This window comes from Lactuca serriola, chromosome 1, assembly GCF_051521515.1.
Source record: "Lactuca serriola cultivar US96UC23 chromosome 1, Lser_US96UC23_V15, whole genome shotgun sequence".
Lineage (NCBI taxonomy): Eukaryota > Viridiplantae > Streptophyta > Magnoliopsida > Asterales > Asteraceae > Lactuca > Lactuca serriola.
The window spans coordinates 62,716,734-62,788,822 of NC_136408.1; the positions used below are offsets into that span (position 1 = coordinate 62,716,734).

Here is a 72,089-nt window from a genome sequence, read left to right on the forward strand (position 1 = left end):
GTACTTAATGAATACAAGTAATATACAATCCAAATCAAACATATAATCGATTGTGTTAATCTGCCCTAAGCCCAAAAACAAACATGGAACAGGAAATGAGGCGGAAGTCACACATCCCATTGTTTGTTAGATCCTCATTGTATATAACCCTGATGTATTCACCAGGTGCTTACGGAGTTAACTGTAATATTTGTTTGAAATATCATGAAAGTATTCCTTAAGAAAAGCTTACATTTTCTATAGTAAAATGGTAACCACAGTAGTTCCTTCTACAATCACTTAGTCTATACTAGATATATATAACCTAATATCGAACGGACAGTTAAATGTGTGAATAATCCCTAAGCCCACAACCAAACAAGGAATAGGAAATAAGGCGGAAGTCACACATTCCACTGCCTATCAGATATTATTTATATATATAACTTTGATGTATAAACTAAGGAATTGTAGAACTAAACACTAAAGGTCTTTTATGTTACACTAGTTTGTTAATAAGTGTTGAACCTTTTATAAAGAGGTTCTTAGCTCCACTTACTCTATTGTAAAACGTTGTTTTCAGTAATAATTGTTATTGTTTTCAGAAAGTTCTATCGATAACTGTTTACCTTTGAAATAACGATGTTTACCATAGAAAATCCTATATTTTCTATAAAACCTTTTTGTAGTCTTAATCGTTCCAAGACTGAAAAGCACCAGTATAATTACTATATTCACTTTAATGATATATAGTTTTGTTGATAAGTTAGACTGGCTGAAGACTTGTTTGTTCTGAAAACCTGATGCGACGATACTTCCCTCCTATGATAACTTAATACATAAGAGTTGTATATATCCGAGATCGAACAGATAGTTGAATGGGTGAATCTGCCCTAAGCCCACAACGAAAAAAGGAACAGGAAATGAGGCAGAAGTCATACATTCCACTGTCTATCGGACTTCAATTTTATCTAACCCTATTGAATATATTGAGTAATCGCATAGTTAATATCACTTGAGATTGTTCATGAAAAATTATATTACTACGTAAATATGTCGTTGTTATGTACTTGTGAGTTTTATGACCATACTAATTGATACGACGTGAATCGGACGCCAATATCATTTATGACGTTTTTCACCCGTAGACCTGCCAGTCCAACTTGTAACGCCTGGGTTTCAGGGCTAAGCATAATTGTCAATGTAATAGTCTAGGTCAACTATTGTAACTCTTTTTGAAGTAATAAAGATGAAATATTTGAGTATTATGTGAATTATGTGTATTTATGTGCTTACAATTTAATTATAAATAAAGAATAAAAATAAGCGTCAAAATTAAAGTGTGAGATAAGCCCGATATCTCTACATAAATTTGTATAATATTTCTCAAGGTTTCCGTACATATAAAGAACGCCGAAATCCGAGTTACAACGAAGAAGTTATGGCCCATCGAAGTTTTACGGCAAAACCGGCAAGGCACCGGGAAGCGTAAATAGTGAATTTACGATAGAGTGAGATTTAGCCTTAGCAATCTAAACGAAAGTTGTAGAATATGTTAAACTAAGAGCGTCGATAAAAAGAACGCCCAAATCTGACTTCGTATGAGGAAGTTATGATTCTTCTAAGATTCGGCTTAGCAGTAGACGGCCCGAAACTCGAATTTTAGTTCGAGCGGTTTTTGGCTTACGCGACCTAAATGAGAGTTGAAGATCTCATTAATAGGAACTCAACAGTAAAAATATGGATGAAAACAGAGTTCGTATGAAGGAGTTACGAATTCTTCGCGGTTATTTAACAGTCTAAACGCCTCCTACTGTTAAATTTGAGATCGGTCGAGAATTAGCCGACGGAGTCTAAATGAAAGTTGTAGATCTTTATTTTACCTACACGTGGATATAAAGAGCATCGAAAACGGAGCTCGTATGCGAAAGTTATGATTTTTCTAAGTTCGAAGGCTGATACGCGATAGGGGTGACGTAGCACCACCAGAATTGGACACGTGGCACCACCAGAAGGCCACCACATGGACCAACTCGGCAAGTAGGCCCCCCTACTCGGCGAGTCCATCAGATTTTTGCACTATAAATAGAGGTGTCGGGTCTAGCCTTCTCTTCACACCTCCCGAACTCACTTTCTCTCTCTAGTTTCTCTCTCTAGCCTCCCTAACCCCCCTAAAAGCCTAGGTAAACCCCCTAGCACCCGAAGGAAGCCCCGAGGCTCCCGAAGTCCCGAGAAAAGAGCCTTTCGGCTCGGGAACGCTGCTCCAGCGAAGCCCGGTTTCGAAAAAACCCGATGTAAGTGAGCTACGCCTAGCCTATCTTTAGTTTAGCTTACGTTTTAATATAGTAATGTTATTAGGACCTTATAATAAGTACTTGGGCTATTATTATGGGTTATATAAGTATCGTTTAACGCTTATATAATAATAATAATAGCTAGACTATTAATTAATTGCGGTTATCGTTAGACTAAACCCTAGTGGCAATGATACTAGGTTTTGCCAAAGGAAAAGTGTGTTAAGAGTAACGAAGTGCTGTCCAAGCGCCGAGTCACCACCTACTCAGGTTAGTGCATAGTTACTTTCAGCTTACACATAGATATGAAGTATTTTATATAAATTACGTGTTGTGTGTGTATATTATCTGTATACTTGCTATCTATGTTGGATGAACGTTTTATACATGTTTTCAATGATTTAAACTGTATATGTATTTTATATCTACAAAATGTGTTGGGTAAAACATGGGTAGATGTAATAGTTGTTGTGTGACAAAATAAAATAATGAGAGGCCTCTTTATAAATGATATTGATGATCCAGTCATCTAGCGGAGTATAGATGACGACCACGGACTATTCTAGACAGTCCAGTGGAACACTAGCAGGCTCGCAACCTGTAGGTGTTTATTCGAACTGTGTGTTTATTTGAACTGTGTGCTCACCAGATGTACTCCATCCCCCACATGGTTGCCTTAAGGACATTTATTGCTGAGGAATCCCCTTAGCAGTAGTGTCCGTCCCGATGATAATCCTTAGGGTAGGTCCCTTATGATAGATGCTTAGGGACGTAATGTTAGGATAACGGGAACGGGTAATCGGGTTTGTTTAATTTAATGAAGTTAATAAACTTATTTATTGTGGGTTGAAAACCCTATGTGCTCACCAGGTGTCACACCCCCGAACCAGACGGCGGAAACGTCCGGGGGTTGTCGTGACTTAATTGAATACCATAACATTGAATATATATGAAACATAACAACATTCGTCACCATTCATTAACATAGTACAACCAGTAGTGTTTACATATCATACATTGTTTAAACATTACATTCCCCAAAAATTAATTTGTTCAATTTATACAAAAATAAACTGCAACCGTCACTGAATATGATTTCCCTTGATTCACTGGTTCCCTGAGAATACAAGTATTTTGAAAATCGTCAACATATGAAATGTTGGTGAGTTCATAAGTAGTGTTTGAAATCGAATGTTTGTATCGTTTGAAAAACCACCAGAAAATCCGATATTTTCTGAAAAGAAAAGCTTTTGAAAAAGTTTGTGAAGATCCTTAGGTATGCTTGTTTGTTTCTATACTTGTAAAAAAAATGTGCATTGAAGATGTATGCATTTCAAATCTGTATGTATTGAAAACCCTAGGAAAACCCGATGTTCTCCTAGTTCCTTGAATTACGTGAAGTTACATTGAAACCATTGCATAGCGTATAGTGTCAGTCCCAGGCGACGTTGGAAGGTTCTTGAGCAGGATTATTTACTACAAACCCGCGTTACACAAACGCCCAGTTTGTAGTTATACTAACGAACCCGAAGGCGTCGTCAGTACTAATCACGTTATCCAATCGCCCTGACTAGGTGTAGTCCCACATCCGAAGAGAAAGAGGTCACGAAGACCCCGGTAACTCCATTAGCCGGTTGGGGATAAAAATGTACGAGGGGTCCCCGACCCGCCTCGCATGAAATGTAGACTTTACTAGCAATACCAAAGGACCCTTGGGGACCGGTGGTATACAAGCCATTGAAAGTCTATTTACGTTGTGTCGGATCGGTAAAACCCAACACACCGTAAAAAAATGTCTTCGGGCCTTAAGATCAGGTCATTGGGCTAGCTAGGCTCAACGAACAAGATTTTACACTTGTGGGGCCCAAAGATGGTGCGTAGACGTCTGTGCACACTCGTATGTATATGTATTACCAAACGTTACTTGTATGAATCGTAGTGTCGTAGTGTTAGTAGTTGTAGAATTCTATTGGCTCGAGACCGAGCCAATTCGTTTAACAACGATTTTTGGTATTGTAATGTATTGTATTTCGTCGATAGTCGCGGTGCCATTATTTGATCAAAATGTGTATATTGAACTAGCCTTGAAATATTCCTGTTTTCAGCTCCTCATTATTTGTAAAGTTTACATTTTCAACCCTTTTTATTAAATACTTCCCGGTTTGGTCCTTGAACTATTTTTCTTGACATTTTAACACCAAAAATTATTGAAATTAATATTTTTCAGCACATTTTTCATAGAAAACAGTTTAAGTCCCTGAAAATGCAGTTTTTCTCGGTTTTAGCCCTCCTTTTCGCAATTTTGACAATTTTGGCCCAAATTGGAAAATTTTTGCAACTTTGGTCCTTTTTAAATTTAAAAAGCATTTTAAACCTTTGAAAAGAATTTGGGACACTTATAGTCCACTGTTTTACAGAAATTCACAGTTTTGGCCCTCCAAAACAGAAAAATTCGCATAATGGGCCTCATTGGGCCGAAATTTTCATTTTTAGCCCATTAAGCTTGAAATTCATGTTTTTAGTCCTCTAATTGAGTATAATTCCAGAAATAGTTTTATGGGAACTGTTTTGGCACACTTCATCCATCAGAATCTGTGAAATGTCAATTTGGGCCCTTAATTTTGTATTTTTCACATTTTTGGCCCAAAATTTGTGTTTTTAGCTTAAAGAAAATTGTTACTAAAACATTTAGCTATCTTTCTTGAAACACTTTGTATTTAGAAATATATTTGAAGCTAAAATCATTTAACACAAGATATATCTCGGTTTTGAGGGGTTTTATGGCTAGATCCAACATTAAAACACATAAAAGCATACATATAAGCATGGAAATCATACAAGGCATACAAACACATATAGATCTACACTTTCACTTGTATTCCCCCCCCCCCCCACAAAACTCATAAAAACAGAAAATAGGGGGTATGAAGCTCACCTTGGGGTGTTGGTTCGGTTTTGCAAGGAAAAATGGAAGGAAAATGAAGTGTTTTTGGCCTTGGCTCCCTTTGATGAAGATCTCGAGTTTGGAGATGGTTCTAGGGTGCAAGATCACGATTTTTGCATGGATTAGGAAGAGATTTTTGATAAATAAAGAATACAAGTCATAGATCCAAACAAAACCTTACCTTAGATGATGATTTTTGTGGAAGAACTTCCTTGAATGCTTCCTATTTTTCGAGATTTTGGAGGGGGAAGAAGGGAGTGTTCTTGAGTGAATCTAGAGAGAGTTGAGATATTTTTGGTGTGTGTATGTGTGTATGGCCAAGAGTGAGAGAGAGGAGAGAAGAGAAGTGATATTTGAGGTGATGTGCATGGAGGAATGGGAAATATTGCATGGATATCCTTTGGATAATAATGAGGTGGCATGCATTAAGTCAACACTTCCATTTCTCTTTGGGTTTGGGCCTTTGGGCCGAGATTTTTGAAAGGGAAAAGAAAAATTTGGGCTTTTTCCCTTAAGCCCAAAGTTTGAGTTAGTTAGAGTGTGTTTTATGCTTAAAAGAATGTAGTATGATTTTTATATTTTTATTGGACTAGTTTAGGTTATTCATGGCTCAAAGCTTTCAATTCATTTCATTCTAGGCCCAATATGGTCCAAAATGTTAAGATAAATAAGTGTGATTCCAATTAGAGCCCAATTAGGGTTCTAAGCCCATGATAGTCCAATTGGAAGCTTATTGGTCCATTTGGATCCAATAAGGAAGTTCTAGTCTAAAATAGACTTAACAAGAACTTCTAGGGTCTCCAATTGTTTGATGACTATTTGTAGTACTAGCATGTTGTGTTTGATTGAAGGTTTTGATTCACATTAACTTGAATGTATAGATTACATAGCTCAAAATTTTCAGTTGTGACACCAGGCTCCCAAGCCTGACCGACTCAGTTTTATGTATTATAGGTAGTGGCGCTTGAGCATAGATATGATGTTTGGACGAGGGATTACGGATATAGGCCTGTAGATATGAAATAATGTAGTAAGGCTTATATTGTACTGTTTATGCTTTTGATCTGTACGAACATCACATCCCAAGTCTTTTAATGAAATACATTTCTATGGAAATGCTTTTGATAAATCTTTATCATATTTTGTTTCGGGATAAATTCCGCAACACTTTTATTTAAAATGTTACTCTGATTTTTAAACAAAGCATAAACAAACCGGTCTTTTCTGGCTGTGATTTTGGGGATGTCACAGTTGGTATCAGAGCATTAGTTTAAGCGAACTAGGAATATGGATTTATTTCTAGACTTAAACTTAGAATGCTAAGCGATGATTGTGAGGTGTGAGCACTAGTTTATTTTAGGAATTATGCCTAAAATGCTTTATGTGCTAAATGCTTTGTGCCTGATATGCTATTATTTGTTCAGATCCATGGTCTGTTGCCGACCTGATAGGGAAACCTTATGTCTTTAGGATTCTAAACGTACGACTACGATATTAGAACTAGCATGTAAACGTTTCGGGGTGATAAGGACGATTTGAACATCAGTCCTAAATAAAGATCTAAATTCACCTTATTCGGTGTATAGATCAAGATGGCAAGGACCCGTAGCGGAAATGTGAATGCAAATGGGAACAAAAACCAACCCCCAGTGATTGAGCAAATACCGGTGATGGAAGCCGCTGCTGAGCCAGTCACAATGGCCGGAGTGCAAGCGATGATCCAAGCGATGTTGGATCGTCAAATGGAGGAAACTAGACGTTTGCTCCAGCAAAATCGAGAGGAAGCCACTATTCAGATCGAACAGCCCGAGTTGAACGAAGGGCAGACTGAGGAAGGAGACTACAGTGGAACTGTTGGTCAAGTCAACCCACCAATAGTTCAACAAAATAACCAAGATGACGGATTCGAGAGAAATGGATGCAAGTACAAGGATTTTCAGACTTGCAAGCCATCAACTTTCACGGGAAAGGAAGATCCAATCGGAGTCATGGATTGGATCTCGGAAATGGAGTTAGCTTTCATGACGTGTGGTTGCAGAGGAAAGCTACAGACCACGTTTGCAGTGCATCAGTTTCGAGGAGGCGTTGTACGTTGGTGGAATACCTTGGGGAAGACTTTAAGCCCCAACAAGCCCCTGCAACTGACATGGGCAGAATTTCTGGTGCAATTCAAACGAAAGTACTGCTCAGCTCAAAACCTGCTCGAGCTAGAGAACCAGTTTCTAACCCTGAAGAAGGGAAGCATGTCAATCGATGAATACACGAACAACTTCACAAAAAAGATGGAGTTTGCCTTGCGTCTTGTTCTGGATGAGCTGACAAAAATTGATAAGTACGCAAAGGGATTACCATGGGAGTACGCGGTACCAATGCGTCAGGCACCTACTTTGGAGGCAGCTATCTGGGCTGCCAAGTCTGTGGAGGATATGATTAAGGGAAGAGCTTCCAGCAAAGTCGAGGTTGGCGAAAAGAAGAAATTTGAAGGGTCTGCTAAACCCAACAAAAAGAAGAGCAAGTTCGGTTCAAAGAAGTTCGGGGGAGGAAATGAATTTAAATGGTGCGAGAAGTGCAAGAAGAAGCACTCGGGAAAATGTGGCGAGGAAGTAACCTGCTACAAGTGTGGGAAAACGGGGCACTATGCCAATGAGTGCACCACCAACAAGAGGGTGTGCTACGAGTGTCGTGAAGAAGGGCATATTGCTAAGGATTGCCCAAATAAGAAAGATGCGGGAAGGCCCAACATACCACCGAAGCCGAAGGCGAGAGCCTTCCAGATGACGCTCGAGGTTGCGAAGGAGGCATCAGACGTCGCTTCAGGTACCTTTCTTGTAAATGGTTTTCCTGCAAATATACTATTTGATTCCGGAGCCAACTACTCTTTTGTGTCACATAAATTTGGTGGGAAATTAGCATTGCCTGTAGAAAAACTTGATAATGCCCTGATTATAGAAGTTGCCAGTGGCAAATTCGTACCTGTTAGTAATCGTATTAGCAACATCGTCATCGACCTAAACAGAAACGAATTCCACGAAGAGCTATTACCCATAGAGTTAAATGGTTTCGACATCGTTTTGGGTATGGATTGGCTTAGCGCCAACGATGTTGAGATTCAATGCCGAAAGAAGATAGTAAGGGTAAACCCACCTGGAAAGGAATCATTTATGGTGTACGGGGACAAACGCAGAGTGAATTCTGGAATCATCTCCCTGATGAAAGCCAGGAAATGTTTATCCAAAGGATGTGCATCATACTTGGCATTCGTAATCGATGCTAAGAAGGAGAAGAAAGAGGTGCAGAATATATCGGTTGTGTATGATTATCAGGAAGTCTTTCCCAAAGATCTTCCCGGATTACCACCTGATAGGCAAGTGGAGTTTCGTATAGACTTGTTACCAGGAACGACACCAATAGCAAAAGCACCATACCGATTAGCACCGATGGAGATGAAGGAGCTTATGACGGAACTTCAGGAGCTGTTGGACAACGGTTTCATTCGACCTAGTTCATCACCCTGGGGAGCTCCGGTGTTATTCGTAAAGAAGAAGGACGGAAGCATGAGAATGTGTATAGACTACCGAGAGTTGAACAAGGCAACGGTGAAGAACAAGTATCCTTTGCCGATGATTGACGACCTATTCGATCAGCTGCAAGGTTCGAGCTACTTCTAAAAGATCGATCTTAGGTCAGGATATCATCAGCTGAAAGTGAGACATCAGGATATCGAGAAGATTGCATTCAGAACAAGATATGGACACTACGAGTTCTTGGTTATGTCGTTTGGACTAACCAATGCTCCAGCAACATTCATGGATTTGATGAATAGGGTTTGTAAACCATTCCTCGATAAATCTGTGATAGTGTTCATCGACGACATTCTGATCTACTCAAAAAGCCAAGAGGAGCATGGCAAGCATCTACGAGAAGTGTTGGAAGTGTTAAAGAAGGAGAAGCTTTACGCTAAGTTCTCAAAGTGTGATTTTTGGATCCGAGAAGTCCAATTCTTGGGTCATGTGGTTAACCAAGAAGGGATAATGGTTGACCCAGCAAAAATCGAAGTTGTAATGAAGTGGGAACGTCCAAAGAGTCCCAAGGAGATTCGAAGCTTTCTAGGATTAGCCGGATATTATCGACGATTTATCCAAGGCTTTTCTTCGATAGCTGCTCCATTAATAGCGTTAACCCACAAAGGAGCTACGTATACGTGGAGTGAGAAGCACGATGAGGCATTCAAGAAGCTAAAAAAGAAGTTATGTGAAGCACCGATACTTTCTCTACCCGATGGAGTTGAAGACTTTGCGGTTTATAGTGATGCAACTGGAGTTGGGTTGGGTTGTGTTCTAACCCAAAGAGAATAGGTGATAGAATACGCATCTCGACAATTGAAAGAGCACGAAAAGAACTACCCCACTCATGATCTGGAGTTGGCAGCGGTAGTTTTCGCTCTAAAGATATGGAGGCATTACCTCTACGGCACGAAGTGCAAGCTCTTCACTGATCATAAGAGTCTCCAGTATCTCTTTAATCAGAAGGAGTTGAACATGAGGCAACGACGTTGGTTAGAACTACTCAAGGACTACGACTGTGAGATACTTTACCACCCAGGTAAAGCAAATATTGTTGCTGATGCTCTCAGTCGGAAAGTCAACCTTGAAAGGAAAAGGCCAAGAGCGTTGAGAATTGAAGTCGTCTCAACGATTGTGGAAAGTATCAGAAAAGCTTAAGAAGAAGCTTTAGAGAAGAATGATCAAAAGGAAGAACGTTTAGGCAAAACGTTAGTGTTTGGTACAAACAGTCGAGGTCTGAAGGTATTCCAAGATCGAATTTGGGTACCTAAGACGGGAGGAATAAGAGACCTTTTGATGGAGGAAGCACATAATACCATGTACTCAATTCATCCCGGTAGCACTAAAATGTATAGGGACCTAAAACCCTACTACTGGTGGCCAACGATGAAGCTCGATGTTGCAAAGTATGTGGCCGAGTGTGTGACATGTGCGAGAGTTAAGGCACAATATCAGAAACCGTATGGGAGTTTAGAACCCTTACCTGTTCCCATGGGTAAATGGGAAGACATCAACATGGATTTTGTGACTAAACTACCTAGGACGAAGAGCGGACACAACATGATTTGGGTAGTCGTGGATCGTTTCATGAAAAGTGCACACTTCATAGCAGCCAACGAGAAGTGGTCTATGGATAAGCTCGCAAATGCTTACGTGAAGGAAATTGTAAGACTTCACGGTGTCCCTCTTACGATTGTATCTGATCGTGATAGTCGTTTTACGTCGAGGTTTTGGAGGAGTTTACAAGATGAATTGGGTACGAAATTATGTCTGAGTACGGCTTATCATCCGCAAACCGATGGTCAGAGGGAAAGAACGATTCAGACACTGGAAGATATGCTGAGAGCATGTACCCTCGAATTCCAAGGGAATTGGGACGAGTACTTACCTCTGGTAGAATTTTCCTACAACAATAGTTTCCACTCGAGCATCAAGATGGCACCTTACCAAGCCTTGTATGGACAGAAGTTTCGTACGCCGTCTTGTTGGCTTGAAGCCAGAGAGAAGCATTTTATGGGCCCCGAGATAGTCCATGAGACTGCTGAGAAGTTGAAGGTGATTAGGGAAAGAATGTTAGCGGCCTAGGATCGTCAAAAGTGCTATGCTGACAAGAAAAGATGACCGATAACCTTTGAGGTTGGGGATTCGGTTTTGCTTAAAGTCTCACCATGGAAGGGGCTTATACGATTTGGGAAACGAGGAAAGTTGAGTCCAAGGTTTATTGGACCGTTCAAAGTTCTTCAGAAGATTGGGAACCAACCTTACCAGCTGGAATTGCCCGAAGAACTCAATGGTATTCATAACACCTTCCATGTGTGTTATTTGAGGAAATTCACGGGAGATGTTCCCGACATAATTCCAATCTCAGAGTTAAGAACGGATGAGAATAAGAGGCTGATCGAAGAGCCCGAGGCAATTGTTGACCGTAAGACTAAGAAGTTACGACGCAAGATGGTCGACTTAGTGCTAGTCTGATGGAAACATTCGAATGTGCCGAATCTCAATTGGGAAACAGAGGATGACATGATGAGTCGCTATCCACATCTGTTTGCTGATGCATGATTCCGGGACAGAATCATCCTAAGGGGGAGAGAATTGTAACGCCCGGATTTCAGGGCTAATCATAATTGTCAATGTAATAGTCTAGGTCAACTATTGTAACTCTTTTTGAAGTAATAAAGATGAAATATTTGAGTATTATGTGAATTATGTGTATTTATGTGCTTACAATTTAATTATAAATAAAGAATAAAAATAAGCGTCAAAATTAAAGTGTGATATAAGCCCGATATCTCTACATAAAGTTGTAGAATATGTCTCAAGGTTTCCGTACATATAAAGAACGCCGAAATCCGAGTTATAACGAAGAAGTTATGGCCCGTCGAAGTTTTACGGCAAAACCGGCACGGCACCGGGAAGCGTAAATAGTGAATTTACGATAGAGTGAGATTTAGCCTTAGCAATCTAAACAAAAGTTGTAGAATATGTTAAACTAAGAGCTTCGATAAAAAGAACGCCGAAATCTGACTTCGTATGAGGAAGTTATGATTTTTCTAAGATTCGGCTTAGCAGTACACGGCCCGAAACTCGAATTTTAGTTCGAGCGGTTTTTGGCTTACGCGACCTAAATGAGAGTTGAAGATCTCATTAATAGGAACTCAACGGTAAAAATATGGACGAAAACAGAGTTCGTATGAAGGAGTTACGAATTCTTCACGGTCATTTAACAGTCTAAACGCCTCCTACTGTTAAATTTGAGATCGGTCGAGAATTAGCTGACGGAGTCTAAATGAAAGTTGTAGATCCTGATTTTACCTACGCGTGGATATAAAGAACGTCGAAAACGGATCTCGTATGCGAAAGTTATGATTTTTCTAAGTTCGAAGGCTGATAAGCGATAGGGGGTGACGTGGCACCACCAGAATTGGACACGTGGCACCACCAGAAGGCCACCACATGGACCAACTCGGCAAGTAGGCCCCCCTACTCGGCGAGTCCATCAGATTTTTGTACTATAAATAGAGGTGTCAGGTCTAGCCTTCTCTTCACACCTCCCGAACTCACTTTCTCTCTCTATTTTCTCTCTCTAGCCTCCCTAACCCCCCTAAAAGCCTAGGTAAACCCCCTAGCACCCGAAGGAAGCCCCGAGGCTCCCGGAGTCCCGAGAAAAGAGCCTTTCAGCTCAGGAATGTTGCTCCAGCGAAGCCCGGTTTCGATAAAACCCGCTGTAAGTGAGCTATGCCTAACCTATCTTTAGTTTAGCTTACGTTTTAATATAGTAATGTTAATAGGAACTCAACGGTAAAAATATGGACGAAAACAGAGTTCGTATGAAGGAGTTACGAATTCTTCGCGGTCATTTAACAGTCTAAACGCCTCCTACTGTTAAATTTGAGATCGGTCGAGAATTAGCCGACGGAGTCTAAATGAAAGTTGTAGATCTTGATTTTACCTACGCGTGGATATAAAGAACGTCGAAAACGGATCTCGTATGCGAAAGTTATGATTTTTCTAAGTTCGAAGGCTGATAAGCGATAGGGGGTGATGTGGCACCACCAGAATTGGACACGTGGCACCACCAGAAGGCCACCACATGGACCAACTCGGCAAGTAGGCCCCCCTACTCGGCGAGTCCATCAGATTTTTGCACTATAAATAAAGGTGTCAGGTCTAGCCTTCTCTTCACACCTCCCGAATTCACTTTCTCTCTCTAGTTTCTCTCTCTAGCCTCCCTAACCCCCCTAAAAGCCTAGGTAAACCCCCTAGCACCCGAAGGAAGCCCCGAGGCTCCCGGAGTCCCGAGAAAAGAGCCTTTCAGCTCGGGAATGCTGCTCCAGCGAAGCCCGGTTTCGATAAAACCCGCTGTAAGTGAGCTATGCCTAACCTATCTTTAGTTTAGCTTACGTTTTAATATAGTAATGTTATTAGGACCTTATAATAAGTACTTGGGCTATTATTATGGGTTATATAAGTATCATTTAACGCTTATATAATAATAATAATAGTTAGACTATTAATTAATCGCGGTTATCGTTAGACTAAACATAGTGGCAATGATACTAGGTTTTGCCAAAGGAAAAGTGTGTTAAGAGTAACGAAGTGCTGTCCAAGCGCCGAGTCACCACCTACTCAGGTGAGTGCATAGTTACTTTCAGCTTACACATAGATATGAAGTATTTTATATAAATTACGTGTTGTGTGTGTATATTATCTGTATACTTGCTATCTATGTTGGATGAACGTTTTATACATGTTTTCAATGATTTAAACTGTATATGTATTTTATATCTACAAAATGTGTTGGGTAAAACATGGGTAGATGTAATAGTTGCTGTGTGACAAAATTAAATAATGAGAGGCCTCGTTATAGATGATATTGATGATCTAGTCATCTAGCGGAGTATAGATGACGACCACGGACTATTCTAGACAGTCCAGTGGAACACTAGCAGGCTCGCAACCTGTAGGTGTTTATTCGAACTGTGTGTTTATTTGAACTGTGTGCTCACCAGATGTACTCCATCCCCCACATGGTTACCTTAAGGACATTTATTGCTGAGGAATCCCCTTAGCAGTAGTGTCCGTCCCGATGATAATCCTTAGGGTAGGTCCCTTATGATAGATGCTTAGGGACGTAATGTCAGGATAACGGGAACGAGTAATCGGGTTTGTTTAATTTAATGAAGTTAATAAACTTATTTATTGTGGGTTGAAAACCCTATGTACTCACCAGGCTCCCAAGCCTGACCCACTCAGTTTTATGTATTACAGGTAGTGGCGCTTGAGCATAGATATGATGTTTGGACGAGGGATTACGGATATAGGCCTGTAGATATGAAATAATGTAGTAAGGCTTATATTGTATTGTTTATGCTTTTGATCTGTACGAATATGACATCCCAAGTCTTTTAATGAAATACATTTCTATGGAAATGCTTTTGATAAATCTTTATCATATTTTGTTTCGGGACAAATTCCGCAACACTTTTATTTAAAATGTTACTCTGATTTTTAAACAAAGCGTAAACAAACCGGTCTTTTCTGGCCGTGATTTTGGGGATGTCACACAACTGTAGCTAACAATAGAGGTGAGGGAGTTTTGGTCCCATATAGACCTATACACAAACTCACACTCTCCCTCATGGAGACTCTGGTTCATAAGAGTAGACTTCGACTAGTACTTATGTAAGTACCCAAAGACGTGTTTCACAACCTAGATTAATGAATTTACAAGTAATAATGTGAAAACCCTTTTTATAAATAACCGGTAAGTTTAGAAAAAATCCTTTTGTTCCATAAACTATACTTATTATAGTTTATAAGCTTATTTCCATGTTTTAATAAGCTTCATGTCTTAAATACATTTCAATGGTAAGAAAGACATAATCAGCAATTTATATTTTAAAACACAACATTTCTTGTGTTTGAGTTGTATTCCGCCCATAAAAACATTAAAAAGTTTGGAAATATATGGGGGTATGAAATCACCTCATTTTGGGATTCGATTGAAGATTTGATATAGGACATTAGCTCCACAAGTGAAGTCTTGTTAACAAAATCGGTCCTGAACACAATTTATGTAATATATAGGTATACAATTAATGAATATACTCATAAGAATGCTAGGAAAACGAACTAATTTGAAACTTTAACTTACAAATAAGGGTGTTAGAAGCAAAGATGGAGGGTTGAAATCTGTTCACGACCAGGTTGTGTGTTCACGGTCCAAAAACACTTGGTGTTCTTAGGTTCACAGCCCATATACTAGTGTGTGTTCTTGGTAGAAAGATGAAGACACAAGTGTTCATGGCTCAAAGATCTTGAAGATCTATACAAAAGTTGAAGAATCAAGGTTGAAGTTAAGAGAACTCCATATGCAAAACAAGATAGAAGGTGCTTCTTATGATCATCAGGAGAGAGGAGGGTTTTAGGCTGATGATACTTGACAGAGAATGGTTGAGTTCATAGCCAGAAGTGAAGAAATGAGGATAAAATCGATCAATCACACACACACACACACACACACACACATATATATATATATATATATATATATATATATATATATATATATATATAGAGGAGTTCACAGCCGAAGGAGGGTTCAATGCCAAAGGTTCATGGCTGAGGGTTCACGGATCCGAAGTGTTCACGGCCAATGTGAAGCTGCGAGGTTTGCGGTTCGGGCCAAAAAGGTTCTTGGTTCCAAAGGTGTTCCTTCTTTAACTGACTACACTTTTTAATACAAAGTCCTTACACTTATATCTCATTACTCTAACTTTAATAAGATAATTAAAGAAATAATTTTGATCTTTACTTGATTTATATTTGATTTTCGTAAGATATAAATTACAGGTTGTCACATCATCCCCCTATTAAAGGGAATTTCGTCCCGAAATTAGATTTCTTAGCAGGACTTCAGGGGTTGTGCCCCTCTGAATGGTAGAATATCCACTCGTAGACCTGGTTAGGTTTGGCATGAAGTTCATAGTAGGATTCGTACCTGGTCCATTTATCACTACCTCGTGTATACAAGCCATATATAAATAAGATTAATAAGACGGTCGGATGTGCGACTCTACCTAAGGTCTACAACCAGACAATGAATAGGAGATAGGGCGGAAGCACAAATTTTTAGTCCACAAAATCTTAATTATATACTACTCACGCGTATACACTTAGTAGTGATAGGTTAACCGTATTCGTACTTTTACCTCTATGCTTAAGCTTGACCTGTTGAACGAATGGTAGTTCTGGGAGTTCTGATTGGTATACATCGGAAAGTTTTCGGAGGGAAATGTACTCCTCGCATGAGTAATTCTGGGTTTAGGATACGAGAGACAATTCTGAGGTCTATGTCGGGTTGTTGTTACTAGTGACAAGGGTTTCGTTAATAGGTCGGTTAAGGCGGTTGGTTTTCATAACACATGAAATTGGTATGGTGAGGACCACGCCAATCCACGTCGAATGACAACGCTGGACTATTAATAGAAACAAGTGTTAAGTCGATTCGAAATAAACGTCTGTTATAGCGATGGTGCATTCCGAGTGTGCTCGGTAGTGCATTATGTGTAGACTTTCTGGTGTTTTCTTGTTAGTACCACTGCCACAAATCGTACCACAATAAGTGAGTACTAGCAGTGAAAGTGCTTTGATAACTAGTGATAATAATTTATATTATGATCCTTCTCAGGTACTTCTATGATCGCTTGGTATATACAAGTTATGTATAATTAAGATGAAAAAGAAGGTCGACTGAGTGACTCTGCCCTAAATCCACAACCAGATAAGGAACAGGAAATGAGGCGGAATCACTCACTCTACGCCTATAAAATCTTAGTTATGTATAAGTCTGATGTACATACTAAGATAATATAGGTCAAATGTATGAATTTTTAGTACTCTTATGAATGATGTGACTTGATCGGATGAGTGAGTTATTTATAACTACTTTTTTATTTTTCCCAACTTTTTAATATTAATATAAATTAATTCTTTAAAGTTAGTAGACGTGCCGCTGTTCGCTGGTGGTTCCGGGGCAGTCTCTCCTGCGGTGATCATTAGAATTTGCCCTTCCCCTCCCGAGTTCTTCGTTATTGGGCAGTCCCTCTTGTAGTGCCCAATCTCACAACATTCATAGAAGGCATGGTTTACTTCTACTCCGGGGATTTGTAAGATTGGTTGTGCCGGCGCCCTACAGATGCACCCAATGAGTTGGGTCAACATGGACTGTTGGCTTGAGCATTGAGTTCTGTTGACTATTAGGGTTTGGTCAAGATGTGAAAATAGGATACCATGGATAGATAAAATGGTCTTTCACACTTTTCGAGAGTTAGTAAAGGAGTAGTTTAACATTCTTGGAGTTGTTATTATAAATTGTTAATTATAGATGATTATGATATATGTAAGTAGAGTCTCGACCTACCGTCGAGTACGAGACATACTTCCTTACTTACGAGGTGAGTCTTCTCACTATACTTACCTGAGTGGTAATATTGTGTGACCATAGGGTCTTATCTGAGTTATTGACCGGAGGCTCTTATGTGCTTGCACTTAGTTATGTGATATATTTTACTTTTGTCTTTGTGATTTATAACGTATATTATTCAAAACCTTATTGAGTTAGGATCGGAGGGTCCAAACTAAGTTGTGAGACTGAAGGGTCTTCACTGCGATACCGGACCAGAGGGTCCGACCGAAGCTGTGAGACTAGAGGGTCTTCACTAAGAAACATGATCGGAGGGTCCTTATCGAGTATAGCCATGTGATGCTACTTATTTGTGTGTGGTATTTTAGGGAACTCGCTAAGCTTCGTGCTTATAGTATTGTGTGAAATATGTTTCAGGTACATCTCAGGAACGCGGTAAGGCGCCCGCGTGATTGTAGACACCAGCTGGAGATTATGTTTTTGAGGTTTCTGGGATACTGTCAAACATTTTGTTGTCTTCTATTTTGAACAACTTATAAACTTGGGTTTGAGAAATGTGAAATTGTATTTTGTGTGGTTTTAAAAATGAAAATTTTATTTGAAAATTTTGAGTGTTAGAAGTTGCTATCAGAGTCTTGGTTTAAGGGATTCGGATGGACTCTCGGGTATGTCTGGACTCAAACTGAGGAATTGCATAATTTTCTAAAAAGAAATGATTTTCTTAACGAGTACGAGTTTTTAAGAGGAAACGAGATGAAACAGTGTGTACAATCAACCAGAGCCCGAACGGTGATTTTCCAAACATACCCTTATTTGTTTATATTATGAGATGAGATACTTATGAGATATTATAGATGCATGTTAGATGACAGGCTAGGTATTTCAGGAATTTAGAGCTAGAGTTGCCCGATTCATGATGCCTTAGCCTAGGGGGATGCTATTGATTGATATTATATGTTATTTCCTCTGTGTATGCTGAGTAGGGGTACATAGATGGAACCATTTAGAGAGAGTTTTGTGTCAAGGAATAATCTAGGAGAGATATTGTCACACCCCCAGCCGGCGGCGGAAACACCAGGCAGTGTAACATCATTCCTTGTATCATATATATATATATATATATATATGTGTGTGTGTGTGTGTGTATATATATATATATATATATATATATATATATATATCGAACAGTAGAAACGAATTATTATAAACTACGTACCTTTATTGATAGTAGAAAGTTATATTATTCCAGCTTTTCAAGTTCCTGAAAACACATGCATTTTCAAAGTACGTCAACATAAAGTTACTAAGTTCACAGGTTTGGACTCGGAGTAAAAATAATACTTTTTTTGAGTTCAAAAGTATAGTTTTGAGAGTATCATTTTGACTTATACTTGTTTCTAACATATAGTGTATATATCCTCGGTATAATTGTTTACTTACCAAATATGTAGCATGCCTAGAAGTCTAATATATTATGAATATAAGTGTTTGTAATTCCATACAAGTGAAGGTTACTACGTATAAATCTTATTTCAATTCTATACAAGTAAAAATGGCTACGTATAAATCTTATTTCAATTCTATACGAGTATGTAGAATAGGTATAGTTATCTACTTAATATACAAGTAGCATACCTAGCAGATTACTGTACTTAGAGTATAAGTCTTTGGGAAACTTATACTTAACATTCATACTTATATATCGACAAAGTATAATGCTTCAAAATTTGTGCTACCATGAGTCTGTAACGTGGCTGTGTGACTTAGTTTCAAACCTCTGGTTATTGTTTCAAGGATCACACCATATAGTAGTTTCTGCACGCTTCATCGACGTCGAAATATAGCAAATTGGGCTAGTTCGTCACTACCAAATGTTGGTTGTAGCTAACAACCACGAGTAGGGTTGTCAACCCGTATCTTATTCATACACAAATTCTGTAACACCGTAAATTTTCGAACAAATCTTTCATTTCAAAATATAGTATTTTCATTCAAAACAAGGCATAAACATTTCAAGTGTCATGTCAAAATACAAATCATCTAAATCCCAAGATCACAAAACATCTTTCAGTGTGTACAGATCACGCCGGCGCCTTCCCACGGTCCTCGTTAGTACCTGAAACACATACATAACAACTGTAAGCATAAATGCTTAGTGAGTTCCCCAAAATACAACTTACGCACATACGCCTTTCCAGGCCCTGACCTTCCGGTCCATGTGTCTCAGGGGACTTCCGTCCCTGCTGCGTAAACCTTCCGGTCCTACCCACGCCAACCTTACGGTCCTCAAAACAACGTCTTCCGGCCCATAACATATTCGCCTTCCGGCCCATAACATAATGCCTTCCGGCCCATAACATAATGCCTTCCGGCCCATAACATAATGCCTTCCGGCCCACATAACATACATAGCACGTATACCAATTAACTTATCACATATAGCACATATATCTCATATCATAACCGACCTTCCGGTCACACAGTCAAACCCTTCCTGGTATAGTATAGTGAGAAGACTCACCTCGTGAATGTCGAAAGCTAGCAAATCCCGAAGTCACTCGTACTCGATCCGCCGAGCTACAATCTCCCTATAACATCATACATCTCTTATTAACACTTTTATCTTCTAAGTTTGGCTATCCCTAAGAGATCAAACATAGGTCAACTCTGGTCAACGGTCAACGGTCAACTTGACCTGACTCGGCGAGTGCTAGGGCGACTCGGTGAGTCTAGACGTCCTCACCAATTCTCTAAGATTCCCTTTCTACTCGTCGAGTATCCTCCTTGACTCGACGAGTTTCTCCTGGAAGAATCGCGGGGCCACCCCGACTCAACTCGCCGAGTCTGAAGAACAACTCGACGAGTCCCAGTTAATCTTCAAGCTACTCGCCGAGTCTGTTCATCGGACTCGGCGAGTCCATGCCATGCAACCGCTCAAACTGCTTTCTAAGGTCAGAACTGCTCTGACCATTCATAGGTCTGGCCTTCCTAGACTGATTCATCACATAAGGTCCTCATTTCGGTGCTCATAATACACCCCATGACTCATAATTTACATTTTGACCTAAGGCATAAGGATTCCAATCCAAAACCTCCATTGATTCCCGAAATGCTCAGGCATGGGACATTCTGGACTTCCAAAGATCCCAATACAGGGTTCCAATCGTTTGGGGGACTAAGGTAACACTCAATCTAGCCACAAAAGGGTTCAATAAACCCTAAATCCATATACACATCAACATAGAAGAATGCAACTCGAAATATTACCTGAATAACGTGCTCTCTGTGTCCCCAATCCTCAGAACGTGGCATCTCTTGTTGTTCCCTTAACCAAGCCTCCTCTTCCTTGCAAAACAATACTTCCAAAATCAACAATGGTCTTCTACCTTGCTCCAGATGCTCACAATCGAATTAGGGTTTCTCTCAGAGGACTAGGGTGAACAATGACGGCCATAAGGTCCCTCATATACGTCCCAAACCTGAACGGTTAGGGTTTTCGCTAAACAGCGCAGACTCGCCGAGTCCATATCCGGACTCGTCGAGTCCAGTCGTGAACCCGCGACCAGATCCGCGATCCTACTCGGCGAGTCTAGGCTCCAACTCGCCGAGTCCCCTCTTAAAACACCCAAAATCATAAATATAACAATACCTGAAATTTTGGGCTGTTACAACTCTCCCCCACTAGGACTAGACTTCGCCCTCGAAGTGTCACTCTGAAAATAGCTCCGGATGCTGCTCCCGCATCTCACGCTCCGGCTCCCAAGTCATTTCCGATCCCTTCCGGTGTTGCCACTGAACCAACACCAGAGGTACCTCCTTGTTCCTCAGAACCTTGATCTTCCGATCCCTGATGGCCACTGGTCTCTCGGCATAATTCAGGCTCGCATCCACCTGAATATCCTCTAATGGAACCACTGCCGACTCATCGGCTATACACTTCCTCAATTGCGACACATGAAAAGTGTCGTGGATCTGCCCCAACTCTGCTGGCAACTCCAAACGATAGGCTACCCGACCTATCCTTGCAATCACACTAAATGGCCCAATATACCGGGGTCCCAACTTGCCCCTCTTCCTGAATCGAATCACTCCTTTCCAAGGAGAGACCTTCAGGAGAACGAAGTCGCCGACTTGAAACTCAAGCTCGGATCGGCGTCTGTCTGCATAACTCTTCTGTCGGCTCTGGGCGGTCAATAACCTCTGTCTAACCTGCTAAATCTGCTCTGTCGTCTGAAGCACGATCCCTGTACTGCCCATCACTCTCTGCCCCACCTCTCCCCAGCAAATGGGAGTCCGACACTTCCTACCATACAACAGCTCAAAGGGTGGCATACCAATGCTCGAATGATGGCTGTTGTTGTAGGAAAACTCTGCCAAGGGTAAATACGCATCCCAGCTACCCCCGAAATCTAACACACATGCTCGAAGCATGTCCTCGAGCGTCTGAATCGTTCGCTCGCTCTGACCGTCTGTCTGGGGATGGTATGCGGTACTAAAATGCAATTTAGTACCCAGCTCCTCATGGAATTTCTTCCAGAATCTGGAAGTGAAGCGCACATCACGGTCTGAAACAATCGAGATCGACACCCCATGCCGAGATACCACTTCTCTCACATATATCTCCGCCAACTTCTCCGCTGAAGAACTCTCACTGATGGCAAGGAAGTGAGCACTCTTCGTCAACCTATCCACAATCACCCAAATTGCATCGACTCCTCTGACAGTCCTCGGCAATTTGGTGATGAAATCCATAGTGATCTGTTCCCACTTCCATTCGGGAACCTCCAATGGCTGCAACTTGCCATGCGGTCTCTGGTGCTCGGCCTTAAGCCTACGGTAGGTCAAGCACCTCTCCACGAACCATGCGACGTCCCTCTTCATACAGGGCCACCAATACTCTTTCCTCAAATCCAAATACATCTTCGTAGCCCCGGGATGGATCGAGAATTTCGATCGATGAGCCTCTTCCATCAAAGTAATACGCGTACCACCCACGAACGGTACCCAAATCCGACCCTGAAACGTCATAAGCCCTCGTCCATCCGTAACGAACTCTGAAACCAAACCGACAACCCGATCTCTCTTTTGCATCTCTGGTCGCACAGCCTCGGCCTGTGCCCCACGAATAGCATCCAATACTAGAGCTATTACAGTCAATCTCAAACATACATCTCGCAGTGGAGTGCTCTCCGCCCTGCGGCTCAATGCATCGGCTACCACATTAGCCTTGCCTGGGTGGCACAGGATCTCACAATCATAATCCTTGACCACATCCAACCACCTCCTCTGACGCATATTTAGGTTGGGCTGATCCATCAAATACTTCAAGCTCTTATGGTCCGTGTATATCGTACATCGAACCCCATAGAAGTAGTGACGCCAGATCTTGAGAGCGAACACTACTGCCCCCAACTCTAAATCATGCGTGGGATATCTCACCTCATGAGGCTTCAGCAGCCTCGACGCATAAGCTATCACATGACCCCTCTGCATCAACACTGCACCCAGCCCCGAAATCGATGCATCACAATATACTACAAAATCCTCCATCCCTTCCGGGAGAGCTAATACCGGAGCTTCGCACAACCTTTGGCGAAGTGTCTCAAAGGAGGTCTGCTGCTCGGGTCCCCATGAGAATGCAACCCCCTTTCGGGTCAATCTAGTGAGTGGCACTGCAACTTTGGAGAAGTCCTTAATGAATCTCCGATAATACCCTGCCAATCCAAGGAAACTCCTGATCTCAGAAGGTGACTTCGGCACCTCCCAACTCATCACCGCCTCAACCTTGGCTGGATCGACCAATATCCCTTCCTGATTAACAACATGTCCTAGGAATTGGACCTCCCGCAACCAGAAGTCACACTTGGAGAACTTTGCATAAAGCTTCTCCGATCTCAAAACCCCAAGGACCTCCCTCAAATGTTCTTCATGCTGCTCTCTAGATCTCGAATACACTAGAATATCGTCGATAAATACAATCACTGACCGATCCAACATCGGCCTGCATACCCTGTTCATGAGATCCATGAACACAGCCGGGGCATTGGTGAGCCCGAAAGGCATCACCACAAACTCATAATGCCCATATCGCGTCCTAAACGCTGTCTTCTAGACGTCGTCATCCCGCACTCTCACCTGATGGTACCCCGACCTCAGATCGATCTTGGAAAACCAAGATGCTCCCTGCAACTGATCGAATAAATCATCGATCCTCGGTAATGGGTAACGGTTCTTGACCGTCAACTTGTTCAACTCCCGGTAATCAATGCACATCCGGTGTCAACCATCCTTCTTCTTGACGAACATAATAGGTGCTCCCCACGACGAGCTGCTCGGCCGGATGAATCCCTTCCCCAGCAACTCCTGAAGCTGCGAGGACAACTCTTGCATCTCTGGAGGTGCAAGACGATAAGGCACCTTAGCGATAGGCGCGGCCCCCGGAACCAGATCGATACCAAACTCTACTTGCCTCACAGGAGGTACTCCCGGCAGCTCCTCGGGGAACACATTTGGAAACTCGCGCACCACTGGGACCTCCTCAACTGATGTCGGTCTCTCGGAAACCTCCCGCATATCCATCACATACGCCACAAAACCCTTACATCCCTGCTGTAGACACTGCCTCGCCCTAGCGGCCGAACAAAAAGCTGATCCCGAACGGGTACCCTCGCCGTACACTGAAAGAACTCCCCCACTAGGGTCTCGTATAGTCACCAGCTGACGCTCACAGTCGATGACAGCGCCGAATCGGCTCAACCAGTCCATGCCCACAATGACACAGACATCACCCATCGCAATAGGAATTAGGTCAATCGGAAACTCAACCCCGAAAATCTCTAACACACATCCCCGGAGAACCTCCGTGGCACAAATCACTCTCTCATCAGTTATAGAAACTCTCAGAGGCCGACTCAACGACTCACGACTAACGCTGATATGCTGACTAAAAGCTAAGGATACAAAGGACCTACTCGCACCCGAGTTAAATAACACTAAAGCAGGCACAGAGTTCACAAGGAAGGTACCTACACATATCATAACATAAGCATAACATCTCGACATCAAAATAAATACATGAAATACAGCATACCTGCCACAACATCGGGCGCAGCGCGGACCTCCTCCGCAGTCAGCTGAAAGGCTCTCCCACGAGCCCTCGGGGCCTCGGCCTTCACCGGTCGAGTCGCAGTAGCTCTGGCAGTAGGTGCAGATCCCTGAAGAAGCTGAGGGCACTCGGCCTTCCGATGGCCTGTCTGGTTGCAATGAAAGCAAATCGTAAACCCCTTGGGGCACTCCCTAGCAATGTGCCCCTCCTTGCCACACTTGTAGCAAGCACCAGATCGACATGCCCCATCATGACCCTTGCCGCACTTTCCGCAAGTGCGGCCCTTCAGACCTCCCGTCCTCGAATCGGCGGACTTAGTCTGCTTGGCTGCCGGCTGAGACTGAGCCGGCCGCCGGTCCACCCGCTGAGACTCGGCCTCCTCCCTGGCCTGGGTCTCCAACTCAATCTCACGCTTCCTGGCATTCACCTGAAGCTCAGCAAAGGTATGATAGGTGGAGTTTGACACAAACTCCCGGATATCCCTCCTCAAAACACCCAAGTACCGGCTCATCCGATCCTGCTCTGTGGACACCAGCTCGGGGCAGAACATCGCCCTCTCATGAAACTTCCGCGTGATCACCGCAACCGAATCAGTACCCTGCTTGAGGGTCAAGAACTCCTGAACCAATCGTTCCCTCTCCACTGGGGGAACGTACTCGTCTCTGAACATAGAGGTAAACCCCTCCCATGTTACTGCTAAAATCTCTTCCAAAGTGAAGTTCGCCGTCACGAACTTCCACCAATCCTTCGCTCCCAGACGGAGCTGGTTCAAAGCGAACCGTACCGCTCCTCAAATGTCTCCATCAAGGTGGTCTTAATAGACCCAAACATCCCCGGAATCTCAGCCCGGATCGCTGCAGCCACCTCCTCGTGAATCATCTGACGAATCTCCTCGTCACTCACACCGCTCGTACTCGCTCCGTGGCATGGTCTAACCATGCTGTCTCTGAAATACAACATAAAACTATCAGAGACTCCATCGAGTATAATTGCACTCGATAACGCAACCCTACTCAGTCTCCGATATCCAGGGATTCTTACTTGGGTCTCCCACTGACCCGGTGTCTTCGGTAGTACGGGCCCTATACTACCGACCACACCGCATCAGCATTCATCCCAAATCTTCCTCCCCAAACCCCGGATAGTGAGTACTCTACCTCTGATATGCACTATCTATCTGCACGCTATCAAAGCATCTCATATCGGCAAACCTCCCTAGACTAAGGCATCACAAATCAGGCCACTCTAGTCCTATCATGAATACTTAGTCTTCTAGCATGAATAACAATTCATATCATAACTTATCTCATAACATAACATTGTAAGGTATTTTGGGGATCTTTACCGTTCGGGCACTGACTGATCGTACACACTGCTTCTTTCTTGTTTACCACAAAATCATTTATAAAAGTTTATGCCTTTATTTTAAAAGTTTTCCTCAAATCCTCGGTTTGAGTTCAGTTACGCCCGAAGGTGCACCCGAATCCCTCAAACCAAGGCTCTGATACCAATTTGTAACACCGTAAATTTTCGAACAAATTTTTCATTTCAAAATATAGTATTTTCATTCAAAACAAGGCATAAACATTTCAAGTGTCATGTCAAAATACAAATCATCTAAATCCCAAGATCACAAAACATCTTTCAGTGTGTACAGATCACGCCGGGCCCTTCCCACGGTCCTCACTAGTACCTGAAACACATACATAACAACTGTAAGCATAAATGCTTAGTGAGTTCCCCAAAATACAACTTACGCACATACGCCTTTCCAGGCCCTGACATTCCGGTCCATGTGTCTCAGGGGACTTCCGTCCCTGCTAGGTAAACCTTCCGGTCCTACCCACGCCAACAAGGTCCTCAACACAACGCCTTCCGGCCCATAACATATTCGCCTTCCGGCCCATAACATAATGCCTTCCGGCCCATAACATAATGCCTTCCGGCCCACATAACATACATAGCACATAAAACAATTAACTTATCACATTTAGCACATATATCCCATATCATACCCGACCTTCCGGTCACACAGTCAAACCCTTCCGGGTACAGTATAGTGAGAAGACTCACCTCGTGAATGTCGAAAGCTAGCAAATCCCGAAGTCACTCGTACTCGATCCGCCGAGCTACAATCTCCCTATAACATCATACATCTCTTATTAACACTTTTATCTTCTAAGTTTGGCTATCCCTAAGAGATCAAACATAGGTCAACTCTGGTCAACGGTCAACGGTCAACTTGACCTTACTCGGCGAGTGCTAGGGCGACTCGGCGAGTCTAGACGTCCTCACCAATTCTCTAAGATTCCCTTTCTACTCGTCGAGTATCCTCCTTGACTCGACGAGTTTCTCCTGGAAGAATTGCGGGGCCAGCCCGACTCAACTCGCCGAGTTTGAAGAACAACTCGACGAGTCCCAGTTAATCTTCAAGCTACTTGTCGAGTCTGTTCATCGGACTCGGCGAGTCCATGCTATGCAACCGCTCAAACTGCTTTCTAAGGTCAGAACTGCTCCGACCATTCATAGGTCTGGCCTTCCTAGACTGATTCATCACGTAAGGTCCTCATTTCGGTGCTCATAATACACCCCATGACTCATAATTTACATTTTGACCTAAGGCATAAGGATTCCAATCCAAAACCTCCATTGATTCCCGAAATGCTCAGGCATGGGACATTCTGGACTTCCAAAGATCCCAATACAGGGTTCCAATCGTTTGGGGGACTAAGGTAACACTCAATCTAGCCACAAAAGGGTTCAATAAACCCTAAATCCATATACACATCAACATAGAAGAATGCAACTCGAAATATTACCTGAATAACGTGCTCTCTGTGTCCCCAATCCTCAGAACGTGGCATCTCTTGTTGTTCCCTTAACCAAGCCTCCTCTTCCTTGCAAAACAATACTTCCAAAATCAACAATGGTCTTCTACCTTGCTCCAGATGCTCACAATCGAATTAGGGTTTCTCTCAGAGGACTAGGGTGAACAATGACGGCCATAAGGTCCCTCATATACGTCCCAAACCTGAACGGTTAGGGTTTTTGCTAAACAGCGCAGACTCGCCGAGTCCATATCCGGACTCGTCGAGTCCAATTGCGAACCCGCGACCAGATCCGCGATCCTACTCGGCGAGTCTAGGCTCCAACACACCGAGTCCCCTCTTAAAACACCCAAAATCAAAATATAACAATACCTGAAATTCCGGGCTGTTACAAATTCCTTGCTCACACAGGATTAAGGGTTACAGGTCAGACAATTTCCACTAAGATTTCCAATCTTAGTTGATGAATAAGGTAGCTCATGTAGACTTGTCGAGTTTCGTTAGTTATAATAGGGAAAGAATATTCGAGTCTAAAACCCTAAGTTATTAGACTGTGCTTTAAGCATTACTCCTAATATTTATAATACTTATATAGTACAAAACTATAATTTGAGTTAAAACCAGGTTTTATCTTGACATAAAACCAATAACAGCAACATACTTAACAAGTATATATAGAGCTCCACCCAAACCGGTCCTCAGCCGCTGAAGGCCTCCTTGTAATGCCAGTTAGCCATTACCTGAATACCATCACATGTGATGAGGCCCAGATAATCCTTCGAGTAACATACTCGTCCTTACAACGGTTAGACTCAAACAAGAGCTGCGCAATAGGGCTAAATCCAGTACTCTGAGATTATTCAACCCTGATTACATGTAATGTGACGTATTCACCTAATGACTAACTTCCATCATGCAGAGTCCCACATAGCACAAAGCCAGCAACATTCGGACAGAGGAAAAATACTCAAGAAAATCTATCCTCTACATGAGAAGCTGGACTAGCACATAATGCTAAGCTCATACTACAAGGCGTAACCTAATTAGGCTATCCTACCATTGTCTACCCAATACTAGCATGCAATTCTCATAAGCTGAAGCACATAAAGCAGGCACATAAGGCATCACTCCTAGATCCTTAGTCCTATTCTAGCATGTTGTTCTACTGAAACTGTTAAACATAACATAAACTTTAATGGGTACTTTGGGGAATAGTTACTTGAGCTTGGCCGGTCGCGCACATCATACACTTCATTCTTTCTTAAAACTCTTTACTTAATCCTTTAGAAAACTTTTTCTTTTTCAAAATTCCTTAATCCCTTGATTTGAGTTTAGACACCCCCGAAGGTGTGTCCAAATCCCTCAAACCAGGGCTCTGATACCAACTTGTAACATCCCAAAATACGGGCCCAAAATTTCATTTTGTATTTAAGTGATTTGCAAAACGTTTCTAACAAAATGCCATACAATAATATAATTTAATAAAAACATGTCTCGTAACTGTAAACCAAAACGTAAAACATAATATTGTCAGAGTACAAATCCCAGAATATCTCGTAGTGCGGAAAACAAAGAGCGTGTGTGTGATATGCCGCTACCGCGCCAACTCCTTCCCCTTGGCTGAAGAGGCACCTGAAACAACAACTAGAAACCGTAAGCACGAAGCTTAGTGAGTTCCCGCACTGTACCACATACCATATAGCCACATAACATACATATATTGGCAGGCATATCTGGGTGCCCGACCTACCCCTTCGGTCCTCTTGACCGGATGCTGACTAGCATATCTGGGTGCTGGTCTCCCCTTTGGTCCTCTCGACCGGATGCTGACTAGCATATCTGGGTGCTTGTCTCCCCTTCGGTCCTCTTGACCGGAAGTTGGGGACTATTTCACCCCTACTACTACCATATAACACATATCACATAATCCATCTAGCATGGATGGGCATGACTGCCCATTCGGTCCTATCGACCGGTAATCTGGGGACTATATCCCTACTGTCACTAGCACATAGCATCATATCATACTAGCACACAAACATATCACAGGTAGTAGCAACCCTAGATGAATATCACATAGACAATCATCTAATCATACAACTCCTACTGGTGGGCCGACATTGTGACCGTAGACCCACTGCTACTTGAAGGTAACTCACCTCGAAAAGTAGCTGCTGAAAGTTGCTTGCTAAGCACCTGACTGCTGAACCGGTACTCCTCCGGCTATAAATCATAAACATAGATTAGCCACTCATAAATACCCTTAGGTCAGATGACTGACCCACCCCTAGTCCAAGGTCAACTCCTAGGTTAAAGTCAACTTCTAGTTGACTGGACTTGCCGAGTCATGGCACAGACTCGCCGAGTCCTTCTCCTACTAACCCGGTCCTACTCAACAAGCCGTTATTCCCACTCACTGAGTCACCCTTAACTCACTACTTGGGACGATAGAACCGACTCGACGAGTCCAAGAACAACTCGCCGAGTCCCCACGAGCAGATCTCTTACTCGCTTCCAAATCCTCACCATAGCATCCTTTATGAGGATTTGGGTTTCTGGGACTATTGCTACACGTTAAATTGCTAATTCTGCGTGCATATACGAAGGGTTGGACCTTCAACACCTAAACCCCTCTTACTCAGTAACAGTTCATATGACTCGCCGAGTTTGAAGAATAACTCGTCGAGTTCCAGGCAATCTCCATAGGACTCTCCGAGTTGTTCATCCAACTCGCCGAGTCTAAGACCATCTTCACAGAACTCGCCAAGTTCCGCTTTAGGAATCACCGAGTCCCTTCGACCCACTTCCTATACAGACAAAATCTGAGACATGCAACGCTTCCAAACCATAGATCTATGTTCCTAGGGCATTCTTATCACGTAAAGTTGCAAACTTTACGTGCATGCATGGCCCTATAAGCTCCAAAAGGAAAATTCAAGCTCTTTATGAGGTCATACACTCAATAGGGACCTCAATCACTTCAACCACAGAGATTTTATACTTCTAATACGTCCATAAGGTCTAGATCTAAAGTCCTTTCGGATCATAGAGCACAAACACATGGAGTTTGGTGTTTTAGGGCTTGGAAAGCATCAAATTAGGGACAAAAGGGGATCTAATGAACTAGTGATCAAGGTAGGTACTTTTCTACCTGAATGGAAGCCTCTTTCAGGGTAGATGTCGGATCTACATCCCCTCCTTGCACTCCTCCACCTCCTTCTTTTTCTCTTAAGCTTCAAACTTCCTTCACAAGACCAAAATCACTCACAAGGACAAAAAGGGGGCTACGGTTTTGCTCTACAACTCTTCTAGAAGTCTTAGGGACAAGGGAGGCCGTGTTAGAGTGTTTAAATAGGGTGCAAACACCCAGGTTAGGGTTTTTGCCCAAACAGGACCTACTCGCCAAGTCCAAAGCTTAGACCCCGCGTCTCATCCCGCTTCTACTCGGCAAGTTGGTCCTTCAACTCGCCGAGTCCAAGGCAAAATGAATTATTTAAGAAATATTAATTACAAGGAATACGTACCAGGAACCAGGTGCTAAACGAGGCTCCGAGAGCTCATGGGAGATATTTTCGGCTGACTGTGGAGGAGGTTCGCGTAGCACCTGACGTTTTTGCTAGTACGTATCTCCTTATCCATGTTATTTTGAGATTTTTTTATGCTTATATTGTGTTTCACATAGGTACTTTTCTTGTGAACTCCATGCCTTCCTTGGTGTTATTTGACTAGGGTGCAAGTCCATCTTTCGTGCCCTTATCCTTTAGTCGTCACATTAGTGTTAGACATGAGGTGTTTACTCGACAGTTGAGCGTTACAATAACCGATGAGCTTGGGATTTTTTCCAATGATGTTTTTCGAGGATGCGTTTTAGAGTTTATCGATGTTGGGTTCCCAGTAGATCTGGTGTTGATAGAAATGGGTGATGTTTGTGTCATAGTCGGCATGGATTGGTTGAGCTGGTTTGGAGATGTGATTGACTGTGAGCGTCAGATGGTTACTACATGAATCCTTAGTGAGGGAGTACTAAAGGGTTTTGAGCATTCTAACACTCCTAGGTGTACATGCAACCCTAGAAAACCTTGGATCTATGTTTGTCTAAAATACATGCAAAATTTGATTTCCAAAGTTCATAATCCTATCTAGCATACATGGGGAACTTTTAACATAAAATATGGCTAGAATTACATACCTTGTAGTTGACTTGATTCCTCGGAAACCTTGAGATCCTAGCACCCCAAGTGTGATGCCTCAAATGTTTCACACAACACCAAATGCTTTGGAATGACTTTGATAGATATGTAGAACACTTGAAAAGCGGCCTAGCCCTCTTGCAACTTCATGTAGCCGATTTTGGTGAATATCATGTTCTTTATATAGCGTGTTACATTTAGGGTTACATTATGTAAACCCTAATGTGATATGACTCTTCATTTTCATGACACATGGTTTTGTAACTCCCATGGAGCATCCTATGGGTCTTAGCCCATCTTGATAAACCATGAAGCCTTAAGCCCACTATACAAGTTATGGATGATTTACATAATCAATCCATATATTTAATTAGTCTTATTTTGATCACTTAATTAACTCCAAATTAATTCTTGATCAATATTAATCAAATAATATTATTAATATATTAGAACTTATAATATATTAATAAACCATAAGTGTTATTTCTCTCATTTTAGTCTATCCAAATGCATGATGCCATGCAACCCAAATGGACAATGCGGGTTCGGGTCAAGTACATAGTAGATATAGTTATGGACTTAGACTCCTTATCCAACAATCTCTCACTTGGATAAGTCTAATAACTATAACAGCAAGTATGACTTCAGGAACAAATCAACAATTGTAGCTCTTTCAAGGTCTCGTGGAACTGCGAAGATGATGATACGCCATTTAAGATAAGTGATCATATAATCCTTTATTCTAGATATCAGCTGGACAAATACATGGAACAATGTCTTACTTATTATCTAGCAGTTTGTTTCCCGATTTCCGATTTGTTTGACAAAGAACTTAATCGAACACATCAATTGAGTTCTGACCGGGCCCGATACATAGGTCAAAACAAAATCATCGAGGGGCCCAGATATCACTTCTAATCCAAGAAGGAACAGATAAACTTCGACTCATATGCCTGTTCTACTACTTGTTGAATCACACATAAAAGAACGTTTTATAACATCGAGTGGCCAATGTGGTTTCGTACGATCAATGTATAACCAGCTCATAGTCAACAAGTCATATCTCTAGGTTTGAAGACTTATATGATATTACCGTCTCACGATCACTCGAGATAAATTCCATGAAGTGATACCAGCTAGTGTGGGTTGAGTCCAATACTTAGAACTTATGAGTACTCATGAAGTGTTGTAGCACCGCTTTGCTACAAGCCAACCTCATGACAGTCTTGATTCATATCTACTTCCGACATATGACCGACTGTGGAGAATTTCAATACTATGTAATACACAACATCAATATTCTAGAAGTTAAAACATGAAAGAGAAATTATAGTAAACGATTGACAAAAGATAGCAAAACTTTACTCATAAACAAACACAACTTTTCTTCATCGTCAAATGTCAATTACATTTTACAAATTTCTGAGCTATCTAACTACTAAAAACTAATATCATATGCGCCTCGCATGTTGGAGATGCTTAACCCTACCCACTCCCTTCGTGAGGGGATCTTCTGGGTTCTCATCCGATGATTCCCTCTTTGCCATAAGGAGTTCTTCTTCTATTCGATGTCTGATGAAATGGTATTTTCTGTCGATGTGTCTGGATCTTCCATAATCCCTTAGTTCTTTCGCTAAGGAAACTGCACTTTCACTATCACAGAAAACTTCCATAGGCTCTTTTATAGCTAGTACAACTCCAAGGTCTCCAATGAAGTTCTTCAGCCATATAGCCTCCTTTGTTGCCTCGCTTCCTAAAATATACTCTGATTTGCATGTTGAATCAGCCACTGTCTCCTGCTTGGAACTTTTCCAAGTAATTGCTCCTCCACTTAAGGTAAAGACCCAACCCGACTGAGAGCGGAAATTATCCCTATCAGTCTGGAAGCTAGCATCACTATACCCTACAACTCTCAAGTCATCACTCCCACCGAGGGTAAGGACCTAATCCTTAGTCCTCCGAAGGTACTTGAGGATATTCTTTACCGCAGTCCAGTGGACCTTGCCAGGGTTCCCCTGATATCTGCTGACCATGCTCAAGGCAAAGGCTACATAAGGACGAGTACAAGTCATAGCTTACATGATCGAGCCTACAACGGAAGCATAAGGTACTCGACTAATTTCTGCTATCTCAGTCTCGGTACTCGGGCTTTAAGTCTTACTCAATTTGGTGTTACTCTGGATAGGTAACTCTCCTTTCTTGGAATCCTGCATGATGAACCTCTTTAGCACCTTATCCAAGTAGGTACTCTGACTAAGTCCAATTAGTCTTTTACTCCGGTATCTCAGAATCCTTATCCCTAGAATATAGGAAGCTTCTCCTAGGTCTTTCATAGCGAAAAACTTCCTAAGCCAGGACTTCACTCCCTGCAAGGTTGGGATGTCATTTCCTATGAGTAGTATGTCATCCACATACAGTACCAAAAAGCTAACTATACTCCCACTAGCCTTGACATATACACAAGATTCATCTTCACTTCTCGAAAAACCAAACTCTTTGACTTTCTCATTGAAAAAAAGATTCCATCTGCGAGGTGCTTGTCTCAATCCATAGATGGATTTGTCAAGCTTACACACTCTATTAGGGTATTTTGTACTGACAAAACCGTCTAGCTGACACATATAAACATATTCATCCAGACTTCCATTAAGGAAGGCGGTTTTGACATCCATTTTCCATATTTCATAATCATGAAATTCAGTAATGGTTACCAGCACCCTAATAGACTTAATATGTGCTACTGGTGAAAAGCTCTCATCATAATCAACTCCCGGAGTTTGAGAAAAACCCTTTGCAACCAGTCGTGCCTTATATGTGTGTTCATTACCATCCATGTCGGTCTTCTTTTTGAAGATCCATTTGCACCCAACTGTCTTACGACCTGGCACATTGTCAACCAAGTTCTAAACTTGATTGGCATACATGTACTGTATCTTGTTGTCCATTGCCTCTTTCTATTTACCAGACATGGGGCCTGCCATGGTTTCCGCATAGCTGTTAGGTTCATCCATACTTACCAGTGTCTCATCACTGATAAGTGTCTCACCCTCTGCAGTAATATGAAAACCATAGTAGTGCTCAGGTGCATTCCTAACCATTGTGGAACGCCTCAGAGGTACAGATTCGTCAATTGGATCAACATGAGTTTCCTCCTCACATTGACTGCTAGGTTTTGAGGTTCCTTCACCACTTGACTCTTGAATTTCTTCAAGGTCAATTTGCCTCCCACTGTATACTTGGCTTATGAACTCTCTTTCTCAAACGACACCCCTCCTTGCTACACATACCACATTCTCACTGGGTCTGTAGAAGAGTTAACCAAAGGATTTATGTGGGTAGCCGATGAAAATACACCTCTCACTTCGAGGTTCTAGTTTATCGTTAGTCTCGCATCTCACAAATGCCTCGCAACCCCTAATCTTGATGTGGGCTAAACTAGGAACTCTCCTAATCCACATCTCATGAGGTGTTTTGGCAACCTTCTTTGTTGGGACTAGATTAAGGATATGGGAGGCTATCTCTAAGGTAAACCCCCAAAATGAGATTGGTAGCGAAGTTTGACACATCATGAAATGAACCATATCCAACAAGGTTCGATTATGCCTCTCAGCCACACCTTTCAAATCGATTACATTATGATGACAAAATGAATTATTTAACGATTTATCGTCCCATCCTCAAAACGCTGTTGATTTCCTATTTCACCGAATTCCTGAGAATACAAGTAGTTTTGAAAAAGTGGCAACACAAAGGTTGGTGAGTTCATATGTTTTTGAGATAAGGAGTTTGGAAACCGTTCTTTGTAATGTGTTGTGTGTTACCATGAAAATTCCAATATTTTCCTTTTAAAAGTTATGTGGTCCTAAATCCCAGGACCAAGAGTAAACAAGTATTTTCCATACTTAATGATATAATTGTGGTTTTAAATCGGCATAACACCCATTTTGATTTGAAGGAAAATCCCATAATGAATGACGTGTAGTCTTAAATACCAAGACCGAAAGTGTACAGTAATATCCGTACGTATTGAGGTAGAAAGTGATTTTAAATTGACATAAAACCCCTTTTAATTATGAAAATTCCCATAAACTTTATGAGTTGTTAACTTTCTATGTGAGTCGCTATAACCATACTATGACTGAATGAACCTGCCACGACGTTTCTCAGGCGTCGCGAAACTAATATGACATTTGTCACCACAGACCTGCCGGTCTAGCTGTTGCATGTAGCTCAGGTGTGGGGTGTCTAACCCAATATAGATCTATACATAACTATCACGTTCTCCCTACAAGAGACTCTGGATATAACTACCAAGAATTTGGATCCCGCACTCGGACGTACTGAAAGAGAATGTCTCACAATTTAAGTTAACAAGTTTACGTGTGGTGTGCGTGAGTGTAAAACCTTTTTCTATGGGAATAAAACCTTCCGAAATGTGTTTGATGTGTTAATGGAAACCTAAACCATACCTATTATAGTTTATCAAAATGTTTAAATGTAATAGTTATAACTTTGTTTATTATGGTTAACTACTGTATTTGTGAAGGTTAAAACCCTTTTGTTTACCGATATGTATATGTACTTTTTACTAAAGTGAAGCAACATGCATTATAGCAACAAATTCATTACCACACTTTTGTAGGTAAAAATCCATTTGTTTTCTGATGTATGACTATATACTAAGTGAAAATGTTATCTATTTGTAAGAACATATTTTCACATAAAGATATACACCTTGCTTAACATGTTACAAGGTGAAATGAAATTAATAGCATTTTCTGTTGTTAATATTTTCATTTACTGTTCTTAGTAAATTTATAGAAAAATTATCAAAGGCCCAAATCAGAATCCGTAAATTTTGAGAGTTTGGGAAATGAGTCTAGTTTATTCATAATTTTTATTATGAATTTTAATGACCTCCAACTTGTGTGAAAAAAGTCCATAATCACAGACTGGTCCGGATTGATGTTTGAAATGATAGGCAGTTTTGTAAAAATCACTATAAATTTTAGAAAAATCGTATGGAGATGTGCAAGTAGTCATTTTAAAGCTAAGAAATGGAACTACTCGCATCTAAAACAGTTTTGAAAACTAAAATGTTTAGGTTGTCCAAAACAATCCGTGAATGGAGTCCAACTTTTCTGAGGAAGGCTATTAGAAAAGTTTAGTTATGTGCTTGGTGTTTTAACTTGTATTCCCTCCCTAAAAACTTAAGAAAACATGAAAATATAGGGGTATGAACTCACCTTATGTGATTTCAGTAGATGAATGTTGGAGAAAGGAAGTGTTCAACTCAATAACAATTGAAGATGCCTTGAAGATTTTCGAGAATCTAACATCAAAGTGATGGAGTTTGTGTAAGCAATCAGCGATTTGAGTAGAATGAAGTGCAATAATCACAAGGAGGATGAATTATACTTACCAAGAGTATAATAAAGCTTCATTATCAGCCTTGGATCTCAAATTTTAGAGAGAGAAAATGAGAGAAAATAAAGTTTGTTCTTGATGGAAGAATGAGAGGAAATGAAAGAAATGTGAAGAGAGAGCAGGGTTTTCTAACCCTTGACCAAGTGGATGGCTGAAAAATGGTGGGAAAAGTACCATTAAATGACTAGGTATGGGCTGATGGTTAATAGTGACATGGAGTGGGTTTGGGAGTGGTTGCTTGTGTCATAGAATAAAGAAAAATCAACACTCAACCTTTGTACTTCACCCACTCTTCATGGATAAGGTTTTATCCCAAAAAACATGGGTAATTTGTAGATATGGATCCCTAAATGATAAAATAAAGTTTCCGGTGAAAATCTCATGTTAAAACGATGAAAAACGAAGTCGGAATCGAAAACCGGGAAGAAATGGGCTTTCCTGCGAGACCTCTCGATCCTAGGCCGAGGTTCGGTCCCTTCTGCTGCTGGGCCGAAGGCGAAATGGTGCGAAAGGGTAGGAGGCGAAATGGACCGAAGGTACCTGCGGTTCCTTGTGCGAGGTTCGGTTCATCATGCGAGGCTCAGTCCGAAGGGGAAGGTTCGGGTTCGGTCTGCTAAGCTTCAGTCCGAAGGGGGTTCGCTTCTGACAAGTTTCCTTCCTAAGAGGGTTCGGCTCCTTAAGAGGGCTCGACTCCTTAAGAGAGGTTTCGGGTCCTTAAGTCTATTTTATCCATTTTTACCCCGTTTTAAGCAGTTTTTGACCTGGTTAAGGGTCGGGATGGCCCGAAAGACTATAAAAAGTTTAAGGAACTTTTGAGAGAGATTTGGGAGAGATTTCACATTCTTGGAGAGATTTCTCATACAAAGAGAGATTTGGGAGAGATTTGACATACATGGAGAGATTTGGGAGAGATTTCACATATTTGGAGAGATTTCTCCTATGGAGAGAGATTTGGGAGAGATTCCTCATCGTTGGAGAGATTTGGGAGATATTTGACATACATGGAGAGATTTGGGAAAGATTTCACATACTTGGAGAGATTTCTCATATGGAGAGAGATTTAGGAGAGATTCTCGATAAAGAGTGATAGAGTGAAAACGATTGAGAGAGGTTTCGTGTGTGACATTTATGAGTGTCCGGCTTCGCAACACAAGGTCCGTAAGCCCCACTAAGCCATGTTTAAGGATCTTACGCACTCCCAATGAGTATGCAACATTGTTTTATCGGTTTGGTTCGATATTTACCACATTTTTAGGTTAATGAAATCTAGATATACAAACTTTTCAATTTATGATTTCTCATTAGAATAACGAGTTGTACGGAAATAACACAACGTAAACCCTAGTACACAAGGGTTAATTAAGTTGAATGGTTTGACTTGTTAACTTTAGTTGACTTTGACTTGACCGAAAATTGATGGTTGTCACAACTATAATCATTTGTAACAGTCAAATAATAACGATTAGCATCCCTTGTGGCAGTTTTGAAGGGTCCACACACATCTGTGTGTACTAGATCCAACAAACCTTCACCCCTTGCACAAGAATCAGTAAAGGGTGATATTGTCATTTTTCCAAGTAAGCACGATTCACAACTATCATCTAACTTTTGGTCAAATGACGCCAAGACTCCATCATTTTGGAGTTGGCCTATGCATTTCTTGCTTACATGTACAAGACGACAATGCCATAATGATGCTTTATCCAAGTTATCATTAGAAGAATCAATACACAACACATTATTTCATACACACCATCACAAGGTAATGCTTTAAAATAAAGAATATTATTAAAGAAAGCATTTATTCCACCAACTTCATTATCAAACGAAAAAGTAAAACCTTGTTTGTACAAATCATGAAAGGAACTAATATTTCTTTCCATTTCAGGCGAGTAAAAACATTTATTCAAATCTAATGTAAACCCACTACTTAGCATTAAAGAATAAACTCCAATCTTGGTGACATGTGAAGCTTTCCTATTCCCCATGATCAAGTTTATCTTTCCAGGCTCCACATTCTCACTTCTTCTTAGTCCCTGCAAATCAAAACATACGTGAATTCCACAACCTGTATCAAGGACCCAAGAGTTAGAATATGGTGAGTTATTAGACAATATTGTGATAAATACATGCATGGGTGGGTTTTACTTTCCCATCCTTAATATCCTTCTGGTACTTTGGGCAATTCCACTTCCAGTGCGATTTTTCATGGCAATAGAAGCATTCAGCCTCTTCTAGGTCAGAAGAAGGAGTGACGAAACTTTTCTTGGTTCCACTTGAAGAGGAGCCTTCAAGGGTCTTACCCTTGGTACCCTTCGAAGGATTCTTCCTCTTTTTCCCTTTACCTTTCCTGATTTCTAGGACAGGGGCGGAGTTTGGAGTAGGAGTAGGAGTGGTAACAATAGACTGTCCTTTAAGACTTCTTTCAGCAGTCTTAAGGAGTCCTTGAAGCTTGCTGAGGGTAACTTCCTCTTTTTTAATGTGGTATGTCATGCGGAATTGATCATAGCACGAGGGTAAGGAATGAAAAATGATATCTATTTTCAACTCCTCGGGGAAGTTAACATTAAGTTTTAGCAACCGGTTCACATACATTTGCATTTTCTTCAAGTGGTCGGTGATGGGTTCACCATCCTTCCTTCGGTTTGTTATCATGGAGCAAATGATGTCATACCTCTCTTGACGAGCACTCTGATGGTAGCGGTCCATCAAGTCCTGGTGTATTTCAAAAGGGTAATAGTCCTCATAGGACTTTTGGAGCTCGGCTGTCATAGCGACCAAGATGATGCATCCCACTTTGGTAGCACCTCTTTCATGTGCCTCATATTCGGCGACCTCCTCAGGAGAAGCAGACAGCTCGGGTACCTTAAGCTTCTTGTCGAGGACATATTCCTTGTCCTCATACCGAGTGACCATCCTGACATTTTCTGATCCACTCCATAAAGTTGGATCCATCAAAGATGACTCTCCCACAAAGGTTCATGAGAGAGAAAGAGTCGGTATGGTTTGAGCCAGTAGCAGTATTGTTGGAAGACATCTGAAAAAAAGAGAACAAGTTAAGATTAGATATAAAGATAGTCCTTAATAAAACACTCAAATGTAATATTAAGGCTAGGATCCAATCACAATATATTATAACTTAGAATAGGGATATGGTAATCTAAGTTATAACATATTTGAAAGGTAAGTGAATGACGATTCACCAATTTCCACCGTGAAAATGAAATATAAATTATTAGGTTTTAATTGGTTTTTAGAAACTCCTAGATTATTTTGAGATTCATTGAACTTTTCAATGACATGTTTCAATCTCGAGTGTGCCCTTCATGTTTTGTGACTGGGATACCGAGGATCACAAAACAAGGTGTGAAATAACCATGAAAATTACTTTATACCCTTAATGGTTTTCACTTAATCGATGTGTCGGTTAACCACACGCGCTCCACCAACCTATGGAAAAACCTTAAGTCACCCTTTGCCTACCTTGTTAAGTCCAAGTTAGTGTGCCAGTTAACCACACACGCTCCACTAACGACTTAATCAAAGTGCAAAGTGTAATTTCATGGGTTAGCACCTTATTCACATTTTCCTAAAGTAACTAAGATTGGGAATTTATAAAAACATTAGGTTACTTTATAATAATCATTATACTTTTAATGAGAATTTTAAGTTATTGTCCTACCCATTCGGCTAACGACCGTATACCAGTCAAGGAAGCGGTGGGTGAGAGTGAACACCCATTAAACTGCCATATTATAAGCAACAACCTTATAACCCCTTATAGACCAGCTTCATGAATGAGGCCTACTAACGGTAAAACAACTTTTTGTTCTTATATATATATATATATATATATATATATATATATATATATATATATATATAATTAACTTATACTATTATAAAGTATAAGAGTTGAATTTTAACTTTTAAAATTCTATGGATTGGAACTAAAGTTTACTAGATGACTTTACATGTTCCAAAACTTGAGGGAAAGTTTTGTAACTTTACAAAACCTTTCAATTCATAACTTATGAGTTATTAAAATGAAGACTCTTCATTTTTGTAAACTTATGTGTTCTTTTAATGGATTTAATACAAAGTGACTTTTGGTTATCCATAACTTGAGGAAAAGTTATAGACTCCATTAAAACACATAAAGATCATGAATTAAACATTAAACAAGTAATTCCTATGATCTCTCAAGAACTCATCATAACATGAATAGTCATATCAAAATATCAAGAACATATGAACACATATAATCATGTAATTTTGATTTTAGCCATTGTAAATGGATTAGAACAACCATTACACCACCTAAAAAAAGTTTTAAAACACCAAAACAGTTTAGGGTAATGTTTCTAGTCCATTTCCAACAGCAAAAATCGAAAATCTGCACTCTGTATGCCAAACTCGTCGAGTGAAATAACCAACTCGCCGAGTTGGTTGAAGAATCACTTGGACTCGTTGAGTCCCCCGATGGACTCGGCGAGTTCCCTGTGTAGATAGCATGAAATTCGACTTTTTTTTCACTATTTTGCATCAAGTATCAAACAAACGAACCTGGCTCAGATACCACTGAATGGTCTTGAGCATTCTAACACTCTTAGGTGTGCATGAAGTCCTACAAACCTTGGATCTATGTTTGTCTAAAATATATGCAAAATTTGATTTCCAAGGTTCATAATCCTATCTAGCATACATGGGGAACTTTTAACATAAAAGATGGCTAGAATTACATACATTGTACTTGATTTGATTCCTCGGAAACCTTGAAAGCCTAACACCCCAAGTGTGATGCCTCAAATGTTTCACACAACACCAAATGCTTTGGAATGACTTTGAGAGATATGTAGAACACTCGAAAATCGGCCTAGCTGTAACAACCTGGATTCCCAGGTATTATTCATTTATTTATTTTGATGTTTTGTGAAGAGACTCGGCGAGTTGGAGCCTAGACTCGCCGAGTATGATCGCGGATTTGGACGCCGGTTTGTGCCCGGACTCGGCGAGTCCAAGGAATGGATTCGGCGAGTCCATGCTGTTTAATGAAACCCTAATTTCTCGGGTTTAGAGCCTATTTAAAGGGCCTTATGGCCGTCATTTGTGCTCACCAGTCCCCTGAGAGAAACCCTAGTGAGCTTGAGCGTTTGGAGTAACTCAAGGAGCCATTATTGACCTTGGAGGTGTTATCTAGCAAGGGAAAGGAAGCAATAGCCAATGGGAAACAAGAGGAGCCACTTCCTGAAGATTTGAGGTCCAGAACATCACGTTTGAGGTACTATCTTTGAACCATTCTCGTTTATATTGATGTTCATGTTGATTTAGGGCTTATTGAGCCCTTTTGTGGCTAGATCTAGTGCTTCCTTGGTCCCTTAAGTGAGTTAGGTTCTGGATCTGGACCCTTGGAGGTCCAGAGTGTCCCTTTGTCCAAGATTTTTATGAATCCATGGGGGTTTTTGGATTGGGGTCTTTGTGCTTAAGGTCAAAACACCATTTATGAGGCATGGGGTGTGTTATGAGCACCAAGACATGAACTTTACGTGATGAATGTGCTTGGGACGGCCAGATCTATGAGTTGTTGGAGTGGATCTGACGTCAGAAGTGAGATTGAGTTGGTGCATGGCATGGACTCGCCGAGTCCGAAGAACAGACTCGGCGAGTAGCATGAAGTTTGTCCTTAACCACTCAGCGAGTGGTCTTGCCGAGTTAAGGGTCGACTCAGTGAGTCAGGGAGAGTTGGAGAGGATTGACAGGTGGACTGAGTCGAGCTGGAACTCGCCGAGTTGTTCTTGAGACTCGGCGAGTTGAGTCGTGGTGGCCCCGCGATTCATGCCAGGTGGAACTCGTCGAGTCAGGGGAGTAGTCGACGTGTCAAAAGAGAATCCTAGAGAGTTGGTGACCACGTAAAGACTCGCCGAGTCGCCCTAGTGCACTCGCCGAGTCCGGTCAAAGTTGACCGTTGACCGTTGACCAGAGTTGACCAGCGTTGACTTGATAGGGGTAGTCAACCTTAGTGGTAAAAGTGTTAATTAGAGATGTATGATGTTATAGGAGGATTATAGCTCGGAGGATCGAGCACGAGTGATTTCCAGGATTCGCGAGTTATCGAGATATACGAGGTGAGTCTTCTCACTATACTTTACCTTGAGTAGGTAATCAGAGTTATGTGACAGAGTATTTGTATGCTATGTATGCTATGTGTTGTACTGCATTATTTCTATGTGATTTATGCTGTGCATGTTTACAGAGTTAGAACCTAAAGGTTCACAGAGTTAGAACCAGAGGGTTCACAGAGTAGGGTCTACAGACCCACAGAGTTATAGCCTCGAGTGGCTAATATGTGTTATGTGTGGTATTTTGGGGAACTCACTAAGCTTTGTGCTTACAGTGTTAGTGTTGTTTGTGTCAGGTACTAGTGATGACTGTGGGAAGGCGCCGACTTGATCTGTACACACGCATGGGATTTTTATAATATGTGATCTTGGGATTTTGTATGATGTGAATTGGAGATTTAAACTTGATGCTTTATGAAAGTTAAATGAAAAATGTTTTTATATTTTGCGAAAAATTATTTTGAAATTCACGGTGTTACAATTTGGTATCAGAGCCTTGGTTTGAAGGATTCCAGTACACCTTCGGGCGTATTTCAACTCAAATTGAGTATTTGAGAAGTATTTTCGAAAAGAGTAAAAGATTTTTGAAAAACGCAGAGCAGAGTTGTGTGTACGATCAGTCAGCGCCCGAACGGTGATTTCCCAAAATACCCTCATGTTATGTGATATTGATACTGATATGATGTATTCGCATGCTAGAGTAGGCTAGGTATTCCTATTAGGACTAGAGTGGCCTGATTAGTGATGCCTTTGCCTAGGAAGAGGTGAGCTGCTAGGAGATTCTTGAGAGTGAGTAGGTAGCAGCGAGGGGCTTATGAGAGATCTATTAGAGAGTGGCCTATGCATGATAGAGTACTTGGAGTTTGGGATCCGAAGAGGAGGACTTGGGGTGTATTCTGATACGGTGCAGACAGTAGTATTGGGCCCGTACTACTGAAAGCACCGGAGCGGTGTACAACCCAAGTAATAATCTTTGGAATACCAAGGATCAAGGAGGAATGATTTGTCGAGTGTGAGCATGCTCGAAGGGGTTCTAATTTTTCGTATGTTGTATTTCAGAGGTAAATCATGGTGAAGACACGTTTGATGCCTGAGAGCAGTGATACCAGTGATGAGGAGATCCGCCGGATCATCCACGAGGAGGTGGCTGCGGCCATCAGGGCAGAGATACCAGAGATGTTCAGGTCTATTAGACCATGCTGATTGAGACCTTTGACGAGCGTTATGCCGCTCTTTCTGAGGCTGCTGTTGCAGCGCCCACCGCAGCTATTGCTGCCGCGAGGCCGCAAGGTGGTGATGCGTTGTTGTTCCGGGAGTTCAGCAACACAAAACCACCAGAGTTTGATGGGACCCAGGACCCGGTGGCAGCCATGAGGTGGATTTCTGATATAGAGGGGTGTTTCTTCACTTGCTCATCTCCTAAGCATTTGAAGGTTCGGTTCGCGCTGAACCAGCTTCGCTTGGGAGCGAAGGACTGGTGGAAGTTTGTGACGACGCATTTTATGCCTGCTGAGCTTGCGGCAGTGACCTGGGAGAGGTTCACTGCCATGTTCCGAGATGAGTACGTTCCCCAGGTGGAGAGGGAGCGTTTGGCCCAGGAGTTTCTGACCCTCAAGCAGGGTACTGAGTCAGTTACAGCGATTACTAGGATGTTCCATGAGAGGGCGATGTTCTGCCCTGAGCACGTGTCCACTGAGCAGGCACGTATGAGCCGATATTTGAGCATTTTGAGGTGAGACATTCGGGAGTTCGCGGCGAACTCCTCGTAGCGGACATTTGCTGAGCTTCAGGCAAATGCCCGGAAGAGGGAGATTGAGCTAGAGACTCAGGCCAGGGAGGAGGCGGAGTATCAGGGGAGGGATCGGCGACCGGCACAGTCTCAGCCGGCAGCCAAGCGGGCCAACCCCGCTGATCCCAAACCAGGGAGCCAAAAGGGCCACACTTGTGGGAAGTGTGGCAAGGGTCACGATGGAGTCTGCAAAGCAGGATCTTGCTACAAATGTGGCAAGGAGGGGCACATGGCCAAGGATTGCCCCAAGGGGTTTGCAGTGTGCTTCCACTGCAAACAGACCGGACACTGGAAGGTGGAGTGTCCGCAGTTGTGGGGATCGGCTCAGGGAGCACCTCAGGGATCTGCCCCTGCCGCCATCAGAGCTACAGAGAGTCGACCAGTGAAGGCCGAGGCGCCGAGGGCACGAGGGAGAGCCTTTCAGCTGACCGCAGAGGAGGTCCGCGTAGCGTCCGATGTCGTGGCTGGTATGTATTCTTTCATGTATTTATTTTGATGTTGAGATATTATGCTTATGTGATGTTATGCGTAGGTACTTTTCTTGTGAATTTTGTACTTGCCTTGGTCTTATTTGACTCGGGTGCGAGTCGGTCTTTTGTATCTTTGGCTTTTAGTCAGCATATCAGTGTTAATCGTGAGGCGTTGAGTCGGCCTCTGAGAGTTTCCATAGCTGATGAGAGGGTGATATATGCCACGGAGGTTCCCCGAGGTTGCGTGGTCGAGATCTTCGGTGTTGAGTTCCCGATTGATCTGGTTCCTATTGCGATGGGTGATGTCTGTGTCATTGTGGGCATTGACTGGTTGAGCAGATTCGGTGCAGTTATCGACTGTGTGCGACAGCTGGTGACCATACGAGACCCTAGTGGGGGAGTTCTTTCGGTGTACGGTGAGGGTACACGTTCAGGATCGCCAAGGTGCCTTATCGTCTTGCACCTCCAGAGATTCAAGAGTTATTCTCGCAGCTTGAGGAGCTGCTGGGGAAGGGGTTTATTCGGCCGAGCAGCTCGCCGTGGGAAGCGCCTATCCTGTTCATCAAGAAGAAGGATGGCTCACACCGGATGTGCATTGATTACCGGGAGTTGAACAAGCTAACGGTCAAGAACCGTTACCCGTTGCCGAGGATTGACGATTTGTTCGATCTGTTGCAGGGAGCATCTTGGTTCTCCAAGATCGATTTGAGGTCTGGATATCATCAGGTGAGGGTGCGGGATGAGGACGTCCAGAAGACAGCGTTCAGGACGCGTTACGGGCATTATGAGTTTGTGGTGAAGCCTTTTGGGCTCACCAATTCCCCGGCGGTGTTCATGGATCTTATGAACCAAGTGTGTAGGCCGATGCTGGATCGGTCGGTGATTGTATTTATCGACGACATTCTGGTATATTCGAGATCTAGAGAGTAGCATGAGGAGCATCTGAGAGAGGTTCTCGGAGTTTTGAGGTCGGAGAGGCTTTATGCCAAATTCTCCAAGTGTGATTTCTGGTTGCGGGAGGTCCAGTTCTTAGGACATCTCGTTAACCAGAAAGGGATATTGGTCGATCCGGCCAAGGTTGAGGCGGTGATGAGTTGGGAAGTGCCGAGATCACCCTCCGAGATCAGGAGTTTTCTAGGGTTGGCAGGGTATTATCGGAGGTTTATTAAGGATTTCTCCAAGATCGCAGTGCCACTCACCAGATTGACCCGGAAGGGTGTCGCTTTTTCATGGGGCCCCGAGCAGCAGGCCTCCTTTGAGACACTTCGCCAAAGGTTGTGCGAAGCCCCGGTGTTAGCTCTCTCGGAATGGATGGAGGATTTTGTGGTATACTGTGATGCATCGATTTTGGGGTTGGGAGGGGTGCTGATGTAGAGAGGGAATGTGATAGCATACGCATCGAGGCAGCTGAAGCCTCATGAGATGAGATATCCCACCCATGATCTAGAGTTGGGAGCAGTGGTGTTCACCCTCAAGATTTGGCGTCACTACCTGTATGGGGTTCGGTGTACGATATACACAGACCATAAGAGTTTGAGGTATTTGATGGTTCAGCCCAACCTAAATATGCGTCACAGAAGGTGGTTGGATGTGGTCAAGGATTATGATTGTGAGATCCTGTACCACCCTGGCAAGGCTAATGTGGTAGCCGATGCATTGAGCCGTAGGGCGGAGAGCATCCCGCTGCGGGAGGTATGTTTGAGATTGACCGTGATAGCTCCAGTGTTGGACGCCATTCATGGGGCATAGGCCGAGTCTGTGCAACCTGATATTTAGAAGAGGGAACGGGTTGTTGGTTTGGTTTCAGAGTTTGTTACTGATGGTCGGGGGCTTATGACATTTCAGGGGCGTATCTGGGTGCCATTTGTGGGAGGATCGCGTACCATCTTGATGGAAGAGGCTCATCGGTCGAAATTTTCGATCCATCCGGGGGCCACTAAAATGTATTTGGATCTGAGAAAGGAGTATTGGTGGCCCTGTATGAAGACGAGTGTCACGTGGTTTGTTGAGAGGTGCTTCACCTGCCATAGTGTTAAGGCCAAGCACCAGAGGCCGCATGGTAAGTTGCAGCCATTGGAGGTTCCCGAGTGGAACTGGGAACAGATCACTATGGATTTCATCACCAAATTGCCAAGGACTACCAGTGGAGTTGATGCAATTTGGGTGATTGTGGACAGGTTGACTAAGAGTGCTCATTTCCTTGCTATCAGCGAGAGTTCTTCAGCAGAGAAATTGGCGGAGGTGTATGTGAGGGAAGTGATATCTCGGCATGGAGTGCCGATCTCGATTGTTTCAGACCGTGATGTGCGTTTCACTTCCAGATTCTGGAAGAAGTTTCAGGAGGAGTTGGGTACTAGACTGCATTTTAGTACCGCATATCATCCCCAGACAGATGGTCAGAGTGAGCGGATGATTCAGTCGCTCGAGGACATGCTCCGGGCATGTGTGTTGGATTTCGGGGGTAGCTAGGATGCATATTTACCCTTGGCAAAGTTTTCCTACAACAACAGCCATCATTCGAGCATTGGTATGCCACCCTTTGAGCGTTTGTATGGGAGGAGGTGTCGGACCCCCATTTGTTGGCGAGAGGTTGGACAGAGGGTGATGGGCAGTACAAAGATCGTGCTTCAGACGACAGAGCAGATCCAGCAGGTCAGATAGAGGTTGTTGACTGCTCAGAGCCGACAGAAGAGTTATGCAGACAGACGCCGGTCCGAGCTTGAGTTTCAGGTCGGCGACCTTGTACTCCTGAAGGTCTCTCCTTGGAAAGGAGTGATTCGATTCAGGAAGAGGGGCAAGTTGGGGCCCCGATATATTGGTCCTTTCCGTGTGATCGTGAGGGTAGGTCGGGTAGCCTGTCGTTTGGATTTGCTAGCAGAGTTGGGGCAGATTCACGACACTTTTCATGTGTCGCAGCTGAGGAAGTGTATAGCCGATGAGTCGGCAGTGGTTCCATTGGAGGATATTCAGCTGGATGCGAGCCTGAATTACGCTGAGAGACCAGTGGCCATCAGAGATCAGAAAATCAAGGTTTTGAGGAACAAGGAGGTACCCCTGGTGTTGGTTCACTGGCAACATCGAAGGGGATCAGAGATGACCTAGGAGCCGGAGCGTGAGATGCGTGAGCAGCATCCGGAGCTATTTGCAGAGCGAGACTTCGAGGGCGAAGTCTAGTTCTAGTGAGGGAGAATTGTAACAGCCCGGATTCCCAGGTATTATTCATTTATTTATTTTGATGTTTTGTGAAGAGACTCGGCGAGTTGGAGCCTAGACTCGCCGAGTATGATCGCGGATTTGGACGCGGGTTCGCACCCGGACTCAGCGAGTCCAAGGAATGGACTCGGCGAGTCCGTGCTGTTTAATGAAATCCTAATTTCTTGGGTTTGGAGCCTATTTAAAGGGCCTTATGGCCGTCGTTTGTGCTCACCAGTCCCCGGAGAGAAACCCTAGTGAGCTTGAGCGTTTGGAGTAAATCAAGGAGCCATTATTGACCTTGGAGGTGTTATCTAGCAAGGGAAAGGAAGCAATAGCCAAGGGGAAACAAGAGGAGCCACTTCCTGAAGATTTGAGGTCCAGAACATCACGTTTGAGGTACTACCTTTGAGCCATTCTCTGTTATGTTGATGTTCATGTTGATTTAGGGCTTATTGAGCCCTTTTGTGGCTAGATCTAGTGCTTCCTTGGTCCCTTAAGTGAGTTAGGTTCTAGATCTGGACCCTTGGAGGTCCAGAGTGTCCCTTTGTCCAAGCTTTTTATGAATCCATGGGGGTTTTTGGATTGGGGTCTTTGTGCTTAAGGTCAAAACACCATTTATGAGGCATTGGGTGTGTTATGAGCACCATGACATGAACTTTACGTGATGAATGTGCTTGCGACGGCCAGATCTATGAGTTGTTGGAGTGGATCTGACCTCAGAAGTGAGATTGAGTTGGTGCATGGCATGGACTCGCCGAGTCCGAAGAACAGACTCGGCGAGTAGCATGAAGTTTGTCCTTAACCACTCAGCGAGTGGTCTTGCCGAGTTAAGGGTCGACTCAGTGAGTCAGGGAGAGTTGGAGAGGATTGACAGGTGGACTGAGTCGAGCTGGAACTCGCCGAGTTGTTCTTGAGACTCGACGAGTTGAGTCGTGGTGGCCCCGCGATTCATGCCAGGTGGAACTCGTCGAGTCAGGGGAGTACTCGACGTGTCAAAAAAGAATCCTAGAGAGTTGGTGACCACGTAAAGACTCGCCGAGTCGCCCTAGTGCACTCGCCGAGTCCGGTCAAAGTTGACCGTTGACCGTTGACCAGAGTTGACCAGCGTTGACTTGATAGGGGTAGTCAACCTTAGTGGTAAAAGTGTTAATTAGAGATGTATGATGTTATAGGAGGATTATAGCTCGGAGGATCGAGCACGAGTGATTTCCAGGATTCGCGAGTTATCGAGATATACGAGGTGAGTCTTCTCACTATACTTTACCTTGAGTAGGTAATCAGAGTTATGTGACAGAGTATTTGTATGCTATGTATGTTATGTGCTGTACTGCATTATTTCTATGTGATTTATGTTGTGCATGTTTACAGAGTTAGAATGGAAAGGTTCACAGAGTTATAACCAGAGGGTTCACAGAGTAGGGTCTACAGACCCACAGAGTTATAGCCTCGAGTGGCTAATATGTGTTATGTGTGGTATTTTGGGGAACTCACTAAGCTTTGTGTTTACAGTGTTAGTGTTGTTTGTTTCAGGTACTAGTGATGACCGTGGGAAGGCGCCGGCTTGATCTGTACACACGCATGGGATTTTTATAATATGTGATCTTGGGATTTTGTATGATGTGAATTGGAGATTTAAACTTGATGCATTATGAAAATTAAATGAAATTTTTTTTTATATTTTGCGAAAAATTATTTTGAAATTCACGGTGTTACAATTTGGTATCAGAGCCTTGGTTTGAGGGATTCCAGTACACCTTCGGGCGTATTTGAACTCAAACTGAGGATTTGAGAAGTATTTTCGAAAAGAGTAAAAGATTTTTGAAAAACGCAGAGCAGAGTTGTGTGTACGATCAGTCAGCGCCCGAACGGTGATTTCCCAAAATACCCTCATGTTATGTGATATTGATACTGATATGATGTATTCGCATGCTAGAGTAGGCTAGGTATTCCTATTAGGACTAGAGTCGCCTGATTTGTGATGCCTTAGCCTAGGAAGAGGTGAGTTGCTATGAGATTCTTGAGAGTGAGTAGGTAGCAGCGAGGGGCTTATGAGAGATCTATTAGAGAGTGGCCTATGCATGATAGAGTACTTGGAGTTTGGGATCCGAAGAGGAGGACTTGGGGTGTATTCTGATACGGTGCAGACAATAGTATTGGGCCCGTACTACTGAAAGCACCGGAGCGGTGTACAGCCCAAGTAATAATCTTTGGAATACCAAGGATCAAGGAGGAATGAGTTGTCGAGTGTGAGTATGCGTGAAGGGGTTCTAATTTTTCGTATGTTGTATTTCAGAGGTAGATCATGGTGAAGACACGTTTGATGCCTGAGAGCAGTGATACCAATGATGAGGAGATCCGCCGGATCATCCACGAGGAGGTGGCTACGGCCATCAGGGCAGAGATACCAGAGATGTTCGGGACTATTAAGACCATGCTGATTGAGACCTTTGACGAGCGTTATGCCGCTCTTTCTGAGGTTGCTGTTGCAGCGGCCACCGTAGCTATTGCTGCCGCGAGGCCGCAAGGTGGTGATGCGTTGCTGTTCCGGGAGTTCAGCAACACAAAACCACCAGAGTTTGATGGGACCCAGGACCCGGTGGCAGCCATGAGGTGGATTTCTAATATAGAGGGGAAAATCAAGGTTTTGAGGAACAAGGAGGTACCCCTGGTGTTGGTTCAGTGGCAACATCGAAGGGGATCAGAGATGACCTGGGAGCCGGAGCGTGAGATGTGTGAGCAGCATCCGGAGCTATTTGCAGAGCGAGACATCGAGGGCGAAGTCTAGTTCTAGATCAGAGATGATCGCGGATTTGGACGCGGGTTCGCGCCCGGACTCGGCGAGTCCAAGGAATGGACTCGGCGAGTCCGTGCTGTTTAATGAAACCCTAATTTCTTGGGTTTGGAGCCTATTTAAAGGGCCTTATGGCCGTCGTTTGTGCTCACCAGTCCCCGGAGAGAAACCCTAGTGAGCTTGAGCGTTTGGAGTAAATCAAGGAGCCATTATTGACCTTGGAGGTGTTATCTAGCAAGGGAAAGGAAGCAATAGCCAAGGGGAAATAAGAGGAGCCACTTCCTAAAGATTTGAGGTCCAGAACATCACGTTTGAGGTACTATCTTTGAGCCATTCTCTGTTATGTTGATGTTCATGTTGATTTAGGGCTTATTGAGCCCTTTTGTGGCTAGATCTAGTGCTTCCTTGGTCCCTTAAGTGAGTTAGGTTCTGGATCTGGACCCTTGGAGGTCCAGAGTGTCCCTTTGTCCAAGCTTTTTATGAATCCATGGGGGATTTTGGATTGGGGTCTTTGTGCTTAAGGTCAAAACACCATTTATGAGGCATTGGGTGTGTTATGAGCACCATGACATGAACTTTACGTGATGAATGTGCTTGCGACGGCCAGATCTATGAGTTGTTGGAGTGGATCTGACCTCAGAAGTGAGATTGAGTTGGTGCATGGCATGGACTCGCCGAGTCCAAAGAACAGACTCGGTGAGTAGCATGAAGTTTTTCCTTAACCACTCAGCGAGTGGTCTTGCTGAGTTAAGGGTCGACTCAGTGAGTCAGGGAGAGTTGGAGAGGATTGACAGGTGGATTGAGTCGAGCTGGAACTCGCCGAGTTGTTCTTGAGACTCGACAAGTTGAGTCGTGGTGGCCCCGCGATTCATGCCAGGTGGAACTCGTCGAGTCAGGGGAGTACTCGACGTGTCAAAAGAGAATCCTAGAGAGTTGGTGACCACGTAATGACTCGCCGAGGCCCCCTAGTGCACTCGCCGAGTCCGGTCAAAGTTGACCGTTGACCGTTGACCAGAGTTGACCAGCGTTGACTTGATAGGGGTAGTCAACCTTAGTGGTAAAAGTGTTAATTAGAGATGTATGATGTTATAGGAGGATTATAGCTCGGAGGATCGAGCACGAGTGATTTCCAGGATTCGCGAGTTATCGAGATATACGAGGTGAGTCTTCTCACTATACTTTACCTTGAGTAGGTAATCAGAGTTATGTGACAGAGTATTTGTATGCTATGTATGTTATGTGCTGTACTGCATTATTTCTATGTGATTTATGTTGGTGCATGTTTGCAGAGTTAGAACAAAAAGGTTCACAGAGTTATAACCAGAGGGTTCACAAAGTAGGGTCTACAGACCCACAGAGTTATAGCCTCGAGTGGCTAATATGTGTTATGTGTGGTATTTTGGGGAACTCACTAAGCTTTGTGCTTACAGTGTTAGTGTTGTTTGTTTCAGGTACTAGTGATGACCGTGGGAAGGCGCCGACTTGATCTGTACACACGCATGGGATTTTTATAATATGTGATCTTGGGATTTTGTATGATGTGAATTGGAGATTTAAACTTGATGCTTTTTGAAAATTAAATGAAAAATGTTTTTATATTTTGCGAAAAAATATTTTGAAATTCACGGTATTACAATTTGGTATCAGAGCCTTGGTTTGAGGGATTACAGTACACCTTCGGGCGTATTTGAACTCAAACTGAGGATTTGAGAAGTATTTTCGAAAAGAGTAAAAGATTTTTGAAAAATGCAGAGCAAAGTTGTGTGTACGATCAGTCAGCGCCCGAACGGTGATTTCCTAAAATACCCTCATGTTATGTGATATTGATACTGATATGATGTATTCGCATGCTAGAGTAGGCTAGGTATTCCTATTAGGACTAAAGTGGCCTGATTTGTGATGCCTTAGCCTAGGAAGAGGTGAGCTGCTATGAGATTCTTGAGAGTGAGTAGGTAGCAGCGAGGGGCTTATGAGAGATCTATTAGAGAGTGGCCTATGCATGATAGAGTACTTGGAGTTTGGGATCCGAAGAGGAGGACTTGGGGTGTATTCTGATACGGTGCAGACAGTAGTATTGGGCCCGTACTACTGAAAGCACCGGAGCGGTGTACAGCCCAAGTAATAATCTTTGGAATACCAAGGATCAAGGAGGAATGAGTTGTTGAGTGTGAGTATGCTCGAAGGGGTTCTAATTTTTCGTATGTTGTATTTCAGAGGTAGATCATGGTGAAGACACGTTTGATGCCTGAGAGTAGTGATACTAGTGATGAGGAGATCCGCCGGATCATCCACGAGGAGGTGGCTGCGGCCATCAGGGCAGAGATACCAGAGATGTTCGGGACTATTAAGACCATGCTGATTGAGACCTTTGACGAGCGTTATGCCGCTCTTTCTGAGGTTGCTGTTGCAGCGGCCACCGCAGCTATTGCTGCCGCGAGGCCGCAAGGTGGTGATGCGTTGTTGTTCAGGGAGTTCAGCAACACAAAACCACCAGAGTTTGATGGGACCCAGGACCGGGTGGCAGCCATGAGGTGGATGTCTGATATAGAGGGGTGTTTCTTCACTTGCTCATCTCCTGAGCAATTGAAGGTTCGGTTCGCGCTGAACCAGCTTCGCTTGGGAGCGAAGGACTGGTGGAAGTTTGTGACGGCGCATTTTATGCCTGCTGAGCTTGCGGCAGTGACCTGGGAGAGGCTCACTGCCATGTTCCGAGATGAGTATGTTCCCCAGGTGGAGAGGGAGCGTTTGGCCCAGGAGTTTCTGACCCTCAAGCAGGGTACTGAGTCAGTTACAACGATTACTAGGATGTTCCATGAGAGGGCGATGTTCTGCCCTGAGCACGTGTCCACTGAGCAGGCACGTATGAGCCGATATTTGAGCATTTTGAGGTGAGACATTCGGGAGTTCGCGGCGAACTCCTCGTAGCGGACATTTGCTGAGCTTCAGGCAAATGCCCGGAAGAGGGAGATTGAGCTAGAGACTCAGGTCAGGGAGGAGGCGGAGTCTCATGGGAGGGATCGGCGACCGGCACAGTCTCAGCCGGCAGCCAAGCGGGCCAACCCCGCTGATCCCAAACCAGGGAGCCAGAAGGGCCGCACTTGTGGGAAGTGTGGCAAGGGTCACGATGGAGTCTGCAAAGCAGGATCTTGCTACAAATGTGGCAAGGAGGGGCATATGGCCAAGGATTACCCCAAGGGGTTTGCAGTGTGCTTCCACTGCAATCAGACCGGACACTGGAAGGCGGAGTGTCCGCAGTTGTGGGGATCGGCTCAGGGAGCACCTCAGGGATCTGCCCCTGCCGCCATCAGAACTACAGAGAGTCGGCCAGTGAAGGCCGAGGCGCCGAGGGCACGAGGGAGAGCCTTTCAGCTGACCGCATAGGAGGTCCGCGTAGGGCCCGATGTCGTGGCTGGTATGTATTCTTTCATGTATTTATTTTGATGTTGAGATATTATGCTTATGTTATGTTATGCGTAGGTACTTTTCTTGTGAATTTTGTACTTGCCTTGGTCTTATTTGACTCGGGTGCGAGTTGGTCTTTTGTATCTTTGGCTTTTAGTCAGCATATCAGTGTTAGTCGTGAGGCGTTGAGTCGGCCTCTGAGAGTTTCCATAGCTGATGAGAGGGTGATATATGCCACGGAGGTTCTCCGAGGTTGCGTGGTCGAGATCTTCGGTGTTGAGTTCCCGATTGATCTGGTTCCTATTGCGATGGGTGATGTTTGTGTCATTGTGGGCAATGACTGGTTGAGCAGATTCGGTGCAGTTATCGACTGTGAGCGACAGCTGGTGACCATACGAGACCCTAGTGGGGGAGTTCTTTCGGTGTACGGTGAGGGTACACGTTCAGGATCAGCGTTTTTTTCGGTCGCTAGAGCGAGGCAGTGTGTACAGCAGGGCTGTAAGGGTTTTGTGGCCTATGTGATGGATATGCGGGTGGATTCCGAGAGGCCGAGTTCAGCTGAGGAGGTTCCGGTGGTGCGTGAGTTCCCGGATGTGTTTCCCGAGGAGTTGTCGGGTGTGCCTCCTGTGAGGCAAGTGGAGTTCAATATCGATTTGGTTCCGGGGGCCACGCCTATCGCCAAGGTGCCTTATCGTCTTGCACCTCCAGAGATGCAAGAGTTTTCCTCGCAGCTTGAGGAGCTGCTGGGGAAGGGGTTTATTCGGCCGAGCAGCTCGCCGTGGGAAGCGCCTATCCTGTTCGTCAAGAAGACAGATGGCTCACACCGGATGTGCATTGATTACCGGGAGTTGAACAAGCTAACGGTCAAGAACCGTTACCCGTTGCCGAGGATCGACGATTTGTTCGATCTGTTGCAGGGAGCATCTTGGTTCTCCAAGATCGATTTGAGGTCTGGATATCATCAGGTGACGGTGCGGGATGAGGACGTCCAGAACACAGCGTTCAGGACGCATTACGGGCATTATGAGTTTGTGGTGATGCCTTTTGGGCTCACCAATGCCCCGGCGGTGTCCATGGATCTTATGAACCGAGTGTGTAGGCCGATGCTGGATCGGTCGGTGATTGTATTTATCGATGATATTCTGGTATATTCGAGATCTAGAGAGTAGCATGAGGAGCATCTGAGAGAGGTTCTCAGAGTTTTGAGGTCGGAGAGGCTTTATGCCAAATTCTCCAAGTGTGATTTCTGGTTGCGGGAGGTCCAGTTCTTAGGACATCTCGTTAACCAGAAAGGGATATTGGTCGATCCAGCCAAGGTTGAGGCGGTGATGAGTTGGGAAGTGTCGAGATCACCCTCCGAGATCAGGAGTTTTCTAGGGTTGGCAGGGTATTATCGGAGGTTTATTAAGGATTTCTCCAAGATCGCAGTGCCACTCACCAGATTGACCCGGAAGGGTGTCGCTTTTTCATGGGGCCCCGAGCAGCAGGCCTCCTTTGAGACACATCGCCAAAGGTTGTGCGAAGCCCCGGTGTTAGCTCTCTCGGAATGGATAGAGGATTTTGTGGTATACTGTGATGCATCGATTTTGGGGTTGGGAGCGGTGCTGATGCAGAGAGGGCATGTGATAGTATACGCATCGAGGCAGCTGAAGCCTCATGAGACGAGATATCCCACCCATGATCTAGAGTTGGGAGCAGTGGTGTTCACCATCAAGATTTGGCGTCACTACATGTATGGGGTTCGGTGTACGATATACACGGACCATAAGAGTTTGAGGTATTTGATGGATCAGCCCAACCTAAATATGCGTCAGAGAAGGTGGTTGGATGTGGTCAAGGATTATGATTATGAGATCCTGTACCACCCAGGCAAGGCTAATGTGGTAGCCGATGCATTGAGCCGCAGGGCGGAGAGCATCCCGCTGCGGGAGGTATATTTGAGATTGACCGTGATAGCTCCAGTGTTGGACGCCATTCGTGGGGCACAGGCCGAGTCTGTGCAACCTGATATGTAGAAGAGGGAACGGGTTGTTGGTTTGGTTTCAGAGTTTGTTACCGATGGTCGGGGGCTTATGACATTTCAGGGGCGTATTTGGGTGCCATTTGTGGGAGGATCGCGTACCATCTTGATGGAAGAGGCTCATCGGTCGAAATTTTCGATCCATCCGGGGGCCACTAAAATGTATTTGGATCTGAGAAAGGAGTATTGGTGGCCCTGTATGAAGACGGGTGTCGCGTGGTTTGTTGAGAGGTGCTTGACCTGCCTTAGGGTTAAGGCCGAGCACCAGAGGCCGCATGGTAAGTTGCAGCCATTGGAGGTTCCCGAGTGGAACTGGGAACAGATCACTATGGATTTCATCACCAAATTGCCAAGGACTGCCAGGGGAGTTGATGCAATTTGGGTGATTGTGGACAGGTTGACTAAGAGTGCTCATTTCCTTGCTATCAGCGAGAGTTCTTCAGCAGAGAAATTGGCGGAGGTGTATGTGAGGGAAGTGATATCTCGGCATAGAGTGCCGATCTCGATTGTTTCAGACCGTGATGTGCGTTTCACTTCCATATTCTAGAAGAAGTTTCAGGAGGAGTTGGGTACTAGACTGCATTTTAGTACCGCATATCATCCCCAGACAGACGCTCAGAATGAGCGGACGATTCAGACGCTCGAGGACATGCTCCGGGCATGTGTGTTGGATTTCGGGGGTAGCTGGGATGCATATTTACCCTTGGCAGAGTTTTCCTACAACAACAGCCATCATTCGAGCATTGGTATGCCACCCTTTGAGCTGTTGTATGGGAGGAGGTGTCGGACCCCCATTTGTTGGGGAGAGGTTGGACAGAGGGTGGTGGGCAGTACAAAGATCGTGCTTCAGACGACAGAGCAGATCCAGCAGGTCAGATAGAGGTTGTTGACTGGTCAGAGCCGACAGAAGAGTTATGCAGACAGACGTCGGTCCGAGCTTGAGTTTCAGGTCGGCGACCTTGTACTCCTGAAGGTCTCTCCTTGGAAAGGAGTGATTCGATTCAGGAAGAGGGGCAAGTTGGGGCCCCGATATATTGGTCCTTTCCGTGTGATCGTGAGGGTAGGCCGGGTAGCCTGTCGTTTGGATTTGCCAGCAGAGTTGGGGCAGATTCACGACACTTTTCATGTGTCGCAGCTGAGGAAGTGTATAGCCGATAAGTCGGCAGTGGTTCCATTGGAGGATATTCAGGTGGATGCGAGCCTGAATTATGCTGAGAGACCAGTGGCCATCAGAGATCGGAAAATCAAGGTTTTGAGGAACCAGGAGGTACCCCTGGTGTTGGTTCAGTGGCAACATCAAAGGGCATCAGAGATGACTTGGGAGCCGGAGCGTGAGATGCGTGAGCAGCATCCGGAGCTATTTGCAGAGCGAGACTTCGAGGGCGAAGTCTAGTTCTAGTGAGGGAGAATTGTAACAGCCCGGATTCCCAGGTATTATTCATTTATTTATTTTGATGTTTTGTGAAGAGACTCGGCGAGTTGGAGCCTAGACTTGCCGAGTATGATCGCGGATTTGGACGCAGGTTCGCGCCCGGACTCGGCGAGTCCAAGGAATGGACTCGGCGAGTCCGTGCTGTTTAATGAAACCCTAATTTCTTGGGTTTGGAGCCTATTTAAAGGCCTTATGGCCGTCATTTGTGCTCACCAGTCCCCGGAGAGAAACGCTAGTGAGCTTGAGCGTTTGGAGTAACTCAAGGAGCCATTATTGACCTTGGAGGTGTTATCTAGCAAGGGAAAGGAAGCAATAGCCAAGGGGAAACAAGAGGAGCCACTTCCTGAAGATTTGAGGTCCAGAACATCACGTTTGAGGTACTATCTTTGAGCCATTCTTTGTTATGTTGATGTTCATGTTGATTTAGGGCTTATTGAGCCCTTTTGTGGCTAGATATAGTGCTTCCTTGGTCCCTTAAGTGAGTTAGGTTCTGGATCTGGACCCTTGGAGGTCCAAAGTGTCCCTTTGTCCAAGCTTTTTATGAATCCATGGGGGTTTTTGGATTGGGGTCTTTGTGCTTAAGGTCAAAACACCATTTATGAGGCATGGGGTGTGTTATGAGCACCAAGACATGAACTTTACGTGATGAATGTGCTTGGGACGGCCAGATCTATGAGTTGTTGGAGTGGATCTGACCTCAGAAGTGAGATTGAGTTGGTGCATGGCATGGACTCGCCGAGTCCGAAGAACAGACTCGGCGAGTAGCATGAAGTTTGTCCTTAACCACTCAGCGAGTGGTCTTGCCGAGTTAAGGGTCGACTCAGTGATTCAGGGAGAGTTGGAGAGGATTGACAGGTGGACTGAGTCGAGCTGGAACTCGCCGAGTTGTTCTTGAAACTCGACGAGTTGAATCGTGGTGGCCCCGGGATTCATGCCAGGTGGAACTCGTCGAGTCAGGGGAGTACTCGACGTGTCAAAAGAGAATCCTAGAGAGTTGGTGACCACATAAAGACTCGTCGAGTCGCCCTAGTGCACTCGCCGAGTCCGGTCAAAGTTGACCGTTGACCAGAGTTGAAGTGTTAATTAGAGATGTATGATGTTATAGGAGGATTATAGCTCGGAGGATCGAGCACGAGTGATTTCTAGGATTCGCGAGTTATCGAGATATACGAGGTGAGTCTTCTCACTATACTTTACCTTGAGTAGGTAATCAGAGTTATGTGACAGAGTATTTGTATGCTATGTATGTTATGTGTTGTACTGCATTATTTCTATGTGATTTATGCTGTGCATGTTTACAGAGTTAGAACCGAAAGGTTCACAGAGTTAGAACCAGAGGGTTCACAGAGTAGGGTCTACAGACCCACAGAGTTATAGCCTCGAGTGGCTAATATGTGTTATGTGTGGTATTTTGGGGAACTCACTAAGCTTTGTGCTTACAGTGTTAGTGTTGTTTGTTTCAGGTACTAGTGATGACCGTGGGAAGGTGCCGACTTGATCTGTACACACGCATGGGGGATGGGTTTTATTAGACCGGGTAGCTCGCCCGTGGGGAACACTGTTAGGTCCATTTCATGTACCCATTTTGTAGCTTTATTTTATAAAAGTACATTGCATATAGGCTTAAACTCATGCATTTTGCATGTTTTTCGGGATTTTCATGAGGCAATTTCATTCACATGTTTTTCGGGATCTTGTTGGAGGAGGTAAATAAAAGTTGTGGACAATATTTCAGGACTTGCGGAGCACCGAGGAGCAATATATCAAAGAAATGAACATTTTGGCTTTACAGAGATTTACACGGCCGTGTAAATGCAAGCCTTGCGTTTACGCGGGCCATGTAAACGTAGATTTCTGCACAGTATATTTTTGCGTTTACGCGGGCCGTGTAAATGACAGTGTTAATTTACGCGGGCCGTGTAAACGTAAATGTGGGTTTTAAAGCAGTTTTTCACCATTCTTAAAGGGGGGAACCGACTTTTTACTTAGGGGGTCGACTTTTGGAGCAGAGAAGGCGAATTTCTTGAGGATTTTGAAGTTGATTAACACTTGGGAACATTTGATTTCATTTTGTAAGAACTTTAATTTCATTTTCTAGATTTGTGATCTTGTTCTAGTCATGAGTGGCTAGAACCCTAGATTCTCCAACTTTATGTCTTGACTTCTAGTTGTGATTTCAATCATATGACTTGATGTTTGCTTTTAATTTTCTATCTAGTGAATTTGATTTTGTCTCAATCGAATGTTTGATTCTAATTGTGATTCTTATTGGCCATTTGAATTAGGGTTAGATCATTCAAGTTATCTAATTGCAAAATCCGTAATTGTTTTGTAAATTAGACTAGGTAACAAGCACTAATCTGATTTCTATTGAATGAAATTAGTGTAAATCTTTTCACACATTCTTACGCTCCCGAGCTTGTGAGGAGTATTGAGTGTTGTTGGGAACATTCACATAAAGCTTAAAGCAACCTTTCAATCCAATTCTAAGAGCTTGTTTAGATTAGGTTAGTAAGGTTAGGATTAATCAAAGAGCTTGTTTTGGTTAATTATTGTGGTGAATGGGAAGTGTTAGAACTTGTTAACACTTTCAAGTACCAACTTAGATAGAATTAAACAAATATCTTGTCATCCATGGAATCACATTGCTAATTTGTCTTGCATAGAGTTGGAGTTCTCACAAATCCTGAATTTGTTTCATTTAATTGATCATTTATTTATTGCTTTATTCTTTTGTTTAAATCATTGCATACCAACCCCCCATTTATGTGACCATTATTGTACCTTCCGCAAAAAGGTATAAACATTTGTTCCGTGTCTCTGTGGATCGACCCTACTTACCTTGCATTACATTTCTAGTACAAAGTAGTAGTGTTTAAGGAGTCATTAGTACCCTTTATTTGTTGGGTTTGACACGCCTAACAAACACCGATCCTTTTTGTCAAGAAAAAGGATGGTTCACACCGAATGTGCATCGACTACCAGGAGTTGAACAAGTTGACAGTCAAGAATCGTTGTCCACTACCGAGGATTGACGGTTTGTTTGATCGGTTACAGCGGGCGTCTTGGTTTTCCAAGATTGATTTGAGATCTAGGTATCATCATATGAGAGTCTGTGAAGAAGGTAATCAGAAGACAACCTTTTGGACTCGTTATGGGCATTACGAGTTTGTGGTGATGCCTTTCGAGCTCAATGATGCACCGACAGCGTTCATGGACCTCAAGAACCAAGTGTGCAGACCCATGTTGGATTGGTCGGTGATCGTGTTCATCAATGACATTTTGGTATACTCGAGGTCTAAGGAACAACAGGAGGAGCATTTTCGGTAGATTCTTACGATATTGAGGATGGAGAGGCTTTATGCCAAATTCTCCAAGTGTGATTTCTGGTTATGAGAGGTCCAGTTCTTCGGTCACCTCATTAATTAGAACGATATTTTGGTTGACCCAATCAAGATTGAGGCAGTTATGTGATGGGAGGTGCAGAGATCCCCATCCGAGATTAGGATTTTTCTTGGTCTGGCGGGTTACTATTGGAGTTTTAACAGATATTTTTCCAAAATTAGTGTTCCTCTCACCAAACTAACAAGGAAGGGCGTTACCTTTGTTTTCGGGCCTGAGCTGCAGGCTTCATTTGAGACTCCTCGCCAGAGATTGTACGAGGCACCATTGCTAGCCCTACCGGAGGGTGTGGAGGACTTCGTAGTCTACTTTGATGCATCCATATCGGGAATTGGTGTCATGTTGATGCAGAGAGGGCACGTGATAGCATATGTGTCGAGGCAGTTGAGGCCTCACAAGATGAGGTATCCCACCCATGATTTGGAGTTGGGGGATGGTGGCATTCGCCCTCAATATTTGGCGCCACTATCTTTATGGTGTCCGATCTACTATATACATGGACCATAAGAGCTTGAAATACCTTATGGATCAGCCCAACCTGAATATGAGAAAGAGAAGGTGGCTGGATGAAGTGAAAGACCATGCTATGAGATTTTGTATGACCCTGGCAAGGCTAATGTGGTAGCCGATGCCTTGAGTCTTAGAGCAGCGAGTGCTCCAATCCGATACATGTGTATGAGGATGATGGTGATGACTCTAGTCTTAGATACCATTCGAGAGGCCCAGGCGGTGACTATGAAACCACAGAACCGTTAGAGAGAGTGGGTGATTGGGCAGATTTCTGGAATTGAGACTGATATTCGGGGGGCTTATGACCTTCCATGGGCGGATATGGGTGCCATATATGGGTGGAGCTCGACGTATTTTCATGGACGAGACCCATAGGTCGAGATTCTCAATTTATCTTGGGGCCACCAAGATTTATTTAGACTTGAAAAAGGATTATTGGTGGCCCTGTATGATGATCGACGTGTCATGGGTAGTCGAGAGATGCTTGACTTGTCATCTGGTCAAGACAGAGCACCAACGTCCCCAAGGCTAGTTGCAGCCTTTGGAGATTCCCTTGTGGAATTGGGAACAGATCTCCATGGATTTTATTACCAAGCTACCGAGTACTTCACGAGGTGTCGATACAACCTGGTTGATTGTAGATCCGTTGACGAAGACTGCTCACTTCTTGGCTATAAGTGAGACCTCTTCTACGGAGAAATTAGCCAAGGTCTACGTTCGAGAGGTGGTGGCACGACATGGAGTGCCAACATCAATAGTGTCGGATTGGGATGTGCGTTTTACTTCAAGGTTCTAGAAGAAATTTTATGAGGAGTTGGATACATGGATGCATTTCAGCATTGTATAACACCCACAAACAGACGGGCAAAGCGTGCGGAAGATTTAGACGGTAGAGGACATGCTACGCGCATGTGTTATGGATTTCGGTGGGAGTTGGGACACTTAATTGTCCTTGGCTTAGTTTTCATACAACAACAACCATCACTCGAGTATCAATATGCCTCCCTTTGAGCTTTTGTACGGGCGGAGTTGTCTGACTCCCATCTGTTGGGGAAAGGTAGGGCAGAGAGTAGATAGTGCTCAAGACGATAGAGAAAATCCAACAGGTCAGATAGATTTTACTGACAGCCCAGAGTCGTCAGAAGAGTTACGCCGACCAGAGAAGTTTCGAGCTAGAGTTTCAGATCGATGATTTCGTCCTCTTGAATGTTTCTCTATGGAAAGGGGTGATCCGATTCAGGAAGCGGGGCCAACTAGGCCCTAGATACATTGGTCCTTTCGGTATGATTGCTCTATTGGGTAAGGCAGCTTATCAGTTGGAGATACTTGCAGAGTTGAACTGGATTCATAAGACCTTCCATGTATCCTAGTTGAGAAAGTGTGTAGCCGACAATACGACAGTGGTCCCATTAGAGTACATTCAGGTTGATGATAGCTTATGGCGATTTTCGATAAGATGGTGAAGGTCTTGAGTAATAAGGAGGTGCCTTTGCTGAAGGTTCAGTGGCAGAATCGGAAGGGATTCGAATGAATTTAGGAGCCAGAGTCTGAGATGCATGAGCAATATCTAGAGTTGTTTCTAGAGAATGAATTCGATGAAGTCTGATTCTAGTGGGGGAGAATTGTAACATCCAGACTCCCAGTTATAAATTTAATTGATTTTTATTCATTTTATTAGGGAAACTCTACGAGTTGAATGATCAAACTCTTCGAGTAGAGATTTAGATAGCTGTGTGGATTTTAGAGGTAACTTGAGTAGTTAGAGGACTCAACTCGACAAGTTGGAGCTGAGTGAGAAAACCCTAATTTTCAGGGTTTGTACCCTATTTAAAGGACCTTAAGCCCTCTAGTCTGCCTCCCTCATCACCTTATCACCCTGAGAGAAACCCTAAACGAGGTGTTATCATCTGTGACAGATAGAGACTAAGAGTGTGTGTGTTTTGGTTCATTCCTTTAAGGACCTTAAGGAGTAAAAGGCTTGGAACGAGAAAGTGTCCTTACTTCCGACATTCATTTAGTGTTAACAGTCATTTGGAGGTAAAAACACACTATCTTGATCACTTGTTTGTTACATCTCTCCATTAGAGAGTTTATGGCCATTTCAACTTTCTTTTTGAGTCATTTAGTCATTTTAGCATTCTTTGAAGATGAGACTTCAGATCTAGACAATACTAGGTCCCTTAGGCCTAAAGATTCAAGTGTTATCAAGCTTTGGCCAACTTCCATGCCTTACATCCTCGTGGAGCTTGGTTTTCGACATATTTAGCCCTAGATGCCATGCATGGACCTAAAGCTTCCAGCTTTGCCTGATACTTCAGCCTTAGAAGGCTCGATCTAGAGTTTGGGACCTTAGTCTGGCTTAAAAATGTTTGAATGAGAGAATGGCTTAAGGGAACTCGTCGAGTTGGTGAGCCAACCCGACGAGTTGGTTAGGGTTTTCCCCGATAGTCTGGACGCGTTACAAACTTGGCAAGTTTGTGAGACAACTCGGTGAGTTGAGTTGGATTTTCCCGATTTTTCAGAGAAACGAAGGAACTGACGAGTCGCATAGATGTACTCGACAAGTTGAGTGAACATGGACTATTGACTTGAGCCCTGACATCAGTTAACTATTAGGGTTTTGTCAAGTTGTGGACTTAGGATACCATGGAGGGGTAAAATGGTATTTCACCCTTTCTGAGAGTTAGTAAAGGAGTAGTTTAACATTCTTTGAGTTGTTATTATAAATTCTTAATTAAAGATGATTATGATATACGTAGGCGGAGTCTAGACTTACCGTTGAGTATGATACATACTTGCATACTTACGAGGTGAGTCTTCTCACTAAACTTACATGAGTGGTAATATTGTGTGACCGAAGAGTCTTATATGAGTTATTGATTGGATGGTTGTATGTGCTTACATTGAGTTATGTGATATATTATGCATTTTGTCTTTGTGATTTATGTTGTGTATTATTTTGTGCCTTCTTAAGCTAGGTCCGGAGGGTCCAACCCGAGTTGTGAGACCGGAGGGTCTTCACTGAGATACCGGACGGGAGTGTCCAACCCGAGCTGTGAGACCGAAGGGTCTTCATTTGAGACACATGACCGCAAGGTCCTTATCGAGAATAGCCATGAGAGGCCAATTATTTGTGTTTGGTATTTTGAGGAACTCACTAAGCTTCGTGCTTACAGTTTTGTGTGAAATGTGTTTTAGGTACCTCTCAGGATCGCGAGAAGGCGCCGCTATGATTGTACACACCAGCTGGTGATTATTTTTTTAGGATTCTGGGATATTGTTAAACATTTTATTGTCTTGTGTTTCGAACAACTTATAAACTTGGTTTTAGGAAATGTGAAATGATGTTTTGTCTGGTTTTAAAAATGAAAATTTTATTTGAAATTTTTAGAGTGTTAGAAGTTAGTATCAGAGCCTTGGTTTGTGGGATTCAGATGTACTCTCAGGTATGTCTGGACTCAAACTGAGTAATTGAGGAATTTTCTAAAAAGAAATGATTTTCTTAACGAGTACAAGTTTTTAAGAGGAAACGAGATGAAGTAGTGTGTACAATCAGCCAGAGCCCAAACGGTGATTTTCACAAAATACCCTTCTTTGTTTATATTATGAGATGAAATACTTATGAGATATTTGAGTTGCATACTAGATGATAGGCTCGATATTTTAGGAATTTAGAGCTAGAGTTGCCCGATTCATGATGCCTTAGCCTAGGAGGATGCTATTTGTTGATATTGTCTTCTATTTGCTTTGTGTTTGCTGAGTAGGGGTACTTAGTAGGAACCTTTTAGAGAGAGTTTTGAGTCGAGGAGTAATCTAGGAGAGATACCTACATTTGCATTGAGGAATCTACTAAGAGAGTAGTTTGCTATCCATAAGGGATAGAGTACTTGCGAATTAGGATCCTAGGAGGAGGACTTGGGGAGACTAAGGGTTGGTGTGGAAGGTAGTATTGGGCCCGTACTACTGCAAGCACCAGATCTGTATACAACCAAAGTAAGAACCTTAGGATACTATGGAAGGTCCAACCCAAGTTGTGAGACTGGAGGGTCCAAGTCGAGTTGTGAGACCGAAGGGTCCAAGCCGAGTTGTGAGACCGGAGGGTCTTCACTGAGATATCGGATCGGGGGGTCCAACCCAAGCTGTGAGACTAGAGGCTCTTCATTGAGACACATGACCGGAGGGGTCCTTATCGAGTATAGCCATGAGAGGCTAATTATTTGTATGTGGTATTTTGGAGGAGTCACTAAGCTTCGTCCTTACAGTGTTGTGTGAAATGTGTTTCAAGTACCTCTCAGGATCGCGGGAAGGCGCCGACATGATTGTATACACCAGCTAGAGATTATGTTTTTGAGGATTCTGGGATATTGTCAAACATTTTATTGTCTTGTGTTTTGAACAACTTATGAACCTGGGTTTGAGAAATGTGAAATTGTGTTTTGTATGGTTTTAAAAATGAAAATTTTATTTTAAAATTTTATAGTGTTAGACTGCAGGGCATACTCAGCACGTATGTGCAACATACTTGCTTGAAGGCTTGTACGCTAAGTGTACCTACTTGTACGTCCAATGTACTCACCCCCTTCATCGCAAAACTTGATTTCAACACTTACTCCCTTAAGACAAAGCTCCAAAACATAGATCTCACTTCATTGCATAATTATAGGAATGCATGGAAGGAATATGGATGGGTCCAGGTTGGTAGTGGAGGTAGGGCCTATCTGCCTGTTCTTGTCTGATAAAAGGCTCTGGGGTTCAAAGCATGACATGAACACTTGATTGGGATATAGTTGGATGCAGGTTCGACACATGTCGATTTTAGATGGTATGGTAGAGGTATGGTAAAACCATGAGCTCTGACCATGGAAGAATTGAGGTGTCGTAAGACTGTAGGGTATCCATATCATACACTAGATTGGCAGATAGTGTGGGAGTGTTATAACACTACGTGGCAGTCGTAGTATCCAACATGGTATTAGACAGTTATAGAAATGTTGTAAGTCTATGATGGGATCATAGTTTTGATAGATTGAGATAGACCATCGTTGGGGTTGTTGGTATAAAGGAGGATCAGTTTGTTCCATGGGTAAGGTGGACAGTATTGCCGGAGAGCATTTCTCTATAATAAGAAGAGGACCATTAGGGTCTGAGGCGAGGTTAGGCCTATATAGCTCTCAATGGAGTGAGACTCATGGGGGTGGATCATGTATTGGTATAGACTTGGTGAGACACAGAGGCGAGGCCCGCCTAATTATGGCAGTACAGGTGAGACCTGGTGGAGACCGATTGGGTCAAGGTATTGGATCATGGTTTTACTAGGTTGATTATGTGGTTAGTGGGTGGAAAAGGGTGATACATTGGCTAGGGTAGCCTTCGTAGTTGGACTCTTAGGAGCCTGGTGGCTACACCAAGTGTGAGACTAACAGTCTCAGCGATGGTTTGGGGATTTTTTAAATCCCGGTTTAGTGAATGGTTGCTGTGAATCGGAAGATTATGGGTGAAATGCAAGTGTAAATCATTGGAACTCAGGTTACGATTTATGTACCGAGTTGTCTTTTGGTTGATATCCACGTTAGGAATCTCAAGTGTATACGTACAAGATCTTTATTTCAGCAAGATATGAATTATGGAATATGTATGCGAAGGGCATTAGCTGAAAGGCTCAACGTCAAAAAAGGATGTTTCCAGTTATGATGGTAGAAAAGGCCCTTGTGATTGTGCTATGGAATGATTCTACCTGTGTGTAGGTCTGGCAAGTTATGGAATTTCAGAATTATAGGAGTAGATTATCGGTTTGGCAGTTAAGGAATCAGCGAGTTGTTCAATACTAGAAGATATAACTCCCATATTGTCTCCTATTGCTCAATATGTTTAGAGATTCATTAACCTCAGCATGAGTCTTTTACTCGAAGGATTATCTAAACCTTTTTTATCAAGTGAAAAGTTTTCGGCAACATCAAATGGTCGGTGATTCTATTTTCCAAGGGAAACAACTAGGTAACTAGAAGTTGGATAATCAGTTTGGAATGCAAAGTGGAGTTGAATTAGTAGTGGTTCAGTATGGGTTGTATGCTCAGGGTGGCTTACTTAGTATGCATCAGAGTTGTGGTAGAATTGTTCAAGCTGGTTGGCATACCTGGGATGGTAAGTAATGATTTCAAGAGCAAAATCTAATTTTAGTGGGGGAGAATGGTAACACCCGATTCAAAGTACTTTTCAGTTTAGATCCTTGGTGTGTTAATGTTTTGTAGAACTGGTCCCTAGGTGTAGATTTGCCAACTTTAGGAAAGTTAGAGTACGTTGGGCGTACTACTTGTACATCGGGCATACTGGTCCAATTCTGGATCACAGATCTTAACCACATATGCGGGGTGTACGTGGTATACACATGGCATACGTGAGCATAAGTGAAACCATAATTTTTAGGGTTTTCACCCTATTTAAACCTTATGATAGCCTCATTTGGTCATGTTTAGCCAGCCTCCACCTTCCTTTTTTAGAAATCAAAATCCTAGTGTGTTTATGTGAGTTTTGATCCTTAAAGAGTGTTTGTTAGTGGTTTGTGAAGGAGAAGCAGAAATGGATCACTTGGAGAGGTGTATTAATCTTGAAGATCTGAGGTTAGCTTATCATTTTTAAGCTTTTCAAGGTAAAAAGCTCGCATTTTGATAACCCATGATTATAGATCTAGTTATGTTGTTATTCTATGCATTTTGAGTCCTTGTAGTGATTGATGAGCTTCTTGACTCACTCCAGAAGTATTGGTGTTAGATCTAGACTTCTTTTGGTCCCCCTTTTCATAAAAATGCAAGCTTTACGGTGTATCTTGAACAATGCATGTGTTAAGACCTTTGTTAAGCTCTTTTTGAGCTCTTGAGCCCCATTAAGCCATGCATGTGTGTAAAGTTGCCAACTTTATGTGATAAGTGGTCTTATGGAATCAAATCTCAAAGTTTGGCTTGAAGTCTCAATAGATTAAGTGCTTAATAAAGTGGGGTGGCCAACTAGGGAGTATGTTGGGCATACCAAGCCGGTACGTTACGCGTACTAGCCTTCGAGGGTGTACGTTAAGCGTACAAGCTGAGTACGCGCCCGCGTATTTAGCAGGTGGGCTTCAGATTTGGGCTTCTCGGTTTTGGTTCCATGTTTGGACCTTAGGAGATAATGGTCTTGTTGGGTCGTCAAGTTTCTATTTTTGGGATGATGCTTTTATATTGGGGTCTTTTGGATGAAGGCCCATGAAGGGATTTGGGCCCAATTTGGAAGATTGGACTATAATTGGGCATTAGGTGACCATTTTGGAATTGGGCCTTTTGTGTAATTAGGTTGGGCCTTAGCCTTGGGCCATGTTAGTTAAAGGGTAAAATGGACTTTTACCCTAGTTTAGACTCTTAGTATTAGGTCGGAATCCAATTAGTAATTAAATGTTATTTGATGATGATAGCGCGAGGATTTTATCGGACTAGCAGACAGAGATTTATCTGAGTGACTCAGCAGCTGGAAGTGAGTTTCCTCACTAAGCTTAGTGGATCGAAGGCACCAATGCCATCCCATTGTTTTATGTTAGGAGGTCAGATGTTTGTGTGAGTTTTTTATTTATTTGTTGTAACGTTCCAAAATACCAATTGGAGTAGATAAGGGGTGAGAATTATTTTGCTTTGGAACCGAAAAAACCAAATCGAAGCATAACCGATTTCGAAACCAAACTCTAGTCAAATTCGGTTTTTGTTTTGGTCTGAGACCATGTATACCGAATTTTGAATTTGGTTTTTTATTTGAGTTTGGTCTCATGAAGATTAGACCAAAATGTACCGAAAACCGAATTGCATTAATTAATTAAAGAATAAATTATATTTTATATATTAAATAAAAAAAAAGTTATATAACCAATATAAAATAAAAGACATTTTAACCCTTTTAGCAATTTAGGGTTTTCATTTTTCAATTTTCATTGACTATCACCATTCACGTACACTTTCCACTTTCCAATTTCACCTCCCGACTTCCACACTAATGTTACGATTGTCGATTCCTTTTTCCCGCTCCCGTTTTCACCAATCGCCATACTTCAAGAACTTTGAAGAACATTGCATGGTTGCGAGAGAGTTCAACACTTTGACTTCATAGATGGAATCAAAGTTTATATTTTTGTTTGAAACTTCGAAGTTTGGCAATCAACGACATAATCAACTGTTTTAGATGTATAAATGAGATCAAAGTTTGGCAAGCAATTAGGAATAACTTTTGAACTTTATCTTTTATATTTTTGTTTGAAACTTGGAAGTTAAACTTTCTAGCTAGTACTAGTACCATTTTATCATTTTATATGTGAAACTTTATATCTTTATATTGGAACTTTAGTTTTTTATGTTTGAAACTTTCTAATTTATGTTTGGAAATTGCAACATTGAATTTTTCTAAGAAATTATTTGGTTTCATCAACAGAATTGGAATTCGGTTTTAGGTTTGGTTTAGAGGGATTTGAATTCCGTTTGGTTCGGCTCTTGATTCAAAACGAAGAAAACCATAAACCCATGCTGATTTTAATATTCTATGCTGAATTTAGAAACACAGATTATAAGAAAAAGTCGTGGTTCACTGCCTGCCTGCTGGTCAGACTTGAAACACAAAAGGTATATATATATATATATATATATATATATATATATATATATATATATATATATATATATATATATATATATATATATATATATATATATATATATATATACTGCGGTGGTCAATTTTGCAAAAACCAACAAACATATTGTCTATTATGAAACAGGAATAACAAAAACCAGTGACTCGGTGACAAATTAGGACGTGGTGATCAACTTAAAAACTCAAAAAAATCATACATAATTTGACTGTGGTGAACAAATTTACAAACACAAAAAAGCTTATCTCCGATTAATTATGATGAAACCCAAAAGAGGTTCCACCCAAGCTAAAACTGCACCCGATGGGGAATTCACCAAGGACGGGCTTGCAATGGAACTTCCAAATTAGAATCACCCAAGGAAAAACTGACTGACATGACCAGCCATCACTGTGTAACTATTTTACCAGAATCCATACTAATACCATTTATGCAATTGACACCTAACTCATAATTCGCTTTTGAGGCTTCACTCAAAATCAAAATGGCTGTGAAATTTGATCTTAAGCTTCCCCTGTAGGATTTGCAACTCACCTGTCCACTGGTCCTTCAGCGTTCAGATCAATTCCATCCATCTTTTACACTGTTTGTAGATATCATATCATTAGTATACTCATATCGATGAATAAGTTCGTCAGGATATCCATCATCATATCACTCTACTGAAGGTACTTGAAATATGTTTCGTTAGCATAGTATCTTGGTTTATGCTAGCAATAGTTAATAATACTAGCTAGACATGGTTGATCAAATACTAGCATACATATATGAGAATCCTTTCTTGATGCCGGCTGAAACATAGAAACATGAATTACAGAAGTATAAAAACTAAAGGTACTTGAAATATGTTTGGTTAGCATAGTCTCTTATGAAGTATGCTAATAAGATATTTGCAAATATATTCCAAGCTACTAAAAACCATTCAGACCGTTATATAACACCAGATACCAGAAGCCCTGTGTTATTCATAATTTTCTTCATTTGTAGAAATCAACGACGAATCACTGATGAGAATATGACATCTCAACTTCTGATAAGGTGGACCATGCTCAACTGGGAACAAAATTAGTTGCAGATGTGTGGATGGAAATGAGCAGAAACCCTAAAACAAGTTGCAGTCAATATTTTAGTTATTAATCCATTGACCAAACGCCTAAAGTCTCTGCATGCCCTTTTTCATTTTTTTTTCTTTTATTTGAAAGATCATGAACACCTAAGTTATTGGTAAAACTTTGAATTGAAGATTAAGCGTTCATGTTCCTTTTCAGATTCTCAAATCTTAATTATCTGATCTTCAAGTCATTTAGATAGAGGTGTCGCACTATAAAATCAATACTTCAAATATGAAAAACTTCCAACACATAAATTTTACACTTTCAAGCTCTAGTTTATAACAATAGCCTTCAAGCATCGCCATATTATTCTTATATAGTTACTATATTGGTGGCGACTGCGGACTAGGACTTGCATATACGATACATGAATAATATGCATATATAGTGACTGCAGAAATTAATTCCACAAATCATGATCCATTGAGTT

At 42.8% G+C, this 72,089-nt stretch overlaps 1 protein-coding gene across 1 annotated transcript in view; it reads right to left on the reverse strand.

Annotated features, from left to right (window-relative positions):
• Nucleotides 1-71,904: 71,904 nt before the first annotated feature.
• Nucleotides 71,905-72,089, reverse strand: part of HRD (Integrase-type DNA-binding superfamily protein) — an 848-nt gene continuing 663 nt past the window's right edge. The window contains exon 1 of the mRNA XM_079015851.1: nt 71,905-72,089. This exon is cut by the window's right edge and continues 663 nt beyond it. Coding sequence (XP_078871977.1) covers nt 72,060-72,089 — 30 coding nt within the window. The 3' untranslated portion in view covers nt 71,905-72,059.